The sequence below is a fragment of the Phoenix dactylifera genome, unplaced genomic scaffold, assembly GCF_009389715.1.
Source record: "Phoenix dactylifera cultivar Barhee BC4 unplaced genomic scaffold, palm_55x_up_171113_PBpolish2nd_filt_p 000526F, whole genome shotgun sequence".
Classification (NCBI taxonomy): domain Eukaryota; kingdom Viridiplantae; phylum Streptophyta; class Magnoliopsida; order Arecales; family Arecaceae; genus Phoenix; species Phoenix dactylifera.
Genome location: NW_024067936.1, coordinates 203,658 through 275,341, shown reverse-complemented (window position 1 = coordinate 275,341; position 71,684 = coordinate 203,658). Strand labels below are relative to the sequence as shown.

The following is a 71,684-nucleotide window of genomic DNA, read 5'->3' as shown; positions in this document are numbered from 1 at the left end:
TGGAAGCTGAGGCCGTCGAAGGTGATGTGGTTGTTGCAGATGCCCAGCGCGAAGCCACCGCATTTGAACGAGGTTACCTGCAGAATTTTTCAAGCTTGCCAAATAAGCATAAATATTTTTTTCTAATATTTATATTTTGCATTGTGACAAAAAATATTTACAAAAACATTTTTTTTAAACTCTCTCTCTCTCTCTCTCTCTCTCTCTCTCTCTCTCACACACACACACACACACACACACACACACACACACACAAAATAAAATTGGCTGTTCAAAGCTAGGCCTTATTGTAGCAAAAAAAAAAAAGCTAGGTCTTATTCTTACCTAATTAAATGACAAGACAATAATTTCACATAGATATTTTTGGCCAATGGTATGAGCCCAACTTGCAGAAGATTTGTAAAAACAGCACGAAATATGCGAAGAGATTATTGGTTGGAGTAGATCGATAATCCACCACCCCGAGGGACCAGTCAAACCAACACCCACAAATATAGATAAAAAAACAAGAAAAATAGAACAATACATGCATATTTTATATATGTTGGTTTGTCGTAAGACTGGTCCACCAACTCAATGGTGGTCGGTGGACCAGATCCAACCAAAAATTTGATGGTAAAAAGTGGCAGCTATAATTACTATTAGGGTGGAACCGACCTCGGATACACCTAACCCCTCCTTTAATGTGAGAGAGACATTATGTGCTGCCTGTCTAACAATTTTGTCTCAAGTACTCCCTTCAAGTCTATATTACTTCAATAGGCCATTAAATAGTATACAAGATATCTACAAGGTTGGATAGCACCCAAGCGCTCATTTTCACCCTAATAATGCATCTGGTTCACGCAAAGATGACTACATCGGCAAAGAATAAAAAGAGAGAGGAGTGGCTAGCTATCATAGATTTTGCGGTATATGTTCTCAACCCTTTCACAAGGGATCGATGGGCTTATATAATCAATTCTAGATATATTTAAAATATATTTTTTTTTTCTTTTTTTGAATCTGTAATATTTAGATGAAGCAATGCTACTATTGTACCAAGATGCATGCCCATGCAAAAAGTAATTAGTGACGTAAAGAAACGCTAACCTATAAATAAATTTCTCTGCATGCCAAGTCTTGATATATAGAAGACAGCATTATCACTTGGTATTAGATGTTTGACAATATTATAATGCTGTTCGACTATTAATTGCAGTTTTTGTGCATTAACAAAAGTGATAGGTTGTTTTAGAAAAGACATGGAAGCCTTGGTGCGAGCAATTATGATGTCACGTAGGTCACTAGAAGAGGATAGCCAACTTGTAAGTGCTTTAGTTTATTTAAACAAGCTCTTCATACTACCATACGTGATATATATATATATATATATATATATATATATATATATATATATATATATATATATATATATATATATATATGTTTCTTGTTTTCTTGGTAGAACATGTTTCTTGTTCAAATACCTGAAAAGAACAAAGAAGCCGGTCCTCAAGAGCCAACCCGTTATCTGGAATATTCTTTGCTACCAGCTGCCGGAATGCCGAGTTTGGGCACTCCAAATCTCCAACCTCCTCCAACTTGAGCTCACTGGAGGCCACCACCAGCTCCACACCAGCAGCATTGCAGTCTATGATCAGCCGACCATCATCTCCAGGTTCCACCTTCAGCCTCCCTGCCAGGAAATCATATGGTACGAGTACTTTCTCCAGCGCCGGCGAAAGCCTCTCGACAACCGCCGTCGAGGGGAACTCGAGGTTTGCGGCGAAGAAGTGAACGGTTTCGACGTCGAAATTGAGTACCTGGTCTATGTTTGAGAGGAACATGGACCTCCTCTCAGTTTTTTCTGATGGATAGAGAGTGGTGGAGCTTAGGATGGTGACCTTGAGGTCTTGGAGGAGGCTTCGTCCTTGGGGTAAGGCTCGCATCCTTCTACTATGTGTGAGCTAGGAAGTAGGAAACTTGACGGTATTATATAAGGGTCATGCAGGTGCAAAATAAGTAGGGAGGCGAACCCAAAAAACAAAAAGAAGAAGAAGAAAAAGGCATGAGATCACACGAAGGTCTTGTGACAACCAATTCAATTAAAGTTTGATGTAACGTCTTAGATCTTGTGATGGTAGCTGCGTAGGTTCTGGGATGCTATCTGATTTGAAGAACATTTAGAGAGGTAGATATAACTTGCAATCTTAGGGTTTTAGATGATTAATATTTGTAGCAATATTGAATTAATGCGTTCTTGAATGAGATTTCTGCGATCTAACCACAGGAAATTACCACCACCCAGCTGGTACATGGATGCTTTGGGTCATGGGATAAGGCCGGTCTGAATAGAATCGAATTTGGAAACTGTAGGTCGGCATTGCTTTTATTGTGGCCCATCTAGACCTGTCTTGCACCAAAGTTTAGGATGTTATGATGACTTGGGTTGGAGGATCTTGTACAGTTTTCTTAGCCAAGCACAGCTACTAACTTTGTTGTACCAACATAGATCATGTGACCCTGTAATATTGTAATATGATACCTCTATGTGGAAATTCTTGCTACAGTAATAGAATGAATGGGCTTGTCTAGAAAATCCAGCAGGATTGAGCTGGATTCTCTATAGGGTTATTAATTACATAATTTATTTAAATAAGATCTGTATCAACCTAATTTTTTTCTAGCTCAAATTCTCTGGAAAGAAAAAATAACATCTCCATAGATTTTTTTTTTTATTATCGTGCAGTCCAACATGCCCACAAATGAGATTTAGGCCAAAACTAGGATTATAAGATTTTAGAAGAAAACGGGCTGATCAGCCGAACAGGCACGGTTTATATAGAAAATTTTCAGCCCAATTTTGCTAGATTTCTCAAACAAACCTTGAGGGCAAAATTTTTTTTTTGAGCCTATTTAGATATTTCTATATGATTGGGCTAAAAAAATTTTTTGGCCCCTCTATCTTATATTTTCTAAGTGCCTGTCCAAACCCAGTCTATATCCTAACCTCTGAGGTGTAGAAAGAAAAAGAAAAGAACTTATGAAGGTCATTTTTTTTCTTCCCACATAATTTGGGCTAGATGAAATTTGGTTGATGTAGCAGGACCATGCTTAAATGGACGGCCTAATCTATAAATCCTACAAGATTTTCAACCTAATTCTGTAGGAATAGCTAAAAAAGCCCTTAGAGGAGAGAGCTATAGGATATATTTCTCCTCATCCCTGGCGAAACAGCTAATTACAAACTTAAGTTTAGCTTGTTTGTTGTAGCACCTTTGAAAACAAATTAACCGGTTGTTAGATAATTGGTTGGTATACAATTTAAACCGAACTTCATGTTCATAATAATGCCATCTAAATATGACAAAAAAAAAACTGGTAAGTACTTCAAAGTCAGCTAGATCGTTGTACCAATGAACAGCAAAGGGATGAAAGCGGTAGCCTAGTCAGAATCCATCGCCTTCTCTCTCTTTATCCTTAGTTATTTTCTTGTTTTATTTTTATCTCTTCTTTTTGTACTCATTTTGTTTCTAATAACATGTTCGACGGAATTTTCTGTCATTTTGCTCGAAAAAAATAAATAAAAGAAAAAAAAAAGTGTAGATCATGAAACTACCATATGATTGATTTTTTATATATATATAGAAGGAGGGGGGGGGGGGGGGGGGGGGGGGGGTGCTTATATTATAATTATCCAGATCCAAGTATTTAGAAATGCACCTCAAACTCAACTAAAGAATTTCAAATTGTTAGACAAAAATGTGCAACTACTGGAAACTTCCCCCTATAATTGATCATATCAAAGACCAGTTATTTGTATTTTTCAAGCAACAAATTTGATGGTGACTGCTCACTAGTTTAGCTTTGGACCACTTCATATCTTCATAAATCAAGCTACCACCAATGTAAAATAGGATGAACCATAAGTACTCAATTGCAAGCTGCTTTTTTTAATGTTTATTGGATTTTAAGTTCATTGAATTGGTTTGGAACAAAATTGATACTTGCCAATTATGATCGGTGACACCATCACATGGTCATCGAGCCTAAAAGCCTGCATTTCTACTAGGGACAATCAATAGATCCACTTTCAATTACAATCAGGACCTAAAGTCACACCCTCTCAAGGAGATGAGAGGAATTTTCCGTCATTTTGCTCAGAAAAAAAAAAGGTAGATCATGAAACTATTATATGATTGATTTTTATTTTTTTCAGTAGGAAAAGAGAGAGGGGGAGAGAGAGAAAGAAAAACTTATATTATAATTATCTAGATCCAAATATTTGGAAATGCACCTCGATCAAACTCAACTAAAGATTCTCAAATTGTCAGGCAAAAATGTGCAACCACTAGAAACTTCCCATTATAATTAATCATATCAAAGAGCAGTTATTTGTATCTTTCAAGCAACAAATTTGATAGTGACCTCTCACTAAGTTTAGCATCGGACCACTTCATATCTTCATAAATCAAGCTACCATCAATGTAAAATAGGATGAACCATGAATGCTCAAATGCTAGTTGCTATTTTAATGTTTATCGGATATTTAAGTTCATTGAATTGGTTTAGAACAAAATTGATGCTATGGGCGATGACACCATCGCAAGGTCATCGAGCCTCAAAGCCTCCATTTCTACCGGGGACAGTTAATAGATCCACTTTCGATTACAATCAGGACCCAAAGTCACACCCTCTCAAGAAGATGAGAAGATCGATTGAACCTATTGGTCCAGGAAAGAATATTGACTGAGAATTTTTCTTTTAGTTTCAAGAAGTATTGTCATTGGACCAATATACATGGTGACCCTAGAAGGAGAAATTATATCTTCTGCCTATCACAGCCGCTCGTTGTTTAGGTCCCATTGATCAAGTCCTTTTCTCGATGCACTGCTACAAGAACGAGTAGCTATGGTTATCAGCCTGCACAGCCATATGGTGCACGGGGTAGGATGCAATTTCTCTCCTCATTGTTATGGCTCTCATTCATCAAATGCTCTTCTCAATGCACTATTACAAAAATGAGCAGCTATAATTATCGGCGTGCATGATGCACGCAGGGGTAGGATACAATTTCTCCCCTACAAGGCTATATTTATGCTGATGGGTGAAACCACAACCACCACCTAGTACACCAACCTCAAATCTCATCAAGGCGACGAAGGACAGAGGTGAGAAGATTTCATCAACTGAAAATATTTAGAGCCACTCATTGATGTTTCTCAGCTACGGTAGACTAAAGTGTTGCCTTTCCAGCTCAGTGGCTGGTTTAGAAGAAAGACCTACCGATGGCCAACTAGTTCCCACATGTCGTGGTCTGGCACTATTCTCATGCATGGTTGGTGGACTACATTTAAGTTGAGGGAAGACTTTAGGTGACAATCATCACTTTTCAGTTTCCATCATGTTTCTCATCAGAAATTTTGCCATCTCTCTCTTCGTAAAGGTTTGTATGGTAAGTAGTTGGAAGTTTTTGAGCCACAGTACCTTACCCATGGCTGCCCTTAATTATGAGGGAATCCCAACAGTCTCCCTTCAGGACATTGTGTGTTCTCAGAAAATAAGAATGCAAATGCATGCAGGTATCAACATCCAGTCTGGTCCAAACAAGAATCTGTAGTCAGATTGTTATCTACAAATTGCAACATTCAGCTGCCAGCATGCTGCAAGACCTCACATCAACAATTCACCATCTCCGAGTACTTTAATTACACACTTCAGGACAAAGAAAGGAGAAGAGTGCCAAGAGACTGGAACAATGCAAAGAAAAGAGGTAGAACTTTAGTAATAAATCAGAATTTATTTCCTGGTTTAACTTAATGTACAACAGGATGTGCCCAACAAAATACTGGATATCAATACCCTCTTGGAAGTTAGTCGCTTCAACCTATACTGGAGATGGTTCATCACATCTCGCCAGTTCTGGTGCTGCCATTTCTTCTGAAAAACTAGGAGCTTTAGGGATCAAACCGAGGATTTTGAACATCATTTGGTCCGCATCAAAGTCATTGTTGAGCATTGTCAATAACGTCTCCTGTGTGGAGAGAATTGGCACCAGCAAGGAAGCATAGTACTTGCTCAGGCATGGAGAATCGTACTCGGCCAGCTGATAGCCTCACCATTGCCTCTGGCATCATGATACGAGCAGCTGCGATCATCTGAATCATCTCCAATATCTCCACATGATGAAGAGTAATAGTTAGTAGATATCAAACATAAAGCCTCGCCAAAGCATCTCATGCCTTAGGTGAAAGCCAGCTTAATTTTCGAGTCAATTTTTGTCCTAGCTATAGAAATGGCCTTTATATACATTATTATGATGAGTAAAATTATCCTTCTTATAGGAAAAATAGCCAGTGGTTTCATTGATTCATGAAAAGATATGAAATATCACTGATGAAAGTATATCATATCAAAATATGTTGTTTCGAGTCTCAGCATAGTATTTTATCTACCAATGGAATAGTATCTGGAATCTGGATTCAACTTGACCGATCATGGTGTAGGAAGTAAAAGTTTACTTGCATACAAGATACTGGGGATCTGAGATGGACTTGGTCAAAATTGAAAAGGCAGGTAGTGGTTGAATTTAGCATCAGTTTAAGAACATGGGAAGAAATGCATGATGAATTTGGTGCAGTTGGATATATATCAGGCAGTCATGCAGTACATAGTTCAATATGTCAATGAATTTATGACTGAGATAGCACCAACAATATCCATAAATAGAGAAAATGTTATTAAGGAACTTCACAATTGAAATATCACTCACATAGGTAGATAATTTTATCACCTTCTGACCTTGAAGAGGTATGCCCTCGACAGCAACCAGAGAATTGATGGGAACACTTTCAGGGTATGTAGGAAGGGTGGCCAGCATACGCAAAAGAGAGACACAGCCCTCTTCTGCTTTTCCAAGTCATATAATGCCTCTGATAAATGAAAAGAACTGCATAACTTCGCTCACAAAGAAGAGATATATCTATGAAAAATTTAAAATATCTACTATATAAAGAGTTCTCAGGTCAAAAAGGAAACTTAAAACCTTGATTATGCATTTGGATTGGCATACAATCCAAGCGCTTTTGTCAACAACTACATGGATCCCCCAAGAGAACTGCAATGATGTCATATAATAATTAATCGAAGTAACTGCAAAATTTAGATCTTTTTTTTATTGGTACACCAAAGCTTTGAAATATTAACTGTTTAGCTTCAACTGTAGCCTCAGCCTTACAAATTTAAAAGGGTTTAGCGTGAATGTTTAGAATACCTTATTTCCTCGACATATTCAAGGATCTGGTTGAAATTTGTCTTCCTTCCTACTATATCTCTCCATGAAGCACCCATGCAAAAATGTGTGCTGCCAGCCTCTTTAGCCAAGGAATAACGAATTAAAAATAGAAAAAATCAAAATTAAGTCACATTATTTTGCATATTCCTATGGAAGGGTTAGAACTTCACTTTTACTTGGATGTAATAGTTTATCAATATATATGAAATCCAAGGGAATGCCATTTTGGATGCAAAAAATACCAGTTCAGAAAGATCAAGCTAGCATACAATACGATGTAAAAGACTAAGAAGGTAACCATATTATGTAGAAGCTAAACAAGAATGCGTGCTCTTCTCTATGCCAAAAGGCTTCATCTGGCTTAGGGCCTATTTGGTTGCCTGTAACTGGGCATCTGAACTGAGTTTGGCCCAGCAGGAGCCCACCTCAGGTGTTTGTTGGCCCAAGTGAAGTTGAAGTTGGTTCTTGCAATGGCGACAGTTTGGGAGAAACGGCCCTAGGTGGCTTCAGCCCAGAGGGAGCCAAAGCCACTGCAGCAAAGCAGGTTCCCACCCAGCACTTAAACCAAACTAGATGGGCCCTTAACCTGAATGAAAATATAGGTCAATAATTTCCAAGGACTGTCAACAATAGCTAACCATCTCACAAAATTCCACGGATTGGATATATCTTAAGTTCAAGTAGTTGAAGTGCTCCTTCAGAATCCACAAATTTCAACCCTTCAGACTACTACATCTCACAATAGCTTCATGACATTGATTAGCCAAACATTCGTTTAAGGTGGTTGAGACCCTTGTCTTTCCTGTTAGCTATCCTTGAATAACTTCATTCGTAAAAAGTAATGAATCTCCTCTGTGTTTACCTTCTTAAGCATTTTGTGAGGAGCACTATTTTATTTCAGTGACCAAGGACTCAAGAAACAGTTATGGACTGCTCTTCATTTAACAAAACTATATTTTCACTGCAACAGACCTGAACATGGTTAAGATACACAGATTAAAACAAAATCCTGCAGAAGATTACTCTCAGATAGCCTAACACTTTGTTCATCATTCTCCGTTCTTTGATCTAGTCCCAACATTCAAGATCCAGGCTTTCACTCAACAATAAGAAAGAAGTATATACATATTGGTGGGCAGAAACAAGATCATAGTTCAGAACTTCACATTGTAATAGCAGTCACATTATAGTAGTTACAAGAAGTGGAAGAAAAATACGACAAAACGATGATAGCCATTCCTCATGGGTTATTACATGCATTTCAGAAACATCTTTTCAGCTAACATCTGATCACAAGGAAGCTGGAAAAATTTATAATGCAGTAACACAAAATGCATACAGTCTTTATATATTTGATGCAAATAACAGATTAGCATAGTTAGGTATAGTTCCCTAACTTTTTAAAAAAATAATAATGATGATTATTATTTTAGTATAAGTAGCTTTCCCATGAATAATAATAATGATGATTATAGATGTTACCTTCTTTGCTGCCTGCAGGACAGCATCCTTGTTCATCAGCTTTTGAGCTTTCAATCCAGTGTCACACCTCAAGGATTGTGGACACTGTACAATCTTCACCACACCCACCAGTCTTTATGGAAACAAGAGAACACTGCGTACACTCCCTGAAACTTGTGAACATGCCTATGGACTTGAGCCTAAAAGAGTCCACGCAATACATACAAAAATGAGAGCATGTAAGTAGAATATCAGTAGTTTACTTGATACTATATAAAATTCACGAAGATTATAACCAAAAATTAACAAGAAAAACATAAAGAACAGAGATGAAATATGGTACAAAGCTTTTGATGCAAACAAAGGTCCATAAAAGACTGTTGACCTTCACGACGTCATATAAAATTTTTACCAAGTCTTTATTGCAAGTGGGAATCACACAATACACAATACAACAGAAGTGCCTGATCCTTATAATCTACCCTGTTTCAGTTCAGTTAGATCAATCAGTGACTCTCTCCATTTTCCTATATAGTTGACCCAAGATGACTATGATGATTTCAATAAGGTATCTCTTCCCCATATTCAATTTTATCTCTATCCCTCTAAAATTTACCATATCTCACTTTACCATTGCTGGATATTTGGCCCATGTCCTCTAAAATTTTCCTTCATACTTCCAAATTCACATATAACCTTATTCTTGTAAAAACACCAAGAAGGCACCTTCAGATGTCTTCAAGAATTCACATACAACTTATGTGTCAAAACATGCTCAAAGTTGAACTTAGGGCAGGCCAACATCTGGAATCTCACTTACCCAACCACAACCTGTTACTTCTTCCACTTATAGCCTCTACTATATACATGTGCTCACAAATATACTTTTTGAGGTGCCTACAAGACTTATTGCACCTCTCTCTGCAGCTCATTCGCTGGGAACAGCTCCAAGTTTCAAACACACAAAATGGCAGACCCATAATATTTCTCGACAAAAAAAAAAGAAGGAAAAATGAATGTCTTTTAAGGTATGAATACACCTTTCATGACAACAACAACAACTAGAACATTTCTTCTGGTGCTATTTTAAGTATTCTTCCAAGTCTGCAAAAACCATGTATTGATGTGTCCCCTTTCTTTCAATCACTCAAGTAATGACTCCATATATTGCATTTCCTACTAGTTAAAATGTAATACACTTTAAAAAAAAAGTGAAATTGATAGTGACTAAGATAGAGACATCTACATATATTCAGTATTCTACTTCTCTCATGTCAATCAATGTTTAGTTCCAACACTTAATAGATCTATTGACATAATTGAAGAATGGCAGTGTTCTCCATTATACTAGCCAAGGATTGCTGAACCGAGCCGAACCGGCCGGTTCCGCCCGAACCGAGCCAACCCGGTCTCTGACGGGGTCGGTTCTCCAATGAAAAATGGTTCCGCCCCCTAGTGGCTGCAACCTGATTGGATGTGGCCGGAACCGGCCGAAACCGAACGAAACTGGACGGTTCTATCCTGTTCAACTCAGATTCGGTGCTAACTAGTCGGTTCGCACTAGATCCGAGGCCCCGCTATGGGGCTATTGCAATCATTGCCACAGCAGGTGCCGTAGCATGGAATCGGCTTTAAAAAACATCAAGAAAACAACAAAAAATTATCAAATTACGCTTAAATTTATAAAAAAGTTTAAAAAGAGAGAACTACAAAAAAATATAAATTAGGGTGTGCCGGTTCGTGAACAACACTTCCGGTTCGGTTCGAACCGGTACGAGTCTCGATACCGGTTCGACAAACTTTGATACTAGCACTACCAAGGTCCGCCGTACCGGTTCCGATCAGCGTACCAGTGGCGATTCGGACCGGTACGTACCGGTTCCGTATCAGTCCATACCGGTTCCGTACCGGTACGATAGTCGTACCGACCGATTTTTTAATAAAAAACTTATGGTACCAAATCCCATGCTGATTCGGTACCGGTCCCTGCCCGGACCTGTTCGTACCGGCCCGTACTGGCCGGTATGGCATAATACCCTGAGCACTACCTTCACATCAATCTAAAATTTCTAAGAGGATGTTTGGAGTCTTATAAGTGGAGCCGCATATAGCTCAAGTAGCAAATGTGGGTAGGTCCGCTTGTTTGGATGCCCGCAATTCAAATTGCATAATAAGTTGAGTTACTTATTGGAATGCAACTTAGGACTATATTGTCGTAGGACTTATTGTTGAAATGACCATAGGATGAGTTGCAACGGCTCAAGTAAATATCTCAATTAAAAAACTCTCCTCTTCGTCCTTCCCTTCCTCTCTTCCCCACCTTTCCACTCCCGAGTCCGTCTTTGTTGTCGCCAACCCCCACCACCAATAGGAGGCCCACGGCCATCTGCTCCACCTCGATCTTTACTAAGCAGCATGGTTCGCCGTACCGGCCTGAACTAGACGATAAGAGATGCACCGTACCGTATCGGTTCGATACCGGCACTCAGTATGGATGGCGTACCGATATTCGATACTGGTGGCATACCAACACTTGGTATACCGAAAAAAGTCCGCACCATACTGTACCAATATAATGCTAATGTGGCACCGGTATGGGGTCCGATACCAAAACAGCGAACCTTGCTAAGCAGGCTTTCATCATCCTTCTCTTCTCCTCTGCCCCCACCCCTACCTCTAGAGTCCCTCCTTGACGTTGTTCTCACTATCGATGTCTTTGATGACGCCACCTATGGAAGGCCTATGGCTGCCTCCTCCATCTCGAACTTCAAGACAACAAACCTCTCCTCCTTTCCTCCCCCTCTTCTCCCATGCCCCACTCTCAAGTCCCCTCTTGCCACCATCCTAGTTACCACCACCAGCCCCCATTATCTTCAAGAAGCCCATGATCACCTCCTCCACATCAAACTTCACCATGCCACCCTCCTCCCCTCCACCATCTCCTCCTATGCCACCACCAACCCCCTCACCTCTCTCCTTCACCTTCTCCACCCTCCTCAAGGCCTACATCGCCATCCAACCCTCCCCATAGGTGCCTAGATCCACACTCAAGCTCTCTCCACCAATAGCTTTGACATTGACCTCTTCATCTAGAACACCCTCATCTCCATGTACATCCACTGCTCCAACTTGATGTCCGCTTGCAAGTTGTTCAACAAATTATCTGTCAACGATGGCTTTCTTTTCCCAAAACACTTCTGCAAACAAATGATCCGAGCCTCCTTGTAAGTCAACAAATTGCAACTTAAGTTGCATTGCAACTTTAACAGCAGGGTTCCAAACGGTTCCTAAATTCACAACCAAATCAATATATTCTTATTATTACATATCATAAATCATTGTTATAAACGAATACTTCCTAAAGGGGGCATTTCTTGTTGCTGCGGTAAAAGCTTGGGCTAACAAATACAATGGCACAAGATCAAAACCTAGGGTAGCCACTTTGCGTCAAAAGAAAAAAAAAACACCAAAGATTAGGACTATCCCTAGTCCGCCCCTTCTAGGACTTGGATTGCCAGATCCATAATTGGGTAATGTCATTTTTAATGAATACTACCTAGATGTTTTGAAGTTCTAATCTTCATGATGGTTATGCTCCTCTCTCCCCATCTCCCAGACACTCCCGATTTAGCCAATAAGACCAAATTACCCAGCACATCAGCATGCAAGTGCAGAACACAGAGCTTGAGCCCACTTGTCTTTGCAATGCAATAGCGGCAACCAACTTTTAGATCAAAGAATAGTGTTTTACAAATTCCAACCCGCAAAAACAAACAGGAATGCATAATTGAAAGTAGACTGACTTGAGGTGAAGTCCAAATGTTGAGGGGACTGGATCTTTAGATTGTGCCAAGGACGTACATGTTGGTGGAGCGAGAGATTGCTGCTCAGCTTGCAGTGTCAAAGGTCTGGGGTGCTGGTGCATGTGAGGATGGTTATCTACAATACAAATAGAATCAACGAGATGCCTTTGGCATTTAACATAAAATATTATGTTCAGGATTAGGAAAATTCAGAATGGGTGTAGATTTGAGCAAACTAGCTCCTCTAGCTTAAGATTAGAAAAAGATACCCTATGAATGGGTTTTACTAAGTCAATGGCCAAATTCTAGATGTTGGGGAAAAGTTAAGGATTATTTATAGAGAAACTAAAGAGACTAAGCTTCGTTAACAGGCTAAGATATTGCTTGTGATCCTTGGTGACTAAGCACCATGTGAAATGCGTAGGTCCAAAACAAAGGATCACTATATTAGGGACAGAGAAATATTTAGTCTTAAGATTTTTGTGGAATTGGCAGGAGCACTTTGTTGAGTATTGGAACAATTTGTTCAAGGGGAAGTCTCTTAATGGTTCGATGAAGATCACTGTTTGAATTGTACAGATTAAAGAGTATTGGCCTCTGGGATGAAGTAGAGGGCAGACAAAAGATTGGTGGTAATGGAGAAGTTGAATACAGTTAGCTCAGAAAAGGCTTAAAATGTGGAATTTTATTAGCAGTCGGTATTTGAAAGCTTAGTAAAAGGAGCCTATGTTATGAGGGGAGTAGATAAAAGATCTGGAGGTTTCAGAGGTATCAATACCCCAAGTATTTTCAGGATTTCACGTCTAAAGGATGGAACTATTGGCTTCTATAATAGGCCCAGTTGTGGGAGAAGCTGAATGGTAGATAGTGCCATAGTGGTGAAATGATGCTTAGCATGCAAGAGGTGAGCCCAACACAATCCATTCTATTCTCTTTTGAAGTGTAAGAGCAAAGCTTGACAAACAAAAGTATGGCTGACTTTTCTAAGTTTGTGAGGACAACCCAACTAGCAAAATCCCCCACTTCTAGTAATAGGTTCACTTGGACCAGCCTTAGAAAATCCTGTAATTGACTGGGATTAATGTACTCTTGTTGTCTATTTCTTTGGCCTAAGTTAACTGAAAGTAGTGGAAAACACATGCTCATCATGTTAAATTATTGCCTGCAATATTCTAAGCTATTTAAACTTAAGAAGGCACCAGAAGCATCTGGAGTTCGCTAAGAAATTGGCTATTGGAATGAGACTCAGAATAGTGTGAGAACTAATTTGTGAAAGACAAGCTGCCTGCTAGAAGGAAAGAGAATTATAAGAAGGTAAATTAAGATTTCACTTGACTTCTTAAGACATGAGAGAGGAGATTCATGGAATCAAGGATGGATTCAAGTGGATGAAGGAAATCTGACGTGAAGGTACAATTTTTTGAGAATTTTTTCAGATAGAGATCAAGGATGGCTTAGGAGGATAAGAACTATAAGTTGTTCCCGTACCGTAGCAAAAAAGAGCAGTCATTTGTACCAAAATAAAAAAAGAGCAGACACTAGAGACAAATCGCATTAAAAAATACTAATATTACAATCAAAATCTGAACAGGACCTATTAGAGTCAAACTGTTTTCTTGTGGGCTAAAAGATTAAAAAAGGCAGCATAGATGATTGGATGAAGTAAGGTATTGGCTTATGTATTTCATATGGATGCCACCTTGGTTTTCTTGTTCCTTAGGCTTTTCTTCCTTGCCTAACATCCTTTTGCCTATGCTAGAGATTAGTTTTGGAAGATTGGTTGCATTTCCAAACCTATTTTCAAGAGAACTTTTCTAACCAGAAATTGGATAATTAAAAAGGGTTTTTGGCATATATATTCTGCTAAATATTAAAATTTGCATGAATACCCTTCCAAAATTGATATTTGCATTTATATTCTTATAAAATCTTGTTTTGCATGTGTACCCTTCTTTTTTCTTTTTTCTTGCATAAGTGCCTATACTATCTAATGCCGTCAAGAAATTAGCAGTTTAAAATTATAATTAACTGAAATGCCCTTAATAGGTAGATTGCAAAAAAAAAAAAAATTATAAAGGTATATATGCAAATAACACTTCGCGAGAGTATTTATGCAATTTCACATATTTAGAAGAGTTTATATGCAAAAAAAATTAATTTTAATTTTTTCTATTTCAACCTGTTTTAACACTCAGATTTGTCTAGTGTCTGCTCCTCAATGATTTCCATAAAAATATTGCTTAAGAAAAAGATTGATTCAACAATTAGATAATAAAAAGAGTTATAAAACTTTTTTCACTAATCATGGGATTATTCTACTTTATATTCTTCTTCATTTGTAACAACTACAATATCTTATTTCATCGAAACATAACTTGTAATATTTATTGTTATAGACGCATATATGAGACCATGTATTAGAATATAGAAAGGGATTACAATCTCTTAAAGATACATGATAGATTGCAATGGTCATGCTTTTTTGCTACAGGTATGCTCGTGGGTGGAAGAACAACATCAATCATCTCCAACCAAAATTATTGAAGAACTTCGAACCCTTCATACTTATTAACAACCTCCGCGACCATGAGGTAAAAGGCCATCTTTTACATTGTATACCTTAAGTCACTTTCTTTTGGAGTTTCAATTTTCTACAAGAAGAAAAGGTCTAGTGTATAGAGCCCATCTTGCCACAACAATTTTAAATCAGCCACCAGTCTGCACATAAAAAAATTTTCAGCTCTAAAAGATAAACACTGCAAATCTCATATACTAAAAGATAAATGTTGTAGATCTCTCACAACACTTTTTTTTAAAATAATTCATAAAACTAAAGGCAGGACATGACCATCTTCATGTAAAAAAGGATACAATAAAGGGTTGTCTATGGTGGAGAAGGGAGTCAAGGAAATATTTTTGATTTCAAATGGAGAAGTGAAAGAGACGGTCGGAAGAGATCGAAATTTTTTTCAAAGAAGGTAGAGATTTTAGTTTTCAGTAAGACCTGTTAACCTATTATAGCTTCAAAAAAAAAAGATACTTTCAAAATTTTAATTATTTTTTTAATTTAAATAAATATAATTTTGGCTAATCACATTTGTTGAATTGCTATGTCAAAAGTATTCATACAAAAATAGTGTTTTATGATGGTATACACATAAATATCAATTTGGAGGGTATTCATGCAAATTCCAATATGTAGAAGGATATTTATGCAAAAATTCAAGATTTTTTTTTATGTGTGTACCCTTCTAAATATATAAAATTGCATAAATACCATCCAAAATTGCTATTTGCATGTATACTCTTATAAACGTTTCTTTTACATGTTTATCCGTTAAGGGTATTTTCGTTATTTCAATTTTAAACCGCTAACTTCTTAAAAGAAGATGGCATGGGTACATACGCAAAAAGAAAAGATGGGTATATGTACAAAATAAGTGTTTGATGAGGGTATGCATGCAAATATTAATTTTGGGAGGGTATTCACATAAATTCTAATATTGAGGAGGGTGTGTACACAAAAAAACCAATTAAAAATGAAATCATCGATGCTAGATGTAGTCAATATTGACAGTGGTAAATTTAGTGCAAGTCTTTGGAGGTAGGATGCTAAACAGCATTATGGCTTACATTTCCTTTTTGCAAGCTTCTAATTCGGCTCATGATTTTTGGATGATGAAAGTGCTTTTGTAGGAAGGAATTTGGTCGTTACAAGATTACTCTAGAAGTTCTAGCCTTCAAGAATATTTCATGCAAGGGAAGATTCCATAATCTAACACTTTCCAACAGAGGGACTGAAGTCGATGAGAAATGTTACCAGCACCTCAAAGGATTAATGATGAAATTTCTTATTCATTTCTCTCTTATCATACATGGACGGTCATGGCTTCTAGATCTAGACCAACTTTGCTGATCTTTTAAGAGAGCCATTATAACTGGGTTTATTTCTTGCAATCCAACATTGATCATTTAAACACTAACTTCACGAACACAAATCCCAGTGCAGTTTAGGGAAAGGTCTGGAATGAAGGAAGCAAAACAGTTTTTTCAACACATGGCTCTTAAGTTTGGAGGAATCTGAGAATGGCAATGGCATTCTCTTATTTGTCTGAGCGTTCTTGGAGAGTGTACCTTCAGTGACAGCATTTTCTTTTAGATGAGCTTTGTTGCTTAAAAGGAAAAGAAAAGGATATGGTTAAATGATATTTAATTTAAGTTTCGCCAGAAAACTAGATAAACAGTTTGCTTTCAAGTTTTAATATCAAACACGACATGGACAAGTTTTGCTAGATATTGCCGTCTCTTCACCTACTGAATGACAAGAATGTTGTAATAAGTAGGGCCAATGATCAGCTAGTATTGAGTGAAAAAAAAAAAATCTTTTTTTTTTGTGGTAAAATGGATAGATTAAACCATATGAGTGTAAATACATCCATGAGAATCAGCAAGCAAAATATTAAACAATGGACAAGGAAGATATCTAGTAGAATCCCATAACGTAGATCCGGTATGATCAGATACATAAGACACCACTTCAGCATGGTTAATGTTGGGTGAAATCATTCAAAGATACAAATCTTTGGAGTTGATGTTGTTCAGCATGTTGTATTTCTTTTCCTTTTTGTTAATAAAAATCCTATATATATCTTACCACTTCTTGTAGAATCCCATAACATAGATCCGGTATGATCAGATACATAAGACACCACTTCAGCATGGTTAGTATTGCGTGAAATCATTCAAAGATACAAAACTTTGGAGTTGAAGTTGTTCAGCATGTTGTATTTCTTTTCCTTTTTGCTAATCAAATTCCTACATATATCTTACCACTTCAGTAAGCATCATGGACTACAATACCCACAACTAAGACAACATGTTTTAAGGTAGCATTCCTTTTATATTTCTATGAGACAATTTCACTTATATCGCCGGTTTCTAATACAATAACAGAAATCCATGCCCATTTGAATCAATTCGCCTTATAATTTCGAACACTGAGAAGACAAAACGTGAAAGTAATAACACGGTTATAACCATATGAGGGAGGAGGAGTTTAAGGGAAGCAAGAAGGCTTACGCGGAGGAAGAGGAGATCGAGGAGGGGAGAGTCGTAGATGGATTTGATCTCCTCTCCGGTCCAATCGTTCCTCGGCCCTTCCCGGATCATTCGCTCCGCCGCCACGGCGGCGGCGGAGGTGGTGGAAAAGGAAGAGGAGGTATACGCCGCCGGAGGGCGGCGGCGCGAGAACGGAAGAGACCGGATGAGAAGCATCGTCGCATTTAGAGGAAGAAGGCAAGGAGAGTGACGAAAGCCAGACGAAGAGACCAAACCGGCGACGTCTCCGGTGGCGGGTGACAGGCAGCGTTTTGGCCTGCTCCAACTCGCCAGCTGCTGCGCACCGCATCACTTTCCAACACACAGAGCTTTTTAGACGCATTCAAAACTTTTATATATTATATTCTATAGTATTGATAGGATTCCCGGTTTCAATTGTTTATATTATAGATCCATAACACATGAATGTTTTACGTTATTTTTGGAATGCGCGAGTATGATCTTTGGATTCTAGTTTCCATCACACATGAAATATTTTGATATAAACGCCCTTGATTTTGGTTACACGTATCTCTTGTTACTAAATCAACAAGTAACAGGGAGCGTTTATTATGCAAAGATGCAGCAATGGCATGCTGGAAGTTTGCAATGAAATACAGATGAATTAAGTAATTCAAAATTCTAGTTATATAAAAAAATAATTTTCTTATTTCTCTATTTGTAGGAGTTTATAATTAAATTACTTATGCTAAACTTTTTTTATAAAAATATAATTATTATAGAACTATAGCTTGATGTAAGTAGAATCATCCATCGGAACATAATTTCACCTAAAGATGGTAATTTACTCCAGCCTATTATGGGGTAGATTTTATCCGATCTACAATAGATTTGAAGCAAATATAGATAACAATAAAATTTTTAGATATATTTTTTTTTCATAATACATGTAAAAAAATAATTTTATTCAACTCAACTCAACCATCCAATCCACCCCATTGGATAATAACCTATCGACCCATATTCAATTCGATTGCCATCCCTGACCCCATCATATTAAGAAATCTTACTTCTAACCTCTACGCTCTTAAAATAATTAATATATTGATATTGCCTTTCAGTAATCTCAAGATACCTTAGCTGCATCCACAACGGTCGTATCTTTTGCAAAAAAAAAAAATCATTTTTCCTCGTACGAATAAATCTACCCTTGGATCACTCAACGGCTGTTTGGAGATTTATGCAAGCAAATAAATAAAGATGTTTTGTGATTTGTATGGGTTCGATCCAAAGGTTGGTATCGTGAAGAAAGATCAACCATTTTTTTCGCATGAAATACCAGCTATTTGTCACGTTTTGAAGTCTTCTTTTTATTTTTTTTTGGTACAAACGCTTTGAAGGTTTTTTAAATACTCAGCATTGATCTCAGCCGGCGGCCAGCGTCTATCATCCGACCTCAAAATATTTTCAGCCGTCCATCCTCATTCTCTGTTCCCTTCTCTTTCCCTTTCCTCGGCGGCAACTAGGAAGCCGGACGATGGTCTCCGCCCCCGCCACCAAACTCCCCACCCCTTCCATCTCCGTGGAGCCAGAAGCTCTCCCCTCTCCCTCTCAAAACCGTATAAACCCTAGCTCCACCTCCGATCCCAATCCCAATTCCCCCTTCCCCGCCTTCGCCCTCGTCGGCGCCGCCGAGGACGCGGCGCTCCTTCCGGCGGAGCTCCTCTCACGGGAGGAGGTCCTCCGCCGCCGCTCCCTCCGTGTCAAGCGGCTCGAGAGTTGCTACCGCGACCAGTACTGGGCCCTGGCCGAGGAGCTCAGGGCCAAGCACCGGGAGTACTACTGGACCTTTGGGGTGAGCCCCCTCGAAGAAGGAAGCCGAGCGGGGCTCGAGGAGGATTCCTCGACGGCGGCGGTTGAAGGGAGCAGGGACAATGGGGTGGTGGGGACGGAATTCGGGAGTCGGTGCGGGTTCGCGGGGTGCCAGTCGAAGGCGATGCCGCTCTCCAGATATTGCCATCCCCACATACTCTCAGATAACAGGCAGACGCTTTACAAAGCTTGCACTTTTGTCGTCAAGAGGTTCGAATTGCCCAGTTTTCTCCTCTTCAGGTGTTTTCTGTTCGATTTAGTTGGGAAAGTTGGTAACTTTTCATATATTACTGTTATTTTTGATTTATTTTTGTTTCCCACTATAATAAAACAAACATTTGCGTTGTTTGAGATGTCATAAAATGCCATGATTGGAGGTTGAATGCATCATCCTAGATTCAGTGATTGTTAGGAGTGAAGTTGGTTCGGATTCAGAACAGGACAGTAATGCCAATATTTCTCTGAATTATGAAATAAAATATATGATTCGTCATAAGTAGCAAGTAGCAACTCGCAAATACTTGGTCCATGATTAGGGTGACCGGTAGGTCTCATATTTTGCTGTTCTTTGCAGCCAAAGGTGATGCATTGATGAACTGTTGTGCTAGCGATCGCTTCTTCCTGCTTTTGCAACATAAACCCTTGTTGATTGGATCTAACTTAAATATGACCTTGGTATATGTTTTCTTTTTCATTTTTAATTATGGTGGGTGTGCATGTGATTGCTTTATCTGACAGAGTATTGCTAATTATATTCTGGAACAGCTTTATCTGTTATTAATTGTATGGATTCATATGAATTTTAACAGTGTACCAACTGGGTCCATTGTTTGCGGGAAACCAGTTCTGAAAGCTGCAGTTCCCTCTCTGTGCTCCATGCACTTTCAGGGGGCTCAGGAGAATGTCTCACAAGCTTTAAAGAAGGCAGGCCTTAACTTATTCTTTTCGGGCAGGTCTACTCCGAAATTTCATGTTACAATTGCAGAATGTATCCACCAAATTCAATCCAAAAGAAGAGAAGCATCGCACCAGCGTTAACAACATTGCAGTGATGGATGTGAATGTTGGTTGAGCCGCTTATGTTTCAAATATGGTTGTGGTTTTGCAATGTGTCCAAGAGTTTTGACTCTTGGGTGGCAACTTGTCAGACCAAGCTGAATGACATCCGAATGGAGCATGGGCTCCGTCATGCGGGGACAAAAATCGCCATTATATGAGGTACACCAATACTAGGTTAATGTTTTCTACTTTTCTTTCTTGTTTTTCTTTTTCCTCTGCAACTTGTCACTGTTTTCCCAGATGCCTCTTGACTCGGTAAATGGTTACTCTTTCTAGTTCATCTTCCATATTGTTTCTGTCCATGTTTTTAAGTGTGTTTGGATTTTTGATCACTTTGTGCCAATGATTTTGCCAAAGTTGTCAATTTGTTGCTGCTTCTGGAGGTACCATTCATATCTCATTATCTCTTGTAAAAAATCCTGGCAATAACTGTTTAATTGGAGACTTCTCTGATATCCTGTATGTGCAGTAATGCAAAGTAAATCTAACGTGGATTTCTCTACATCCAAGAAACTGTGCATCACCTTCTGAGGGATTTAAGTAAAACTGTATTTGCTGTTCTTTACTGTTCGAATGGACTTTGCATTTATTTAATAAAATTGCAGCAAAGGAATAGGAATCTTATTCTTTCAGTATTGTCAGCACCATTTTGCTAGAGACCTTATAATTTTGGGTTTAATACAAGGATATCTGCTGGTACTCCAATGAACAAAATTAAAACTCTAGATTCGTGGATTTATTTTTGACTGTTTAGTGATAAGAACTGATGAGCATGTGACATATTTTTTCATTCTTTTGTACTTGTAAAAAACTCCTTTAGCATGTCAAAGTTCTTTTTCCCAGCGGACTTTCTTTTTCTATGAAGTCTACTGTTCTCTCGTCCTGATTTTTCTAAGATTTCTTTCTTGTAGGTTGCAGAAAAATTGGATAGGAGAACTTGGCTGGTCCATCACATGGTGAAACATAAGCTACAGGACTGCAATTGTCCAATGTAGACAGTGAAGCTTTTCTAACACTATATTCTGCTTTTTGTGTCAAGTTTCTTTGAGAGATAGAAGGAAGATATATGTCAAAGGCTGGAATTGATTGTCTTTTTCTTGAGAAACACAGAGCTCAATTGAAAGTTGTATCCTTGTGGCACTGGCATTGAATATTGGCTCACCTAGAAAAGAAAATGATTCTATGTTGTAGCGATTTCTATGAGCCAAATTTGAAGGCTCCCTGTAAAGAAGGCTTTGAAAATTTTGCAGCCAAAATGCATACTGCACACAAACAGATTACATAGTAAAGTGCAAATTATCTTTATCTTCTCAGTTGTTTCTATTTTTATGAAGTGACCAATAGCCATCTCCTTTTTCTTTCAAGCTTCCTGAAGTCTAATTGGCTCATCAGAAGTATATGACAATCACCAACATAAGCAGTTCTGTTTCTGGGAAGCTGAATCTAGATTTGGTGGTTTACTTCTGGATGAAACTGAGAAGCTAATACTGAAACCCTTACTTACGTTTAACAATATTCTAGGGTTGGGTGTTACCTGCAGTTTAACAAATTCTGTCCATGCTCTGTTCAAGCCTTCAAGTGTGAGGATCAGCCATGCCCCAAATACAAATGAGGGGGGATTTTGCAGAGAACACAGGTGTCCATCAAGTTAATTTGCAGTGTCTCAACCATTCTTCTGTGTGATTTTCCAAAGGTGATTGTGGAGAGTTCCAAAGTTCTGGTCATGCATGCGTGTGACAGGGAAGGGTTGAGTAGGTGCGATCGGGCACCGTTTGTAGGATGGGTTCCATGGCTGACCACGGATTCATGGGCATCATAGGTTGATCCATCTGCTGGTCTGGATGGGTTTAATTACCAAACTTATAAAGAGAGAGAGAGATTGATTTGGCTACATTTTAACAGACCTTTATTCAAATTCAGTCAGCTCTAATTAGGTCTAAATCGGACAACGAACATCTCATATCAATAATCTGAGTTATTTGATATGATCTACTTAAAATTTCTTACGGACAAAAAATCATATGATTTGAAGATTTTTAGATTGTACACCTAAATAGTCAAAAAATTAGATAGTTTATATAATACAAAAAAATTTTAATAGCTTGATGTATAAATTAAAAATCTTCAAGTTTTTTATTCTTTGGATGTATAAATAATTAGAAGTAGTAGATCATATTCAACCATTCGGATAATCGATGTAGAATCCTCACCATCCAATCTTAGATCTAATTGAATCTAAATGAAGATTTACTCAGTATGGTCAAATCTCTCTCTCTCTCTCTCTCTCTCTCTCTCTCTCTCTCTCTCTCTCTCTATATATATATATATATATATATATATATAAACTCCTCAGCAAAAAAAAAAGGGATTTTAACACTGTTTTGGTCTTGCAGGTCGAAGAGCGGTGAAATGCAGTCACGCTATCACAATTAGCAATAATGAACATACAAATCAGGAAGCTTTGATAGAGCGGAGAACCTCAAAATTATTTTCCATTTTCCTGCCTGCCTTGATAGGTATGATTAACGAGTATGTAAAGATCCCTTAGGCTATCAAATTCTAGCTTCTATCTAGACAAAGACCCACAAACTAAGAAACATATGACATTTTAATTCTTCTCTTGAAAAAAATTATGAACTGTGGTCTCTACTAGCTGATCTCTTCTTATGCGGGTAGGAATGTTCACCACGACGTCTATGATGCTTGTAAGAGGAGTCATCCTTGTCATAGGAAGGTTCCTGGTGAAATCGACGATGCTTGTGAGAGGAATCATCTCTGTCAGCTGAACTTCTCTGCTGCTTGTGGGAAGGTTCTTCCCTATCATTGGATCTTCGCTGCACATATGGTGAGTCTTCCTTGTCTGCATGGCTGCTTCTCCGTCTGGGGGGTGATGGAACCTATAATCACAAAGAAACGGCGAGGTTGGTTACCATGTAACAGTCTACATTCTTAAAAGTAACAAGGAATCATTATGTATCTCATGGAGAAAAAGGGGACAATAAATGTGCCCACTAACCATGTATGTTATAGAAATGAAATAGAAACAACTTCCACGGAAGGAACTGTGTTCAAAATATGGCCACAAGTGAAAGCAACACTGCTCACAGGCAGTCAGTTAACACCGAGGCAATGCTGTTGCTACAGCACAATGATACTCAATTTTTGAAGACACATTGATAATCCTGACATCAAGTTAGTTCAGGCATTTGAGCCCTAAAAATACTGGTTAAAAAAGTTACTATAACAAGAACATTCATGAAATGATATCATCGAGCCCCAAAGGTGTCTGTTTTTCCATGACAAGGCAACTACTTCATGGATGCAAATTAAACAGGAAAATAGAAACTTATACCTCAAAGCGTGACATATATCGTCCTTCAGGTGGTGGTGGAATACCAAGCCTCTTCAGATCATCATAGGGAATAGGACGCCTGCTTGCACAAAAATCAAGGATGTAAGCTGGTTGGCTTTTTATACATACTGCAACAGAAAAACTAATATGAAGTCACACAACAACAGGGCTTGACGTGAAGAGTTAATTCCATACAAAGGAGCTCGGAATGGCCTCTCTCGACCTCCAAAGCGAAGCTGACCAGATTCCTTCCTACCTCCAAGGCCCCCTCCTGTTGAACAGTGTCTCAAGGTTTTGGTGAGTGCCGAAATATTTCAAGCAATGCTTGAGTGTTTTAACATACCTAACCTCCGCGGGATCCATCCAGGCATCAATTGCTGCCTGTAATAGTCTACAATCACTTCACTGTTATCAATAATAGAATGGTGTGCATCCTACATGAATGAGGATAATAATTAGAGGATATGTTCAAGCAGCTAATAAATTTAGCAGCTGGAAAAACAATAGAAGTTGCAGTCATGACATGAGTTAATGTTCATAAAAAACATGTAAATCATACATGCCATCTTCCAGGAAAAAATGCATATCACATTTTCCAATAATAGCCAAATCAGCGGCTCCAGCAAAGGAGCTTTTGTTATAAATCTTCATTTGATATCAAGTGGTCAGCTACCTTTCCTTTGAAAAGACATGCTCTAGAACCTGGCATCATAATCTTGTTATTCAATTTCAAATATTTCTTGTTGCCTGACAATTATACTTTTTGGTGCGGGCACTAGTATCAGATCACCCGTTACTTGGGTCTACAGTCGCCGTAGGAGGATGGTCCAGCCAGTTTCATTGTGGTTAGAGTGATTTTATTTTATTTTGATAACCTTTGGGCTTATTTAGGTATTTTTGTTATGTGATAGTTTTTGAGCTTATTTAGGTATTTTGATAGTCACTTTTTATTCCCAAATTATATTTTTTAAACGCTGATCTAAATTGTCATACAGTCTGTGATTTTTATTTTTTTTTATTTCAATAGGGCTCTACCTTCCAAAGCGATGACCGCTTTGGATGCACCGTGTAAGAAATAAAGAAAAACTGGGATTGGTAAGCTACTGTCACACTTTTTCTTGGTGTCTTTATCACTTTATACCTTGAACAGAATTCTGCTGCAGAAAGCTGACGCCAACACTTTAAGAAAAAATAGAGTTACTATTCTGCTCCACATCTTATAGCACTCAATCTATGGATCTAAGCCTTTCACATCACCAGGTGTGCTTATGGCACAATCATATTCTGCAACAAAAGAACTTCCATTGTTATGTGATTGAACTTAAGTTAGGCAGTGAGGGCCTGTTTAGACCATGGATGGCATGACAAAGATGACAGACATGCTGAGGAAAGATGGGTGAGATTGCTTATAGACCACAAGAGGATCATCATGAATAAAGTCATTTTTCATACCAATATAATGCACACCTATAGACTTGAACCAAAGGAAGAAATGATTCATGAATAAGTTTTCCTATAAAAAATGATTCAATGAGTGGATATGACTAAATCTTCATTATGACAGTTTGCAGCAATACCTCGATTCGTGAATTCTTTCTGAAGAGTGAATAGGGATCAGAGAAAGATTTCTCTAAATTACTACAGGCAATCAGTTTGGTCATTTAACTCATAACATTCTAGAAAAGTAGTAGGATTTATTGCAGACCTTAGTTGCCTATACTTCAGTAAACCAACTTTTATTCCTTAAAGAAGGTAGCTTATGATCTTGCTAAGGACCCAGTCAGTGTTCTATCTAAAAGATTAGTTGTTTCATAATGTGTCAAGATTTCATTGTCATGCTTTGTTGTGCTTGCAAATTGTCAAGTTATCAAAGACGGATGTCAGTTAGACATATGTTCCTTTCCAAAAAACCTCATGTAACTGATGAGGCATCCTAACTTGCATGCTGTATACCAGTTCTAACTGGTAGAACTTTCAGTTTGCTTCCACTCTTGGGTTGGCTTCTTACCTCCCATGAATGTTGATACCCTAAATTTCTTCATATCTGGTTATTCACTAAATATTTTAATTTCAAAGTAGAAACTCTGATTTTTTAAGTTGGCAAAAATTTGATAACTGATTCAGATCACAAGCCGAATGCTATCATTAGTAGAAAAACCTATAGCTTCCTTGTAATAAATACTTAAATTCTTACAAGAAAAAATATGTGAAATCAACTATATGCCCTGCAACTACAGGTGTGTGTGCTTGCACTCAAGGAGTTTAGTGACTTATTTGCCTGACAAAGAAAGCACTCTCATCCCAACATTCACTGAGCTCCTAGATTTGACAACTGCAGCCTTCAAGAAATGCAGAAAAGGTGATGCAGAAGTAAACTTCAATTTATAAGATAATATAATTCCTGCTGGAAGCAGAAACTAGAACTGTCTCTAGGTTGTGCATATGATACAATTATTAATTTTTTGTCTTACTGTTACAAAGCCACTGATTAACTCTAGCAACATGTGATTTATATGAAGGAAGGATGTGTACATTAAATCATCCAGCACACAGAAATACTAGTAGACTCTCAGAAACACTGCATGATTAGTTCATTGATTCCCTAAATGTGCCAAATCTTTCTTTCATGCTTTTAATTGAACAACTTCATTCATGCTATGCTTTACCAAAAGAAAACTGATGAATGTATCAAAATGAACTTAATGTGTTACCACTTATTCAGACAACAGAACATTTAGATGAACACCAATTCCTTGCCCAGAATTATGCGTGCAGGATTTGAAAATGAAGAGGATTAATAAACAATAGTAATGTGAACCAAAAAACATAAATGTTTTGTTAAAGAATGCATTATATTTACACTTCATCCACCAGATATCATAATTATGAAATAATCATAGATACAGATACAAGGGTTGTAGTTTTAGCAGGCAATGAGCATGTTGGAAACAAAAGCTCAAGGACCAAGGCATGAATGTTGGACCTCATACGCACGGCGCATCTCTCTTTCAGTTTCATATTCAACAAAAGCATAACCGCGTGAGGCGCCAGTAACTGCAACTAGCAAAGCAACACAATCAGATAAACAAAAAGAGGCATACTCCGCAAAAAAATTTAACCAGATAAATGCATGTTTTGGTGAACAAAGGCATATAAAGCAGGCACATGTTCATTAATGGAAAAATGTTGGAACAGAAATATGAGGTATTCAGGTGATAATGTCTTGGTGAGATAATTTCTGAGTGGCAGTTCTGTTTCACAGGCTTTTCTTTTCTAATAGTGTTTTCCAAATTTCTCGATAAAGGTTTCCAAAAGTAGAAGCAATGCCTTTTCTTTGGCATGGATTGCAATGAGCCTTTATCAGCAGAGTTTATCAGAGGCACTAACATCAGCAATTTGAGTAACCAGATCAACTTGCCTCAACATGAAATCACTGTCAAGCCTTCGTCGTGCTCAGTGAGGCTTCCTATCATCTCTTGGCATAACTGATGTGTCAGTAGAAACCTGATATCTAAGTGTAGTGGCTGCTAGGTGATTAAGGACCTCATTTCCTTTGGGCCTTGTAGGCAAACATGCTTGGACTCAAGTTTCTATCTTCCTTCCTCACCTTTTTCTTTTTGTTACAAAAAAAAAAGTTTTCCCTAATCTAAATTTGCTTCGACCAAAGTTCAGCAATCTTTCTTTAGGTAGTTCATCAGAAATCTTGCATAAATCCACCCAATTAAAAATACTACGGCATCCCATCATAACAACCATCACAGTGAAATCTCCAGCAACTTCCGTATCTAATCCCCTCATTGCAGAAGACGACCATTCTATTTTTCCCCTAACCGGAAAAAAAAAAATCAAAAGCAAGAGATTACCAATATCTCTCACTAACCGCAGGTTCTTCACCCTCCCATATTTGCTCATAACCTACAATGTTTAGAAGAAGAAGAAGAACCAATCAACTTACGAACAAAGACAGACCCAAATCAAAACAAAGACAAGTAAAAATCCGATTTTTAACAACGCTCAGGGGTCGGCATCCCACCTTTCGAAGAATTTCTTCATCGGTCTGGCGTGAGAGGTGGCCGACGAATACAGTGCAGTAAGGATCGCCGATAACCTTGGGATCGCCAAACGGATCATCTAAAAAACACCCGATTTCTCGATGACATTAGAGCACGGCGGAGAAAGAGGGGAAGTAGAGAAGCGAGAAGAGATGGAGTTGGAGTTACGTACAGAGGCCGGCGTTGGAACAGAGGAGGGCGCCGTAGACGGCTCTGTCGTGGGGGAGGATGTCGGTGCCGTCGATGCTCCCGGATTGGATCGGGTGGTAGGTGTCCGCGTAAAACACGGCGTTGACGTTGCTCGCGCTCATCCTTCGCTCTCCTTCGGCTTACTCTTTATCGATCAAGATATCATTTTTCTAGGGTTAAAACGTTCTGGAAATCGAATCGAAGAGGGGAAGGTGGTGATAGAAGAGGCGAAAGCAATGCACCGGCGGCATGTCTTTAAGCAGGTCTACACCGACAATTAAGGATTTGTCATGGTGGTCGATGGTAATTATTCCATTATAATTAAGTTTGTTAGGGGAAAAAGACTGTTTAGTAGTAGAGCTTTTGGAAGTAGAGCTTTTGGATGTAGAGAGCATTTATAAAAAATTGTTTACTGTTTGGTAACTATATTTCTAAAGTACAATGACACTTTAACATATGTTTGGTAAACAAACTGAGAAAGTACTTTTGTGTGACAAAATGATCATAAAAAAAATTACCACTATTATACAACAAAGCATAATAAAATATAATATGTATTAATACATAAATATATGATATAGTATAATATTAATCTAATGTAATATAATATAGTACTATAACATTATAACATTATGTATTATAGGATAATAATTTAATATAATATTAAATTATTTAACATAACATATCAATATATTATGATATAATATTATAGTATAATATAATAATAAATATATAAAATATTATAATTATTAGTGTAAATTATTTTTCCATCCTTCTAATGACCATTTATCTCTCTAACAAATTTTCTGGCTAGATGATAAAATTGGTTAACTAATTACTAATATTTATTTTTATTTATTTATTTAGATCAGATAATTTGCCACTCACTCATTATTTTTCTTTTTATTTATTTATTTATTTATTATTTTATTTCATTGAAATATAGAAGGGTCGCCGGCCATGAGTGGTGGCCGGTATGGTGGCTGCCACCATGGGCAGCCACGAGCTCCCAAAGCAAAAAAGAAAAAAGAAAGAAGAAGAAGAAGAAGAAGAAGCAGAGGCGGCGGCGTTGAGAGGAAGAAGAAGATAGAGAGGGGGAGGGAGAGGATGGGTGAGAGAGGAAGAGGCGGGATGAGGGTTTTGGGAGAAAAAAATATAATTTAAATGGGATATTTTGGTCCAAAAAATAGCTTCCTGATAAATCTTAAAACGGCATTTTCGGAAAGCTCCAAATTGGAGCTTCTCCCCAAAAGTTGTTTTCAACTTTTTGCAAAAGCTGAAACAGATTTCCGAAAATTTTACCAAACACTATTTTTTATTCTAAAAGTACTTTTGGAGGACCAGAAAATACTTTTTGGCACTCCAAAAGCTTTCCTAAACAAGGCCCAAGTTTTACTTTAAAAAAAATAAATGAAGGAGTGATGCTATGGGCTGACCGTGCCACAAAACGAGCTCGTGGATTGATGCAACTCACAAAACCAGTGCGGTATATAATGCTCAATACAGGTAATGGGCAATGTTAAAACCCTGTTGCTCCTCCTTCCACTTGATATTAGTGGCTCGTGGCCCTTCGTTGCTGCTTGAATGTGGGTTATTTTTGCCATGCAAGCTTTCTTAAGCATCAATATTTTTATAAAATATGTAGGCTCAGTTTGGAATTTCTTTACAATCACATCCTAACTTATAATGGCATCTGAGTAGAGCTAATTATAGACCAAACCTCGAGCCTAAACTCTATTCATTTTTATTAGTTTTTGGGTTAGGCGTATGTAAAATTTGACATTTTTTCTGCCAAGCTCAGTTCATGATCGGTTCTACATCTTAGGAACATGCACACATTTAGCCGCACAACAAAGCTAGAGTATGCTATTGATGATAGGACTTCAAATATGCCCCCTCCTCAAGGTTTTCTGAAGGTCAACTTCAATGGAACGATAAAGGATGGCTGCGGAGGTGCAGGTTTCATAGTTCATGATCATGAAGCTTGGGCCCTGTATGCTGGGGCTTGTTGTTTCTCAACCATCTCTATTCTATTGAATTACAAGTAGCTTGAAAGCCCTCCATGTGGTTATCTTTATTCTCCAAAGTGAAAGGGTTATTATAGACGGTGACTCCAATACGGTTATAGGGTGGATTAATGACATCTCTAGCAAATCGCATTCCATCCCTATATTTAAGGATGTATTTTAGCTGTTGGCCTATGTACACTTCTTCTGAGGCCAACTTTCCTACTGATTGGTTGGCAGGATGCAATCAATATTGGAAGCCCTCAGAGATTAAGATTTAGATTCCTGATATGTTATTTGGAATGGATTCAATGGGATTTGGTTATTGGAGACAAGTGTAAACAGCGTTCTATATGTTTTGTACTCTTTTTTAAAGTCACAAACCGGAGGGCAAGATTTACATTCTCCATTGTCTAAGTTATTTAGAATGGATTCAATGGGATTTGGTTATTGGAGACAAGTGTAAACAGTATTCTGTATGTTTTATACTCTTTTTAAAAGGAAAAAAAAATTCTTAATGAGAACTGAGGTCGAAACAACAAACACCACATATAAGAGCCGACCGAGTTGGCTTGAAGGTACCTTAACACAGGGCATCATTTTATAGGCCAAATAAAAAGATACGATCAGGGTGAACTATTATGGGTAGGTCAAATGAAGATCAATTATAATAGATTTGAGACTGATTAAGCATGACTATGTGAAAACTCTCTATTGATTTGATAGCTAATATCGGATCTAGCCATTGTGATAACATAAGTAGTGGAGGGCAGTTGGTATCAGTTATCAGAACTATTATAAATAAAGGCCAAATGTAGGTTACTCCCACTAGAAGTAGGTAGTTATCATATCGTTTGTCATCTTGTATAAACAATAGAATGTGATCTGAAAAAGGAATGCTTCTTCTTCCAATCAAACAACAAAACTTTATCTTTATCTTTAACTTGTTGTTGCTTTTTTCCTTTTAAGTTTCTTGCTTAGCTTTTTAGTAGAACTCTAGTTTACTATTAGTAGTAGAGTAATTTGGAGCTCTGGCTACACCCTACCTTCTCTTTTTTTATGTAAGCGGTGTCATAATAGCGATAGTCCTGTAAAGTCAAGGCACCTAGGCCCACGCTATTGTCACTACCTTCCTTTATCTCCTTTCCGGCTATCCAACATAGGGTAGCACACCCGTGCAATTATCAGACCTATCCGTAAGACTAGGATTATATTAAGTGGATACAAATTTTCAACCAAAGTAACTAAAATTTTCAATCATTTTTCAATGGAATGAGCAAGAAAGAGAGCAATTCCTTGGGGAATTGATTAACTCCATCCTAAAGATAACATCAATTTTACCTAGATCTTTCATTTCAAAGTTATTTGATAGAAATGATTTGATTTTGGATATGATCTCAAGGGTTCTTCCAAAAATTGGAATATCATCGAATTACAAGCAAAGAATTACACAACTATCGTCGATGACTTTAGAATAAACACATTTATCATGATCATTGATGATGAAACCAAAGGCTATGATAATTTTATCAAACATTTCATGTCATTATTTAGCTATTTGTTTTAGACCATAGAGTGACTCGACAAGTTTGAACATTTTATTCTTTTGTCCATTTATAACAAAGCTTTTATGTTGTTCTATGTAGATTTCTTCTTCAAGTTTCCCATTTAGAAATGCAAACTTTATATCTATTTGATGAATGATCAACCTAAGGATAGAAGCAATGACAAGAAGGGTTTTAAGAGTTATGATTCTATCTACATGTGAATATGCATCAAAGAAATGCAAGCCTTTTTTATAATTATAACTCTTAACTACTAGTCTAGCCTTATATTTTTCGATGGATCTATCACGTCTAAATTTCTTTTGGAATACCCACCTACAACCTTGCTTACCATCTTGAGGTAAGGAGGCCAAAATCCAGGGGTTGTGAATGATTAAGTTGAATTCAGAGTTGATGGCTTGATTTGAAAGATCACATCTATAGTTTTAGGATATATTTTTTTCTTTTGAGTTTAGGTATACCTATTTTGGCTAGGTATTTGCATATTTTGAGATAATTTAACCTTGGAGTTTTACCTTTCTAAAGTTCAAAAGGGGTCTTATAATTATCCTTAAAAGATATCCTAGTTAGGATATAACAGGCTACTAATACAGCTTCCCTCTACATATTTTCAAGTATGCCTAAACTAATTAATATTGAGTTAACCATATCCATCAAGATTCGGCTTTTCAATTCCACTACACTGTTAGCATCCCTCATATGCCATGAAAATTTCGAAATAATTTTCAGATTGCAGCGGAAAAACATATGCGGGATCCGTTCATCGCATGAACGTATTTTAAAACCATTCGTTTGTAGATAGATTAGAATTAAATTATTTTAAACCATTTTAAAATCATTAAGAAGATCAGATCTTCACCTTGTGCGGGTAGATGGTCTCCCCAAATCTGATTTACGTGGTATTTGATCAAGGCTCAGTGAAAGCCGCACACGCGTCCGGCCTCTACAGGTATCCACACGAAGTACTGACTCGATCGAAGCCTTTGGATCTCACCGGGGTGCTAGCTCCCTTGCAGATATGGCTATGGATGGCTGAAGTCCTCTCCTTTGAATCAACCTTTGATTGGCTTGAGAGGAGGAAGAAGAAGGAAGTGCCAAGGAAGAAGAAATAAAGGCTCTCTGCAGCCTTTTTCTTTTCCTTGCGCTAGAACCAAAAGAAGAAAGGGAAGGAGATCACATCACCCTTGATTTCTTCCCTTGTTGCTTGCGGATGGAAGGAGGAATGGGAGAGGAGGTTTTCTGCCGTGAAAGCCAAGGAAAAACCATCAAAATGCTGGCCGAAATCCCCTTCCCTTTTAATTAGTTAAGAGATAAGGATGAGTTCCTATTTTTTAGGAACTCATCTTTATCTCTTCTTTTTGGCTAACAAGGAGGGGCGTGCGCCCCTCCTCTTTCTCCCACGCACACCCCAAGGGGAGGGGCGTGGGCCCCTCCCTCAAGTTCATTTAAATCTGCTATTTAAATAAATTAAAGGGGGTTTTAATTTGGGTCCATTGCATGAGTCCAATCCTAGTCAAAATAGGATTTTTATGAACCCATTTCAATTTCCTCCAATTCCTAATCCAATTAGAATTTAATTGAGCCATGACTCTATTGAACTCTTCAATCCTAATCCAATTAGGAGTCATAAAATTAATTAGATTAAATTTAAAATTAATTAGGACTTAAGAAAATCCTAATCTAATCAGGACTTGTTCAATTTTCAGCCCTAAGACAATTTGGACTTTAGAAATCCTATTCCAAATAGGATTCTAATTTAATTTGAAATCCTAATCCAATTAGGACTCCATGATTCCCACTCCAAGTAGGACTCATGATCAAGTTCAATTAATTAAATCCAATTAATTAAATTAAATTGCAATCCGATTGCAATTATTCCTTCTTCTAGCCACTAACTCTTAGCGGGTTTTCATTTATCAATCTAATTGATTATTTGTGATTCCTAATCACATTCAACCATCGGATCGGTCATTACCTCTAATGTGTGTGACCCTATAGGTTCCATTCTGACTGGTAGTGAGATATATTGTGATCTCCATCACAATATCATTGAAAACTTCTTTCAATGGGTTGAAACAATTTCAACTCAACTCATTAGGGTTTATCGACCATCAAGATGATCCCTATGAGTCTCACCATCCACCAGTGACACCTAGCAGTATGTAGTGGCCACCCAGCAGAATAGAATGATGAACCTCTAGGTGCAGTTATCGTATGATACAGTCCTTCTATCGTGGATCCCTACAGACCGGAGGTCATGGATAACTCGTCAAACCCCGTCGTCTGTCATATGTCTAGATTTATTTGACTTGAGTTCGATAGTGAAAAACTCTTTCTCCACTTTATATTTCTGCCCTGGCCAAGGTCTTAGAACTCAGTCTAACAAATCACGTAGGATCACTCCTCTTCTATCAAGGTCGATAGATTCCATGTAAGTGCATACCCTACTCCTACAGTGAACTTACTGCAGCCAATCTACACTACAAGGACCCATATGGCTAGCGACCATGTATACGTGTAGTCAAACTACAATAACCTCACTGTGAGTAGCCGAAGCACCGCAGGTCAAAGGACCAGTCATACTACTGCAACATCAAGCAAGTCACTGACGAGTGGATAGACATCCAAGTGACTTCTTGTCTTGGTCACGCTCAGTACCCTTGTTCTCTAACAAGCACCTGCACTATCACTTCAGTGTCTCTACACTGTGGACTCGAGTCTCGTCCATCCAGAAGAAAAGTGATCTTGTGCACTGATCGGATCGATCACCGTCCTCGTGATGATCCATTGATCAGGAGCATTTAGAAATTAATCACCAATGATACATGGCTCAAATTCTCAGCTCTTGAGAATATGTATCATCATCTTATTAATTCCTTGGACGATTCATAGACACATACAATATGAATGAAAAAGATGCCCATTTATTATTCAATAATAATAAAGTCAAGTACAGATTTATGTCCTAGAATTAATAATGTGTCCGCCAGATTGGCTTCTAGGGCATACATCTAACAATCTTCCACTTGCACTAAAGCCAATCAGACATTTATCTAAGTCCCATCTTCTCAAGGTGGGCTTCTGTCTTCTGCTGATTTAGCTGTTTAGTGAGCGGGTCTGCCACGTTGTCCGCGGAGTCTACTCTCTGTACCTCAACATATTTCTTCTCGAGGTATTCGCGTATGAGGTAAAAGCGCCGCTCTATGTGCTTGGACTTCTGATGAGACCTTAGCTCCTTAGCAAGGGCTATAGCGCCATTATTATCGCAGTAGAGTGTGATGGCATCCGATGGCATTATATCTAGCTCTGCAATGAATTTGTTGAACCAGAAGGCTTCCTTTGCAGCTTCAGAGGCGGCGATATACTCAGCTTCCATGGTAGAATCAACAATGATCGGTTGTTTGGAACTCTTTCAATTTACCGTACCACCATTGCACAAGAACACATATCCAGATGTAGACTTTCTATCATCAATATCAGTCATAAAATCTGAATCTGTGTATCCTTCTACCTTTAACTCTGATGGTCCTCCAAAAACCAAGAACAAATCTTTAGTTCTTCTCAAGTACTTAAGAATGTTCTTCACAGCTGTCCAGTGCTCTTCACCTGGATTCGACTGATATCTGCTAGTGACACTCACAGCAAGGGCTATATCAGGTCGTGTACACAGCATGGCATACATGAGGCTTCCTATTGCAGAAGCATAAGGAATCCTGCTCATGCGTTGAATCTCTTCAGATGTGTTGGGGCACATCTTTTTGGAGAGATGAATCCCATGTCTTAGGGGTAATAGACCCCTCTTGGAGTTTTCCATACTGAACCTCTTCAGTACCTTCTCTATGTACATCTTCTGTGATAGGCCAAGCAACCTCTTAGATCTATCTCTATAGATCTTAATCCCCAAAATGTAGGATGCTTCCCCAAGGTCTTTCATGGAGAACTCTTTTGATAACCAGACCTTGACCGAGGTTAGCATAGGAATATCATTTCCTATCAGGAGGATGTCATCCACGTACAGTACGAGGAACACGACAGCACTCCCACTAACCTTCTTGTAAACACACGGTTCCTCTTCGTTCTTGATGAACTCAAATGATTTGATCGCATCATTAAAACGAGTGTTCCAACTCCGAGATGCTTGCTTTAGTCCATAGATGGACCTTTGCAGCTTGCAGACCTTGTGATCACCATCACTGGAAGTGAAACCCAAAGGCTGCTCCATATAGATATCTTCATCAAGATATCCATTCAGAAAAGCAGTTTTCACATCCATCTGCAATATTTCATAATCATGAAATGCTGCAATGGCAAGCAATGTTCGAATGGATTTCAGCATGGCTACAGGTGAAAAGGTCTCATGATAGTCAATGCCTTCGCGCTGACTATACCCTTTCGCTACTAGCCTTGCCTTATAGGTCTCTACCTTTCCATCCGAACCTATCTTCCTTTTATAGATCCATTTGCATCCAATAGGTACTATACCTTCTGGTGGATCTACTAAGGTCCAGACTTGGTTGGAATACATGGAGTCTATCTCAGACTTCATGGCTTCCAGCCATTTCTCGGAATCGATATCTGATATCGCCTCGTTGTAGGTATTGGGATCCTGTACATGTTCCCTATCTTCCATGAGAAACATTTCCTCGGTGTCCTCTACTAGTATACCTAAGTATCTATCGGGAGGATGGGAGACCCTACTAGATCTACGAGGTGGAGGAGGTACTATGTGTACTGGCTCTATATGAATAGGTTCTATAGGATCCATGACTCGTTGCTTTTCAGAGACTCTCTCTTCAAGCTCAATTTTCCTCCCACTGCCTCTATCAAGGATAAACTGTTTTTCCAGGAAGACGGCATGTCGGCTCACAAACACATTGTGATCCTCTGAGATGTAAAAATTGTATCCTAATGACTCTTTAGGATATCCAATGAAACGAGCACTTATGGTCCTAGGCTCTAACTTGTCCGCCTGTAGTCGCTTGACGTGGGCCGGACATCCCCAAATCTTGAGATGACCAAGACTCGGCTTCTTACCATGCCATATCTCATACGGTGTGGTAGGAACGGATTTAGAGGGAACTCTATTCAATAAATAAATCGCGGATAATAAGGCATCTCCCCAAAGAAACATAGGTAGATCAGTGAAGCTCATCATAGATCGGACCATATCCAATAGAGTCCGATTCCTCCTCTCTGACACCCCGTTGAGTTGAAGTGTACCCGGAGGCGTCCATTGTGAGACTATGCCATTCTCCTTGAGATATTTCCGGAATTTCCCACTAAGGTATTCTCCTCCTCGATCTGATCGAAGAACCTTAAGGGTTTTTCCTGTCTGTTTTTCTACTTCATTTCTGAACTCTTTGAACTTTTCAAAAGACTCAGATTTGTATCTCATAAGATACACATACCCATATCATGAATAGTCATCGGTAAAGGTAATGAAGTATGAATAACGACCCCTGGCTGACACATCAAATGGGCCACATACATCAGCATGAACCAGGGTAAGTATTTCAGCGGTCCTCTCCCCATGTCCTACAAAAGGTAATCTAGCCATTTTTTCTTGAAGACAGGACTCACAAACTGGATATGACTCAGAAGTCAATGGGCCGAGAAGCCCATCTTTCTCCAATTTGTTCATTCTGTCCTCTTCAATATGGCCAAGCCTGAGGTGCCACAAATACTTCTGGTTTATCTCATCTCTCGATCTTTTAGATCCTATGGCATCCACTACTTGCTCAGACACATTCACAGATACATCAATATGCAAGTGATAAAGACTGTCAATCATGAAACCACGTGCAACTAATTTATTTCTGAAATAAATAGAACAAAAGTCTTTGTCAAATGACAAAACATGACCATCCTGTGCTAAACATGAAACAGAAATCAAATTCCTGCTAGCAGCAGGGACATAATAACAGTCTTTGAGCAATAAACTAAATCCAGACGGTAATCGCAGAGGGTAGGTGCCTACAGCCACAGCAGCAACTCTTGCCCCGTTGCCAACCCGAAGGGTCACTGCACCTTCCGCCAGCCTCCTACTTTCCTTTAGACCCTGCATAGTAGTGCACAAATGAGCACTAGAACCAGAATCTATAACCCAACTAGAAGTAGAAGAAACCGTAAGATTAGTTTCAATTACGAGCAAGTCTAACATACCTTCAGAAGGTGTGTCTTTTTTGTTCTTCAGGCTCTCGAGGTATGAAGGGCAGTTCCTTTTCCAGTGGCCGTCGACGTTGCAGTGGAAATATTTTCCCTTGTCATTAGCCTTTTTCTTATGAACTTCCTTCTTAGGCCTTTTGTCTTTCTTGTGCTTCTTTGCAGACTTCTTTTTCTTCCAAGTAGACTTTCTCTTGGAACCAGAAGTCAGCTCAGCAGCCAGAACAGAGCCCCTTGAACCTTTCAAGGCTCCTTCAGCAGTTACCAACATGTTCAACAACTCGGTCTTCGTGCATTCAATTTTATTCATATGGTAGTTTACTATAAACTGACCAAATGAATCAGGAAGGGATTGCAGGATCAGATCTATCTGCAGTTCCTTATGCATGGACATACTGAGCTTCTCAAGCTCCTCGAGGTCCTTGATCATAATCAGACAATGATCATGGACAGACTGCCCCTCGCGCATCTTTGCCTTGAAGAGCCTCTTGGACACTTCAAAGCGTGCAGTGCGGCTCTGCTCACCATACAACTCTTGCAGATGAGCCAGTATTTTTCTAGCAGTCTTTATGTTCTCATGCTGGCATTGAAGTTCGTTAGTCATGGATGCCATGATGTAGCACTTGACCCTAATGTCGTCATCAGTCCACTTCTGATGCGTCTCACGCTGATCATCAGTAGGACGTGCTGGTAGCCTAGGGATATCATTCTCGAGCACATACCCTATTTTCTCACAATTCAGAACAATTTTCAGGTTCCTAAGCCAGTCTTTATAGTTGGTTCCGGTCAGTCTGTTGGTCTCAAGGATTCGGGTCAAAGGGTTTGAAGCTGACATTGTGATCTGTAGAGAGTAAAGATTCTAGTTAGACTTTGTACTTGAACTTAATTTGTTCTAGGGACTTTTAAAACAAATATGCTCCCACTATTTTCTCAAATCCCTCATACTCCCCTGATGGAGAAACGAAAATCCTACGCGACTAGGATTTTTAGTGGGTACTGCGGTCTCACCGATTTACATGCCGCCTCACCTAACAGTTATTGGTGACATATAAATGGATGAGTGTACAACTCTTGTACAATGCTTCTCAAGCAAATTGCAGTGGTACTTGGTCTCTAAGTCATGAAGACCTCACCTAACAGTTATTGGCCCCATTACTTAGTTAAGTCAGACCCACAATATAACCGCAGAAATAAAGTCGTCATTGGGTCCTCACCTAACAGTTATTGGTGCCCAACCCCACCTTTACCCCACAACATCTCATGTCTAATAGAGAGGTCCAGTCCCCCGATGCAACTTGCCCACTGTGTCCAGCCGAGACAAATCAACGCCGGAATGACCTTAGCAACTCTACTACGGTGGAAGACCTATGGACTTAGTATTGCATAATCAAGTCTTAGTATTTGCAACTTGAGTTCTTCATAAGAGGTAATCGAACAATTGGCCAGGTAAGCAGGTGGGAGGCTCCCCTTACTCAGAGAGTAAGGTCCTAATTAAGTAACCACCTTATAGGCTTGCCTAGACACCAATTAGATCAATTAATCTAATATGACTAACTCATGTTGGTTCACCCTCGACTGATTAGGGAGGTTTCGATTTAGGTCTCTCTCGATCGCGTATTCACATCTCATGCAAATATAAGTCTACCCGCATAATCATAAGCATTAAACATCCAGGCATTTATCAAAAATAAAATTAAATGGTGATGATCATGGATCCAGGATGGGGTCATTTTACAAGCACATGCACGTCAATTGGTTTGATCGTCTTCAACTCTTGACTCGATCTTGATCCTCTAGGTCCAATTGTGATCAACTCCTTGATCCATCTTCAATCAACCCTTGATCTTGATCCGTGCATGTTGAGCTTGTTGATGTACATATCGATCAACCATCGACGTGCAACACACATCACAGATTACATCCCAGATTGCTTTAAAAATTAAATAAAAATAAAAATAAAATTATAACCCTTTTCATTGAGACACGCAGGTCTCTAATACATAAATTTAAGATGCACGCAGGCATCTGAAAATTAAAATTACATGCATCACAGAACATCGCAGAACATTTCAGCACATTCAAAGGGTCCATCCATGATCATCACCATACGCATCACATGCATAAAAAATTATTTTCAGATCTATAATTTAATTGATTATTCCATCTCATGACTTGCTGATCATGCTAGATTTGACTCTAAACATTTGTAATCACATTATTAATGCATTAGAATCATTAATCTAAGCATCCATTAATTAGTATGCAGAAAAAACAGCAAGCTGAAAATTCTGCATACTTAATTTTCAGCAAGCATAATCCCTTAAATTTCAGATCTAAAATACCTTGAAAAATTTAATTCTAATCTTAATCTACATAACCATGGCTCTGATACCACTGCTAGCATCCCTCATATGCCATGAAAATTTTGAAATAATTTTCAGATTGCAGCAGAAAAACATATGCGGGATCCGTTCATCGCATGAACGTATTTTAAAACCATTCGTTTGTAGATAGATTAGAATTAAATTATTTTAAACTATTTTAAAATCATTAAGAAGATCAGATCTTCACCTTGTGCGGGTAGATGGTCTCCGCAAATCTGATTTACGTGGTATTTGATCAAGGCTCAGTGGAAGCCGCACACGCGTCCGGCCTCTACAGGTATCCACACGAAGTACTGACTCGATCGAAGCCTTTGGATCTCACCGGGGTGCTAGCTCCCTTGCAGAGATGGCTATGGATGGCTGAAGTCCTCTCCTTTGAATCAACCTTTGATTGGCTTGAGAGGAGGAAGAAGAAGAAAGTGCCAAGGAAGAAGAAATAAAGGCTCTCTGCAGCCTTTTTCTTTTCCTTGCGCTAGAACCAAAAGAAGAAAGGGAAGGAGATCACATCACCCTTGATTTCTTCCCTTGTTGCTTGCGGATGGAAGGAGGAATGGGAGAGGAGGTTTTCTGCCGTGAAAGCCAAGGAAAAACCATCAAAATGCTGGCCGAAATCCCCTTCCCTTTTAATTAGTTAAGAGATAAGGATGAGTTCCTATTTTTTAGGAACTCATCTTTATCTCTTCTTTTTGGCTAACAAGGAGGGGCGTGCGCCCCTCCTCTTTCTCCCACGCACACCCCAAGGGGAGGGGCGTGGGCCCCTCCCTCAAGTTCATTTAAATCTGCTATTTAAATAAATTAAAGAGGGTTTTAATTTGGGTCCATTGCATGAGTCCAATCCTAGTCAAAATAGGATTTTTATGAACCCATTTCAATTTCCTCCAATTCCTAATCCAATTAGAATTTAATTGAGCCATGACTCTATTGAACTCTTCAATCCTAATCCAATTAGGAATAAAATTAATTAGATTAAATTTAAAATTAATTAGGACTTAAGAAAATCCTAATCTAATCAGGACTTGTTCAATTTTCAGCCCTAAGACAATTTGGACTTTAGAAATCCTATTCCAAATAGGATTCTAATTTAATTTGAAATCCTAATCCAATTAGGACTCCATGATTTCCACTCCAAGTAGGACTCATGATCAAGTTCAATTAATTAAATCTAATTAATTAAATTAAATTACAATCCGATTGCAATTATTCCTTCTTCTAGCCACTAACTCTTAGCGGGTTTTCATTTATCAATCTAATTGATTATTTGTGATTCCTAATCACATTCAACCATCGGATCGGTCATTACCTCTAATGTGTGTGACCCCATAGGTTCCATTCTGACTGGTAGTGAGATATATTGTGATCTCCATCACAATATCATTGAAAACTTCTTTCAATGGGTTGAAACAATTTCAACTCAACTCATCAGGGTTTATCGACCATCAAGATGATCCCTATGAGTCTCACCATCCACCAGTGACACCTAGCAGTATGTAGTGGCCACCCAGCAGAATAGAATGATGAACCTCTAGGTGCAGTTATCGTATGATACAGTCCTTCTATCGTGGATCCCTACAGACCGGAGGTCATGGATAACTCGTCAAACCCCGTCGTCTGTCATATGTCTAGATTTATTTGACTTGAGTTCGATAGTGAAAAACTCTTTCTCCACTTTATATTTCTGCCCTGGCCAAGGTCTTAGAACTCAGTCTAACAAATCACGTAGGATCACTCCTCTTCTATCAAGGTCGATAGATTTCATGTAAGTGCATACCCTACTCCTACAGTGAACTTACTGCAGCCAATCTACACTACAAGGACCCATATGGCTAGCGACCATGTATACGTGTAGTCAAACTACAATAACCTCACTGTGAGTAGCCGAAGCACCGCAGGTCAAAGGACCAGTCATACTACTGCAACATCAAGCAAGTCACTGACGAGTGGATATACATCCAAGTGACTTCTTGTCTTGGTCACGCTCAGTACCCTTGTTCTCTAACAAGCACCTGCACTATCACTTCAGTGTCCCTACACTGTGGACTCGAGTCTCATCCATCCAGAAGAAAAGTGATCTTGTGCACTGATCGGATCGATCACCGTCCTCGTGATGATCCATTGATCAGGAGCATTTAGAAATTAATCACCAATGATACATAGCTCAAATTCTCAGCTCTTGAGAATATGTATCATCATCTTATTAATTCCTTGGACGATTCATAGACACATAAACAATATGAATGAAAAAGATGCCCATTTATTATTCAATAATAATAAAGTCAAGTACAGATTTATGTCCTAGAATTAATAATGTGTCCGCCAGATTGGCTTCTAGGGCATACATCTAACATACACCAGTGGATCGAGGGGAATAAGGAGGAGTTACCTTATGAATGATCCCATGTTCTTGGTAGATTAGGGTCATCTTATTTGAGGTATATTTTTCACCTCGATCAAGCCTAAGTCTTTTAAGAATTTTCTTAGTTTGGGTTTTTTCTTTAGCCTTAAAGATTTTGAACCTATTTAGGACCTTATCTGATGCAGGAGCAGGAGCCCGAGTCATCCTAGATATGCGTTGTGTTTGGATCATCGCTTGGGAGCAAGGCGTCCAATCCTTAGGGCGTGTGCATGAAGTTGGGTTTGATTTTAGGTTTATTTGTTTTATCAATTGAGTGAAGGTAAGACTCTTTCAATTAAGACCTAATTATCTTCCTTACATCTTTCTTGCATCCATCATCACCATGCCCTAACTCTAGCCCTAGTTCATTTATTCACTATTTTCTTAACTTGACTGCCATCCATAAAACTCAATCTCTTCATCATCATCATCATCTTTTTCCTTCATCCTTCCATCAACCAAAATCCTAACCGCCACTTGAGAAAAATAAAAAGAGAGAGCAAAGATTAGCCCTTCCATCTGAGTCCACCATATAAACCCTATCTCCGACTGCGTCAATTGGTATCAGAGCAAATCGATCCACATGAGTACAAGAAGAAGCCGTTCCTACTATTATGATCCCTACTATGATGATTCCTACTATGACGATCAATATAATCTCTACAACATCGAACGACAATAAGATGATCTGATGGATGAAGTTCAAAATCAAATGGCTGCCCTAATATGGAAGATGGATGTTGTGGAAGCAGAACTACGACGTCGTAGCTGTGTCAAACCATAAGTTGGGCGATGACCTTCAAAACGCAGCAACAAAGGCACCCCTTCTTCTCGAGGCAACAAGAAATATAGTTTTTGACTTTTCTTTCTTTACACAACTTCTGAACACCAATTTTTTTTCCTTTATTATGAATGAATGAATTTTCTTGAATTTATTTTATTTTTTTTGAAATTATTTTATGCATGTGACTTCCTTTTTTTTACCTGACATCCTATAGTTATTATGATTCTTTTTGTGTTCGTTTTTTTTATGCACATGGTATTTTTTTTCCTTTTTGAAGAGTCTCACTAAAAATCTAATTTACTTATAAGAAAATATTACAAATAAATTTTTTTAATAAGTGTAGAATTTCTAAAAGGAATAAGAAGAGAATTTTTTTCTTTTTGAAAAATTCTGGTAAAAATCTAATTTATCTTGAATTTTTGTATGCTCATGGAGAAAATAATACAAATGAATTATTATTTTTCATTTTTCTATGTGCATAGAGGTCTTGAAAGAAATAAGATTTTTTCCTTCCTCGAAGAGTTCCACTAAAAATCTAATATAGTAAATATTATAAATATTTTATTTTTTGTTTTTTGCCATAGATTTTTTGTGCATACATTTATTTTTGAATGATTTTTTTGCCTTTTGAAGAATCCTACTAAAATTCTAATTTATTTGATTTTTTTGTGCTTGTGGAGAAAATATTACGAACAAATTATTTTTATTTCTTTTTGTGCGTGTAGAGTTCCAAAAAAAAGGAAGCAATTTTTTTTCTTTTCTAAGAGTTCCACTAAAAAATTAATTTATCTCGTGGAGAAAATATTGCAAACTAATTATTTTTTCCTCTTTTTTTTGTGCGTGTGGAGTTTGCAAAAGAAACAAGATTTTTTTTCTTTTTCAAAGAGTCACTAATTTTTTTTTGGTTTGATGACACTATAATCATAAAAAAAAAGTCATTTATAGAGTTTTGGTTGATTAATTAGTTGTACATACAAGTTTAGTCCTATATATTTAAGTATTTAATTAAGAGTTTTCAATAGTATTGCACTAGGTTTTGAAATTTAAAATTTAAATAAATTCACTAATTAAAGAGCAAATGAAAGATTCAGTTGAAATTAAATGGGCACTAAGAATGAGATTAATTATTCTTGCAAGTAAGTATTATTTTGTTTTAATGCATAGACTCCAAATCTTAAATTTTGTAACCAAAACACAATAAAGTGTGTTTTGTGGTGTTTTTCAAATTTTGAATTCAAATTTGAAACTATTTTCTATTTTTGAATTTAAATATGAAAATCAAAGGGAGTTATCAAATTTTTCATAATATTAAAGAAAATAATTTTTGAACTTTTACTACACAAAAAAAGGATAAACCCAAACATCCAAAGTCATTTTCTTATTACCATGCTATTACCGTACCATTTTCTTTTCCACACAAACATTTATCACACTACCACTGATAAGATTATTGGTTGCATCCCCCATCAAATTCTAAAGTCAGCATATCATTTATTTTTGAATTTTTTGCATAATACTTCTTAAAAATTTAAATTTACACGAAACTCTCTTAAAATTTATATTTATTCATGTGCTCTTATAAAACACTGTTTTTACACAAATGCCCATATTATAATAGTTCTTCTAACATCGTTAATAAAACCATATTTATTTTAATTAAAAATAAAATAAAATTTTGAAATTACTTTTTTGTCCTTCATTGCGATCGTCTTATAAATATTTCTTTTCGTACTGCTATCCATTAAGAATATTTTAGTTATTTTAATTTGAAACTATTCATTTTTTTAAAAACGTTAGACTACGTGGATATATATGTAAAAATAAGAATAGAAAAGGATATAATAGTAAAATAAGTGTTTGATGAGGGTATACATGTAGTTATTAATTTTGAAAAAATATTTATGTAAAATTTGATATTTAGAAGGGTATTTATGTTTTTTTTTTTCAATGTCGTGTCGGTTCAAAAATCAAAACTACTTTGTAACCCCAGTTGGTCGGACAAATGAGCATGCTTTTCCAACCATATAAACCCCCAACCTTTAATCACACTGCTTCTCCTAAGAGAAATTACTTTTTTGTCCTTTATTACGATCGTCTTATAAATATTTCTTTTCGTACTTCTATCCATTAAGAATATTTTAGTCATTTTAATTTGAAACTATTAGTTTTTTTAACAGCATTAGACTACATGGATATATATGTAAAAATAAGAATAGGAAAGGATATAATAGTAAAATAAGTGTTTGACGAGGGTATACATGTAGATAATAATTTTGAAAAAATATTTATGTAAAATTTGATATTTAGAAGGGTATTTATGTTTTTTTTTTCCTCAATGCCGTGTCGGTTCAAAAATCAAAACTACTTTGTAACCCTAGTTGGTTGAACAAATGAGCATGCTTTTCCAACCATATAAACCCCCAACCTTTAATCACACTGCTTCTTCTAAGAGAAATTACTTTTTTATTCTTTATTGCGATCGTCTTATAAATATTTCTTTTCGTACTTCTATCCATTAAGAATATTTTAGTCATTTTAATTTGAAACTATTATTTTTTTAACAACGTTAGATTGTGTGGATATATATGTAAAAATAAGAATAGAAAATGATATAATAGTAAAATAAGGGTTTGACAAGGGTATACATGTAGATATTAATTTTGAAAAAAATATTTATGTAAAATTTGATATTTAGAAGGGTATTTATGTTTTTTTTTTCAATGCCGTGTCGGTTCAAAAATCAAAACTACTTTGTAACCCCAGTTGGTCGGACAAATGAACATGCTTTTCCAACCATATAAACCCCCAACCTTTAATCACACTGCTTCTCCTAATGAAATTACTTTTTTGTCCTTTATTGCGATCGTCTTATAAATATTTCTTTTCATACTTCTATCCATTAAGAATATTTTAGTCATTTTAATTTGAAACTATTAGTTTTTTTAACAACGTTAGATTGCGTGGATATATATGTAAAAATAAGAATAGAAAATGATATAATAGTAAAATAAGTGTTTGACGAGGATATACATGTAGATATTAATTTTGAAAAAATATTTATGTAAAATTTGATATTTAGAAGGGTATTTATGTTTTTTTTCAATGCCGTGTCGGCTCAAAAATCAAAACTACTTTGTAACCCCAGTTGGTCGGACAAATGAGCATGCTTTTCCAACCATATAAACCCCCAACCTTTAATCACACTGCTTCTCCTAAGAGAAATTACTTTTTTATCCTTTATTGCGATCGTCTTATAAATATTTCTTTCGTACTTCTATCCATTAAGAATATTTTAGTCATTTTAATTTGAAACTATTAGTTTTTTTAGCAACGTTAGACTGCATGGATATATATATATGTAAAAATAAGAATAGAAAATGATATAATAATAAAATAAGTGTTTGATGAGGGTATACATGTAGATATTAATTTTAAAAAAATATTTATGTAAAATTTGATATTTAGAAGGGTATTTATGTTTTTTTTTCAATGCCGTGTTGGTTCAAAAATCAAAACTACTTTGTAACCCTAGTTGGTCGGACAAATGAACATGCTTTTCCAACCATATAAACCCCCAACCTTTAATCACCCTGCTTCTCCTAAGAGAAATTACTTTTTTGTCCTTTATTGCGATCGTCTTATAAATATTTCTTTTCGTACTTCTATCCATTAAGAATATTTTAGTCATTTTAATTTGAAACTATTAGTTTTTTTAACAACGTTAGACTGCGTGGATATATATATGTAAAAATAAGAATAGAAAAGGATATAATAGTAAAATAAGTGTTGGACGAGGGTATACATGTAGATATTAATTTTGAAAAAATATTTATGTAAAATTTGATATTTAGAAGGGTATTTATGTTTTTTTTTTTCAATGCCGTGTCGGTTCAAAAAACAAAACTACTTTGTAACCGTAGATAAATGGGTCATTAGAAGGATTTACTCGGTAAAGCTTTTTCAACTAGGTGATACATGTTCAGATATTATTTTTGACTGGCAGACTTCCTTTACCATTGAAGTTTTGGTTAGCATTTCCAGATTTGGGAGGAGAGAATTAGTCCGACACTGCTGTGTTAAGCATATACTCTCTTCTCTTTTTCGAATATCCACTTACAATATAACAAAAGGATGGATGGAGAAGGAAAAGGATTGAATAGAGGAACTCCCGAGCATTTGTTGATCTCAGATGTGTCCATATCAATGGAACGGGTGACTCATTATTTCGATGAATTTTTTCTAGTTGGTCGAACAAATGAGCATGCTTTTCCAACCATATAAACCCCCAACCTTTAATCACACTGCTTCTCCTAAATAAATTACCTTTTTGTCCTTTATTGCGATCGCCTTATAAATATTTCTTTTCGTACTTCCATCCATTAAGAATATTTTAGTCATTTTAATTTGAAACTATTAGTTTTTTAACAACATTAGACTGCATGGATATATATGTAAAAATAAGAATAAAAAAAGGATATAATAGTAAAATAAGTGTTTGACGAGGGTATATATGTAGATATTATTTTGAAAAAATATTTATGTAAAATTTGATATTTAGAAGGGTATTTATGTTTTTTTTTTTCAATGCCGTGTCGGTTCAAAAATCAAAACTACTTTGTAACCCCAGTTGGTCGGACAAATGAGCATGCTTTTCCAACCATATAAACCCCCAACCTTTAATCACACTGCTTCTCCTAAGAGAAATTACTTTTTTATCCTTTATTGCAATCGTCTTATAAATATTTCATTTCGTACTTCTATCCATTAAGAATATTTTAGTCATTTTAATTTGAAACTATTAGTTTTTTTAACAACGTTAGACTGCGTGGATATATATGTAAAAATAAGAATAGAAAATGATATAATAATAAAATAAGTGTTTGACGAGGGTATACATGTAGTATTAATTTTGAAAAAATATTTATGTAAAATTTGATATTTAGAAGGGTATTTATGTTTTTTTTTTCAATGCCGTGTCGGTTCAAAAATCTAAACTACTTTGTAACCCTAGTTGGTCGGACAAATGAGTATGCTTTTCCAACCATATAATCCCCCAACCTTTAATCACACTGCTTCTCCTAAGAGAAATTACTTTTTTGTCCTTTATTGCGATCGTCTTATAAATATTTCATTTCGTACTTCTATCCATTAAGAATATTTTAGTCATTTTAATTTGAAACTATTAGTTTTTTTAACAACGTTAGACTGCGTGGATATATATGTAAAAATAAGAATAGAAAAGGATATAATAGTAAAATAAGTGTTTGACGAGGGTATACATGTAGATATTAATTTTGAAAAAATATTTATATAAAATTTGATATTTAGAAGGGTATTTATGTTTTTTTTTTTTCAATGCCGTGTCAGTTCAAAAATCAAAACTACTTTGTAACCCCAGTTGGTCGGACAAATGAGCATGGTTTTCCAACCATATAAACCCCAACCTTTAATCACACTGCTTCTCCTAAGAGAAATTACTTTTTTGTCCTTTATTACGATCGCCTTATAAATATTTCTTTTCGTATTTCTATCCATTAAGAATATTTTAGTTATTTTAATTTGAAACTATTAGTTTTTTTAACAAAATTAAACTGCGTGGATATATATGCAAAAATAAAAATAAAAAAAGAATATAATAGTAAAATAAGTGTTTGACGAGGGTATATATATGTAGATATTAATTTTAAAAAAATATTTATATAAGATTTGATATTTAGAAGGGTATTTATGTTTTTTTTTAATGCCGTATCGGTTCAAATAAAAACTACTTTGTAACCCCAGTTGGCCGGACAAATGAGCATGCTTTTCCAACCATATAAACCCCCAACCTTTAATCACACTGCTTCTCCTAAGAGAACACGCTCTCACCTCTAATTACCAGCATACCCTGCTTAAATCAGAAAATAACACTAATATCTTAGAAGAAAGAAACAGATACAGGGGCATTATCGGTATCATGCTTTTGTCGTCGTCCACGCGAAAGGGGGAAGGGGAGGATGCGAAGGCCGTGCTGTGCTGCAAGGTTCATGCAATAGAGACGCAGCGGCAAATCCCACCTATAAATAACCTCTCTTTTCTCTCTTCACCTCCTCATAGCTTCGGATATTCCCTCCGAATCTCTCTATCTGTGTCTCTCTTCACCTCCCCATTCCTCTCCAAGAGCCTTGCGCCGGGGGCGAAGGTCTCCAGCCAGATCCGAGACGGCGGCACCTCGCCCCGCCCGAATTTCCTGGTTCCGATCGCGTGGGATTCGGATTACGGCGATCCGGGCTTGAATTCTAGAGGAGGATCCAGGTGGGTTTTGGAATTCCGGTTGAACTAGATCTCCTCTCGTTTACGGCTCTGTGTGCTTGGATCCTGTCGGGGTAGATGGTCTTTGATCTTGATAAGTCATTTGATTTCTTTAACTTCGGTTATTTCGAGCTTTGTTCGGTTATTTTTATACGGTTGAAAAGTTTTGGCTTTTGCCTTTTGTTTTCCTTAGATTTTATAATGTTGTTTCTTTTTATAGGTCCAGAAAAGCTTAATTTAAATATTAATTAACTTTATTTCGAGTAAAAAGAGAAAAATTCTAGCTTTTTGTTAGGTCGCTGGTTGTGTTGTTTAGCATGTCCTCTGATATTTGCTGCTTGGTTGATCTTTGCAAGCGGTTTGAGTTATTTGTTTTATTCTTTGGGTTTTGTGGTTGTTGGTTGATTCATTCTTTAGTTTTAACTTTCTTTCATATTTTAAATTGTTCTTTTTTGTTGGACTGGGTTCAATTTGGCTCGTTGGTTCATTTGTCCTTCGTCAGAGAAGAGCAGAACTTGCTTCAAAAAAGTTTTTTTTCTCCTTTCTCTGGACTCTTTCCAAGTACACGAGAGTTCTAGATGGTTTTTCCTCGCTTGCATGTCATGCATGAACTTAAATTGTGACTAATAGGACGGAAGATTCCACCTGCCAACTTCCTTAACCTTGTGTTTGGTTGGGGTCATGAGAGGGAGGATGGATGGGGCTGGAAGGACAGATCTCCCCCATCCACCGATTGGTTTGGAAAATCTTGGGAAGAATGTTTGAAAAGGAGGGATTGCCCATCGATGCTGGCCCACTAATTTGCATTCTCCCAAATTAGGAGAATGCAAGAAAGGATGGATGGAACATGTGAGAGGTGGGTTTCTGTATTGACAAAATTACTCCTCATTATTTTTTTGACAAAAGATGAGAGACCCCACACCCCACCTTTTTTTTCATTAAAGGATAGTTTAGTAAAAATATCATACAAATATCATCCATCCTCCATTTCATTCTTGCGATATCAAATAGAGAAGGGAATCATTTTTCTCCATCTTTCCATGTTTTTACGAAACTTACGGGAGGATGGATGGTTTTAAAAAATGGGTGGAAAACCCATCCATCCTCTCCCTCATCCGTCTTTCCTTTCCTATCCATCCTTCGTACCAAATAGAGGGTAAAGGTTTTATGACAATCTCTTCTCTTGCTATATTTGTTTTCACTAAGAATTTGCCACCACATTCTAGTGGGTTGATGTTGGTTGGAAAATTTTTCTAGTTCTTCTATAGGGCCTTTTTGACCTAGGGTTGTACTTCATAGACAACCCTATAATTGATGGGAAAAAGGAGCAGATGATGATGACGATCTTAAATGTTCTTTCACTTTGGCGAGATTCTAATTAGTTCTTTTATTAAACATTGTCAGGTCTGATAAGGGCTCCGTTTGGAGTTATTCTTGCAACTTTGAATTGCCGACATTTTAGTATTGTTGTTACATTGAACAAATTTAACAAAGGATTAAGGTTTGAAATGCTGAAAAACGGGATGATAGAATGCAGTGTTTGTCATTCCAAATTGTCATCCCCCACAAGCAAAACAGTATCAAGGGCATATGATACCCGTAAGAGCAAGATATCATCGAAATATCGTGCCCTCAATGTTCTTCTGGTTGTTGGTGATTGCATCTTGGTTGGTCTCCAGGTAATTCATTTTAATTTGTTAGTTCTAAATGTTATCTATTGATGTTTTGCATGATGTCTTAAAATTAGAAATATTTGCATAGGATTTTCAAAGGTGAATCAAGCTTGTTAATGAAGAGCCAGAGTTGCCAATGCAATGCTATGAGTTCCAAAGTTGACCCCTTCAATGACAAACTGCTAAAAACTCTTAAATTATTCTGTCACCATGCTCTATTCACAAGAGGATGACAGAGTTGTGTAGTAATTTGGATTATCCAATTCAAATCGGTATTTCTATTCATTCTTTATTTCAACTGCATACTTAAGGATAAATTTGATGTTCCGTGTTTAAATACGGATATTGATACAAATATGTGGTTTTGAATTTGCTTGGATCTTGATACATGTAATGTTTCAAGATCTTGGTTATAGATATGACATCTACATATAGACCTAATACACATAAGTTCATCTCATACAGATTCAAGTAGAAAAATGTTTATGCTTTTAGGTTATGAATATAGACATCTACATGTACATATTGATAAATATAATCTTTTTCTGAACCAATGGACCTGTTTGTTACAAGTTGGCATAGGTGCACAGAAAAGGTATACTAGGCACCTTGAGCAGCCAATGTACAAGACACCTTGACAATCCTATCCATCAACATTATCTGGTTATAGCGAATGTAGTTATTTCTTCCTGTTAGTTTGCATCTATGTCTTTTTAATCATCTTTACTTGGTATTAATTTCAAGTTTGAATGATGTCCATCTTCAAATTTGCACAACAAAACAGAAGTGACTGCACATAGGCATTTATATGATCTGCATATGCTTTCTCTGTATCAATATTCACCATACTGGTGCATACCAATCCATATCGGGCATACTTTATTGTATCGGTACCAAACCGACACTCGGTAAGGGGGGCGTACCGAGTGTCAGGGGCGGCCCAATATATTTGGAGGCCTAAGGCGGATTCAGTGAATGAGGCCTTTTTTTTAATAATAAAAATTTTAATAAGTATAAAATATTTAGAAAAAAGATATGAAAATAGATAGCCATCAAGTACATTATTTCAACAAAAAATGCATGTATGCGACAAAGATAGATAAAAAGTCTTTTCAGTTTAATATAATTTTTGAATGGAAGCACGGAAAAGTAATTATGCTTAAGGAAGGGCCCATAAAACTGATTAAATAACTGGGATAATGCTTGACAATACTGTTTACCATGTCAAGCAAGAGCAGAGTAGGAAAAGGTTATCCCATGGCACTTCATGGGCAAGGTAAAGGAAAGAATTTGTCCAGAAAGGAACCTCTCTATAAGAGTAGTAGGGGCATTATGGGAAATTCACTCCATCTAATTAATAAAAGTCCCATCCCACCGTCTCCCCTTCAAGTGAGTACCCAAGCAGCCACTGCAACATCACGGCACAGCAGCCATTCAACCCCCCCTCCCTCCTTTTCTTTCTCTACCCTCCAAGAAGTCCATCTCCAATCCCCCTATCTTTCTTCCTGATGGCCCAGCTGGATCAGGAGTAATGTGAGGGAAGGAAAATCAAGACCAAAACCAAAAAAGAGAAGGGATGAAAGATAAGAGTGGCTTCAGACGTGTATGAAGCCAACCAAATCCCTCCTCTCTCTTTCTCTCCACCCAAAACAAAACTACTGTCCCCAACTTCCCAAATTGACCCTCTGCAGGCCAGGAAACTCTCCACCTCCCTTCCATCAAGGGGGAAGACTTGTAGCCAGCTCCTGTTCCCATTTTATATAGGGCCTTTGCTTCCTTTTGGTCAGCCTCTCGGGGGCCTTCCATTGGCCTGAGGCCTTAGGCGACCGCCTCGGTCGCCTAGGGCTCGGGCCGGCCCTGCCGAGTGTCCGTATGCCGAATGGACCAATATCAACATTGTACCAGGTACCAATATGGTACCGACACAGGTGCCAAAATTGGTATTGTGAACCTTGCATTACATCTTGAGCCAAAGGGTGAAAAGGCATGTTGTTGGCTCTCTTTGCAGTACGTACATTATGAAGGTGCCTTTTCATGATACACAATAATGTGCAGCCACTTGAATGCTTAATTAGTCTTAGCTCACATCAGGACACAACATGGTATTATGTGGAATATAATGCAACATGTTGCATGCCATGGGTTGGCATGGGTTTCATCCGGATGTGGCTTGGAATTTGGTTTATATTAAGCTGAACATGAATTGATCTTAATATAGTCATGTTGATCGAATGTCAGCTTGGGGCTACTCCATGGTACACCGATGTTGATATGTGTATATTGCACTCCTTCAAATTGGCAGCAGGGCAGGTAGTCAAGCCTTTTGTCATGTGCATATGATTTCATGTTTGCCACACACTTGTGGGCTAGAGTGAGGTGTGAACTAGAATGCCAAAGCTAGCTCTCACACATGATCTCATTAGGATTTGACATATTCAAGAAAGGTTGCTTATGATGTTTCACTTGTGCGAACTTGTGGGGGGTTTGACTTTCATGTGGTCTAATGACAATTACATTACCCTCCTGCTTTGTTAGTGGGACTTCAAGCCATTTAACATGAGAGCTTTTGGCCTGCACACATGAGCTGAAGCACCTCTTCTGCAGGCAACTTATTTTGCCAACAACAATATGTTCAAGCTCAAATTAAGCACTGACCTCCCAATATCTTATCACAATGTGTGCTCATAATCTTGATTATTAGTAATCGTCAAGCAGTTGATTTGTGGGCAATGAATGAGATGTTTGATGGCAAGGAGATGTGCTTTGAATTGAAATAACTTACTCAGGAAGCTTCAACACCAAAACTTGATCATGATCTTGAATGTAAGATTAATAAGGAACTTTGTTGATTCCATGGCCAAATTTTGTCTTGGACCGTAGCTAAAGCTAGAATGAAACTTATAGTAATATGCTTGAGGGACACTTTTGCTGCTGGCTGGAGTGCATACTGCATAATATAATGGGGCATACTGAGATTTTTCTCAAGCTTATGATGTCCTAGAATCCTGCTAGGCTGCTTACCATTTGTTAGGAAAATATATTTGCATCCTGGAAATATGAAGGGGATTTTCCAATCATTTATTGAGGAGATCCACAAGATACTGAATTATGACTTCTTTTCTTTCTATTTTTTCTCTAGAGGTTTGATGAACTTGAATGATACTTGTGGTTTCCCATTCATTTTTTTATCCGGAGAAGATTTAAGTCCTTGAGTGCAGGAGTAAAAAAGTTGGTTTCTGTCTCCATCTCTAATCCTCTTGTCACATTTTTCTTCTTCTCTGTTCATCTTCTTATATTTCCCTTATATGCTATTTGCTAAGCAAACTGCCCTGTGATCTGCATTTCTGAACCTAAATCTGGTCCAAAATTAGTATTTTTAGCCTGCACAAATCAACCTAGGGTGAATACTTCTGACATTAGTATTGATATGGACTCAGTTCTTTATAATTCCTAAACCTAAATATATAGTTAGTGCTGCTACATTTTCTTTCTTTATTTCTTTCTTAATTCTTGTTAGATTTTTATTCAATAATCCTTGTCTTCTAAAAGATTCACCCTCAAACCATATCAGCCTATCTTTGAAACCTAGAATATTTAGAACCGTAAACTTGGAAGCTGACCTTAACTATATTCTTTCTTCGCTCTGTTCTCATAAATTCTGAGACAATCTAAGATCAAACCTTATAATGCCGTAAATGAACATTTCTTCTAGCATTTTAATCATCTTTAAGTGCACTTCTCTTCCAAAGCCTTTGCCTTTTGGTTTTGATTTCCCCCTTTTAATCGGCTCCTCTATTTCTCTCTCCCTTATAATGTCCCTTATTTTCCCTGCCTTCTTATGCTTCTTAAGAAAATCTATTCTTTGTAAAGCCCAACCTTGTAGATCGAAGCCTGTATTCTTAGTCCTCGATCCTCTCTCTCTCTCTCTCTCCGCCCCCACTTTTCTTTATATATATCTCCTGGCAAAATCTAGATGCAGATTGTTCCAAAGCATATGAATCATGCCTAGATTTTTCCATAGATCCTTCTTAATGTAGAGCTATGCTCTGTAGTTGTGCTCATATTTGATGATAAAAGTTCTGGATGAACATGCTGATGCATGTTCTCAATACTGTTTATTATTTCTTTTTGTTTAATGGATGAAAAGATAATAAAGACAAGTGTTCCGTAAATGCTTCCTAGATTGATAACAGCCAGTGGGCCTTTTGCATAATGCATTGGATGGGCTGTCATATTTCATGAGAGAAGTGGCCAAATGCCAATTAGAAAATATGCAAATGACTTTTTGGATGAGTTATGCACTATCATTTCATCTAAAGTAACAAGCATTGCAAATCCTCCACTTTATATGGAGTTGGATGATTATATCAAGTTAGTAATTTATCTTCTATGATTGTAGGTACCTTTTTTTTTTTTAAATATACTTTTTGATATACAGAATAGTCAAAGCATGATTTATTACCAAGTCTGTGTGTCATATTCTCATTTGACTATTACTTTCTGTACTAGGTCTATGTATGCTTATTGAAAAACAGCCAGTACCTTCTAGAACATTTATCTTTTCTTGAGAAAAGGACACTTTTGTTAAAAGAAATGTGTACCTGCAACTTGACAATGTTTGCTGAGCTTTCTATTTTGTTGCAGCCTATTTTGGTTTACATGTCCAAAGTGGATGGAAGCTTTAAGTTTAGTCCTATCAGTGTTAACTTTCTAACTGAGGTCACAAAGGTTCTCTTTGCCATCATCATGCTTATGTTCCAGGTTTGTTTATATATGCTTGTATGCTAACTTTTGCACTTAGTCTTTTTTCTTGATATTATATTTAAACATTCCCTCAGTTAACCGTTGAATTGATGCATCTCATGTTGATATAAAAATCAATACTTATTGCAGTGTGAACTAAAACTGAATGAAGTGGGTAGCATGTGAATAGATATTGATAATTCATTTGATTTGGACTCCATTAGAGCTTTAGCTGTATGCTAGATATATATATATATATATATATATATATATATATATATATATATATATCATGAACTTATGTTGAGATGCTAGATGTCTGTTAACTTCAAAATCTTGATAGTTCACCATAGCTTTGTAATCCTTGATTTCGAGAATATGGTACCCAGATATTTTGCATATATTTAAATAGAACAAATTATTTTTGTTTGATGCTCTGGTGCCTTAAAGTACTAATATGCAATGTTCGCCTCTTTCAATTCACCTATTATTTCGAATTCCACGATGTGGTTGATATACTAAATATCTCTGCCTAGTTGATTGTACTGTGGTGGCTGCACTCTGTCTTCATACAACCTCATGAGAACCTTTCTAATGATTAACTGTGTCATCAGCTGCAAAGTTGAGATTTGCATATCATTTCTTATCTAGCAGTCTAAATTGATCTTAGCATAGTGCAGTAGACCAAGTGCTTGCATGCATGCGCATATGCGCATACATACATACACTAGGATACATAACCAAAGCAATATGCACTTAAGGTGCCAAACCAGAAAATATTTTAAACTGTTACAGATTCTTTTATAAGTGTGGGGCATGTGGAAGGACATTTAAATTATTTAAATCATTCTTACAACATGAATAAATTAGTCAAGCTATCCTTCATTTTGCCTGTAACTTATGTTCTTCCTTAGAATAGCCTGCTCCTTGCCTTTTATGTTTTGGTTTAAACATATCTTTTTGATTACAACCTTTGATCAGCCTTTTCTCCATATGGATAATCCTTTGAGCTGTGGATTTGCATGCTTTGGTGGACTTTCTGTCCTTCAGTATCAGTGTTTCATAGTGGTTGAATGTTGTGCTTGTAGAATCAACTTAATCTGTTGACTGGATTCTTTTCCTATGTTCTTTGCAGTTTTGACTTTGGTTTTGTTAACTTCTAATAATGACTATATGTTACTGAATAGATGGTTATCAGATTGTGTGTAAGTTAGCACATATTCTCCAGAATAATAGCACACATGCACTGTAATTTGAGGGTGCTTCTGAAGTTTGGTATTAAACTACTGGGACAACAAACAACTTGAAGTTTGGTATTAGATTACTGGGACAACAAACAACTTGGCCTTTGGTTTTAATTCCAAACAGACCTGAATGATAGCTGTTTTTGGTGAAAATATACTTCAAGCTGATCCGAGTTTTAAAGCACGACTTGGATTAGTTAATGTCTAATCTAGTAATTGAAATCCACAACATACATCTTGTATAATAACTATTCTGTTTGTCTTGTTTTGTTCTGTTGTTTCACTTTCTTCGTTATTTTCAGCTGTTGGGATTTTCAGTTCTTCATGCTTCTTATTATCTGAGTATTGCCTTGCACTGTACTTGGGATAAAAACTGTTTCATGCTCTATTAAACGGAAATTTTTTGGCTAAGTTCTGCTATCAGTTATTTTCCGTCTGTCTGTTTCTTCCAAATAATTTTAGATAGATTTTTGCTAGGAAAAGATAAAGATTTAAGTTTCTTCAATCAAATCAAAGATAACCTGGCACAATGTTTACAAAAAAAAAAATGCAGATCAACTCCAGTGCAGAAATGTTTTCTTGAAGACTGTGTTGACTTTATTGTTAACTGCACTCAGCTGCATGGCAGAAGATATGCTCTTTTAAATATTTGCATTATTAGAAACAGAAATAGATTAGAAAACAGCTCACCAGAAAGAAAAAACAAATATCATGCAGCTCCCTCTACTGTCATCTGAAACTACAACAGTAAAGCTATATTTTGCTCCATGTTATCTTGATCTGGAGTTAATTTGATTTGAGAACTGTATAAAGAAACCTGTACTGCATTATTTCTTCACTGTATCTCCATCGAAGATTAATTTTGTTTATTAAGATTATATTTTTTGAGATTCATTTTTTTCCTGCTGATTAGAATCTTCTTTGATAATTTGAAAATTCTTATTTTGTTAATCAGTAGGCATTTTATGTGTTTTACATGTTTAGCTGATATTGCATATCATGTGGCTTGTATTACTTCTAGGTTTCATTTGAATTGTATCACTTTATCACCTCCATAACTCAATGATTTCTAAGCATCAACATCTCAATTTTGTGGGCTACCTAAAGCCTGGATATCCGTGGATTGTCGTAGTTAGGGCATATGTAGGTAGTGTTATCGCTAGCTAGTATTCATTCTGTAGTCACCATGGTTCAGAAGATTTGCATCAGTATGATTGAGAATGAGCCTTTCTTTCTCTTTTCTTTCTTCCTTTCTTTTTTTTTTAATTTCAAATGTGTAAGAATGGTTTTCTAATATTGCTTAGTTTTTGTTCAACAGGCTAGGCAACAAAAAGTGGGAGAGAAGTCCCTTCTGTCAATTTCAAATATCGTGCAGGTAAATTCTTCTCGTATAGAAATATCAATAACTTTTGTGGTTAAACAATTTTTACATCATCTCTTTCATAATTAATCTTGGCTGAGTCTTGGTTAATTTGGACCCATCCTGTTTGCTCCCCTTTTTGTATCTGCAATAAGGTTGAACTTGCTAACTTTTTCTTTCCAATCTCTCTGAACAATTCTATTGAAGTTGAAATCCAATTCATAGTTATAAAATAAAATTTTGTGTAATTTTATTAACAACTTCTTGTAGTCTACCTATTATATACCTGCTTCAGTTTTTTACAATTTCTTTAGAACATTTACATACTCAGCATATAAATTTTTGAGTGATAGCCCTTTGTACCATTTGTGGAGCATGAAAACTGGTATGGACAACTTCTCCTTGGAGAGGTGGTGCTATATATGTTGAGAATGAAAATTTAGAAGTAAGGTTAGAAAATGGAACTTCCATTGATGATTCTTGATTTTTGATGTGAAACAAGCTTTTAGATTTGAACCACTTTCACAATTTTTCTGAGCAAACTTGCTGGAATTCAAGATGCAATTCTAGCATGATGGAGAGGACTGGGTTCCCTTTCCATTTTCCTATTTTCTGTTTCTATTGTATTGCTTTGACATGATTGGAGTAGCATAAAAGACAGGTTCATGTTCACTTTTCTTTTTGAAATTCTCATTCATTGCTAACATTATGCTTGTATAACTTAATTTGAGCACTGATTAGATTTCAATCTAGCTATTAGATGAATGAGAACCAATAATAACTGGTGGATTTAATTAGGGTTTTGTTGGATTGACATGAAGAAGTATATGCTACTCCATGTTAAAATACTAACGAAGTTTTTGATTGTTTAAATATATTTTGGTTTATATTTAAATTTGAATTCTAACTAATTTAAAACTATGCATGTGCTATGACTACAACTCTTTCCAATTTTATTTAGTTATTCTGCATTTATTTTCTTCTTTTGTCCTTCACCTTATGTCATGCAGACATTCTGCCAAAACCTTGAAATGACTTTCAAATATCGGCCCTTCATATGAGGCAAATAAGCGATAGCATCTAATTGTCAAAATGTGTTATTCTGCTTGCAGGCAGCTCGCAATAATGTTCTTCTTGCTATTCCTGCCCTTCTTTATGCCATCAACAACTACTTGAAATTTATAATGCAGGTATTCAGCCTTTTTTATAGCTCAGGTATTATGACCTACGTTTTCTTATTTACTTCTATCTTTGAGGTATAAGAAAGGTGAAGCTGTTGATTTGGTCATGTGATGGTGTAGCCGATCTAATGTGATAACTTTGCTAATTTTCCTAATTTAACCTATAAAACCATGCTGAAGGTCTGAAACTCGTTTTATTTGTTTATTTTCTTGCATTATCTCTATTTAATTATTGGTCATGTCTTTCATACAGTTATACTTTAACCCCGCAACTGTGAAAATGTTGAGCAACCTGAAGGTACGATTCTTTATGAAATTACCAGCATCAGGCAATAAATTTATTGAAGCATCGTAAACAACTTATAGTAGCTTCTAGTTTTTGTAACTATCCTTTTTTTGGGTAATTGGACGTCTGAGAGCTTTGGTATTCAAGGTGTTCTAGGATAAACTTTTGTGGATTTTCTATGGATTACAGTTTTGGCATCAGTTGTAAAAAACTTTCCAGAACAACATATTCATTCCGACCTGATTCTTGCATAAATGATATAGCTTTTTGGTTTTATCCAGGAATACAGTCATTCTCACACACCCACAAAAAGATAACTACTAATCCTCTTGAATTTGGATTTTATTTAATCTGATTTGTCTTTTGATTCCTGTTGCTTATGTAAGATTTGCTTACTTTAAGTTGTAGGACGTTTAGGTCATTTGGTTTCATGCTAATATCATTTCTAGATTGCTGTATGATAAGATGTAAAAGTGCATTGTAACTTTTTCTTTTGATTATGTAGTCTATGATGGTATGCTTGATCTGTGGTTAGGTTTTCTATTTAAAAAGATTTTTTTTCTTATCAAAAACCAAAAAGATTTTATGAGAATCTCAAGGGCTGGTATCCAAGTTTTATCAACATAAAGCTTTGGGGGTTTCAATGGGTCAACCAATGCTTGGGCTAGGGTTTTCTTGAACCTAGCCAAGCTAAAGCTGAGCCTGAGCTTACAAGCTCATCCCCAGTCTGGTTCTCTGAGTCTAAACTGAAAATCTGGCATCATCCTCTTCTTCTTTCAACTGCCTTACCATGATCCCTGTTTTCTTTTCCTTCCTCTCCATCTTTAGCCTTTGAGAATGCAGTGTTAACTGAGTGCAATAATATATCTCAATATTTTCTATAATATGCCTTAGTTAACACAATCCATGACTTTGTACTTTCTCTTGTCAATCAATCTTGACCATGTCCTCATCTTCATTTCTATCTCTTTTCTTGGTAATAATCTTCAATTCTATCTCTTTGAAATTGCATTCTGCATACTCTCATGTATGATTTTCCTTCATGAATCCAATTTAGCACCTAATATTGTCTTCTTCTCATCAATCAAAAGTATATCATTTCCTAGTGGCATACACCATAATAAAGCATCCTAAAGATCCTTAAAATAAATAACAATGACTAGTTAACTTTCTTTTTTGAGAATATGATGGTTTTATTTATTTTAAAAAATTGCAGTTGAAGACATGATTTGGCTCAACATATATTTTACATTGATACATGGAATCCTCTTACCAACTAACCATAAACTTCCCATATAACAAAGGACTATAGTAGGCATTTCCTGTTGACTATGGGTCTATTTGGATGCCAGATGATCTAATTCAGAGATAAAATTTGCTCATATCAAGGAAACAGAAGGAAGCAAGCTTGTTGTGAAGAGCTTTAGGGACTGGAAGGGGCTAAAGATTTCACTATACCTAAATTCTAGGGCTAAATCACATTTGCAACCATACATGTTATCTGCGATCAATGGAATCATAACATCTTGGTCAACAACAATCCCCCAAAACCCTCGTGTTAGACCACCTTCACTGGAGACTTCTGAGGAGTTGGGGAACTTATTGCCAAATATCATGATCCAGTATCCAAACAGGCCCTATGCCTTGGTGAGACATTACATCTGTGTTGTTCATATGTTTTTCTTGGAATCTGGCTTCTTTTTGTTAGTCACATTATCACTGAGGAGAACAATGTTTAACAATCAAACTCCCTCTATAAACATGTTATTCTTTTAACAATGTTATCTACCCTAGTTTTGGTTTTTACCAGGTGATTTCAATGCTTTCTAGCTGCGGTAGATAATAATTTATCTGGTTACAAAGATATATTATATTAGAATTTCTGTCAGTAAACTCTAAATAAAACTGCCTATTTATATAACCTGCTGTACCTTGAGATCCTTGTTACTCCATTATTTTCTACAATTTGTTCAGACATGTTTCCTTAATCTTCACTTATTTTGTTTGTTTAAATCATACCTCTGATTTAATCTTATTTGATGATTCTGCTAACGGTTGTAGGTTTTGGTAATTGCTGTTCTTTTAAAGATCATAATGAAAAGGCGCTTTTCCATTATCCAGGCAAGTTTGAGTTTTGCCATTATATTTCTAGCAAACTATTTCAGTGATGAAATACTTGGAGGGGAAAAAAATAACCTATCATTTTTGGGTGATATCTCTATAAATTTTATTTTTAGGTGGCATCTCGATGATTCATATGTAGTTAACAACTAACTTTTATTTGCATTGAATATTTTAAGAAGTTGAGGAGAGTAATTGGCTTGTTTTTTCTTATTAATGTGATGATTTGATATTTGTACTAAATTATCTATTCTTTAGTCATTAATACTTAAATATGTTTTTTTTTATTTGGTTATTTGCAGTGGGAGGCTCTTGCATTGTTGCTTATCGGAATTAGTGTTAATCAGCTCCGGTCATTGCCTCAGGGAACTACCGCACTTGATCTTCCTGTAGCAATGGTTGCGTACATTTATACATTAATTTTTGTAAGTCTCATTGAATATGACATGAGATCTTTAAATCTTCATATCTTGCCACATTTCATGAGTATTCATATGAATTTGTTTAAAAATTTTAACTAAAAATTTTGTAATGTTATTTTGTTAAGAGGTGAACTGAATCTTGATTATGTAAGTGTATTCAAACAGATTGTGACAAACTACTAAGCAACTCCAAGATGAAAATTGAGTTTGAACCTCTTATTGCCTTTGTGTAAATAGTGTTAGGCTATATCATCCTTGGAAAAAATAATTGTTGTAAGTCTTAACAGAACTAAGTAACTATTGTACTTGAATTGATTAGTTGTTAAATTGATGTAAAATAGATGCCTATTTTTACACTTTTCTCTTAACTCTAGTTTCATGTGTCATAGATTCTAACATGGAGATGAAAAAAATTTCAGGTGACTGTTCCTTCACTAGCCTCAGTTTACAATGAATATGCTTTGAAAAGCCAATTTGAGACAAGTATATATCTTCAGGTATCTCTAATAGCTGGATTAGCTAGCTAATTGGTATTTTAGAAAAAGAGTCACTTTCATCTTTGTGATCTTGTGCTTGCAAAACCCCTCACTTTTTGCATGATAATGAGATGCTTCCATTTTTCTGCCCCCTTTATTTTCTTCTGGTACCCTTAATTTGTGTATTTTTGTTTCTTTTTGCAGAACTTGTTTTTGTATGGCTATGGTGCTATATTTAACTTTCTTGCCATCGTTGGAACTGCCATTTTTAAAGGTACAGAATGCCAGCAATTCTCAAGACTCAAAATGCCATTTTAGGATAAAGAAGAAGTTCAGTTAGACTAAATATATATAGGCCTTCAGAAATCTGTTATAATATTACTTGTCATATTTTGATTGCAGCTTTCGAGAACGGGAATTTTTTTGTTCTTATTTTCATGTGTACATGCATAGAATTTCAATCTGGAATACAATGAACAGGGACTTCTATGCTTTCTGCCTGTACATCGGTTAATTCTGTTAACTGATTCATCACTTAGGAAACAGATTTATACTTGATAACATGTTTAAACCGGCAGTGACTTACGGCTAGAGAATAGGCAATCAAACATGTGAAGATCATCTTTCATAGCTTGATCGTCATATGAAGATGTTCACTTATAGTCAGAAGATTGAGTGGGACCACCGTCGCTGTATTCTATCACTTCTATTCCTTAAATGCTGCTATTAAATTGAACCCGACACCAATGCTTTCGTTCAAGTCTAGCCTTGAGCACTGAATGCCACATGCAAACATAACAGTGGTTAAGGTTTTGCATCTTTTTTCCGAATTCAATCCTACAACTGTGGTCTATTGGGATTGGTATCTTTTGGTGGTTCTGATGCCTGTTGGCTGAATGCCCATCTGTGTTCTATTTATATTTTTCCTGTGATTCAGCTGGAGGTACTTGAGGAGTCTTTTTTGCCTTTTTGTTTTTTTTTTTGGCAAGGCTAACATGATACCTGACCATATATGCCAAACACCAGAAAACTTAAAGGCATTTATATGGTGGAGAAGCTAACGACAATCCTCATAAATTTACATTTGCTGCAGAGATAATTATCAAACATGAAGAAGGGTAGGAAAATCTTGATTTTGGTTATTCAGTAGAATAAATCTGCACCTGCCAAAAATGAATGTAGCCATCTACTTGTCTAGTCTTCTATGATTTGACCATTAATTAAGGCAATTTTGAATTATGTACCTGCATTCTTGATCTTCTTGTGCTTTTCTTTGGATGTTAGATGCTAACTATTGGATTGGTGTTTAAGTTCATTTAGGAAAAAGCAAAAGATTTTCTAGGACAGGATCTTCATAATTCTAGATCACTTGTGGGATGGTTCCACCAAAAAAAAGCTTTTGATGAACTTACTATTTTCATCAGGAAAAGGGCATGGGGCCTTGACTTCTTAGGATGTGGTTTCTCTCACAACAGTAGCAGAAGTTTTGCACTATATAAATAAAGCATGTGTTATGGAAGAAGTATCCTCTCCATTGCTTATTTTTCCTAGCTTTGTCTCTTCGGTTATGACTAATGAAATATTTCATGTTCTTTCTCCATTATATTATGTCCTTTAACAAGTTGTCATGGTCTAATGATAGCCACAGGTAGTCCTTGTGGGGCCATGCTGAACCATTATTTGTTGATATATATATTTCTATTAAGGCACCATGTAGATACTTTGATTTATTAACAATTTTACCTTTTTTTTCTTAAAATGATTCATTATTTTCATAGTAGTTTCTTAGTGATCCTGATAAAAAAAAAACTTTTGAGACCAAATTTGTCCTTCACTGTCAGAATATTAGGGCATAAGTTCATCCTAAGTGCTAAAAGTATGACTGTTGCTAAACAACAGCCTGCCATCAACAACATGCTTTCAGAATTGGGATGGCCTTGTTGAAGTCCCAATCTCCAAATCTGAATCATCACTGTATTTATTACCTTCTAACTTCTTAGACCACCTTGTTTAATTATGATGTTATAGAAGCATATTTGGACCATTATTACCCAATTTCAATTGTTTGAGCATTAGCCACAATGTCTTGGTGGCATGGCGGAATGAATAAATCATATTGTTTTATTATTCTAATCTGTTCTCATAATTGTGAGTGCCATAGTAGTTGGTTTCTCACGAACTCGCTGAATGTCTTGAATTTCTTAAAAATATCAATTCTGAAAAAGCCAGAAGATTCTAGCATATTTCGAAGTTATTGGTGAATAACAATAGGCCTATTAACAGCTAAGCTCAAAATACTTAGTATCATGCCGAAATTGGTGAGTTTAGAAACCATCTCATTGCACAATGTCATTATTATTGTGCCAGGTAGCTTCTTACCGTATCACAAAATGATCCATGAACTTGTCAAAAATTAGGCCAAAAATCAGTAAACTAATCATTTTACAATCTAGTATGTACTATTTCTGGTGCCACCATAATCAAGGTCTGGATTTGAAGCATTCAAAATACATCTCTATCTAATAAAGTTGTTATAATTAAATCATTTAAGGCATGCATACTGGTCCTGAAGAGTTTGATGCATAATATACAAAGAAACCTAATACACATGCAACCTTAAATCTTGAAGAGCATATTCCTCTTGATAAATTTACGTAATATGCCATTTATTTTTGAATGGCATAGGATGAAACCCTGTTTAGGGAATATCTCATATGCATCATTCATCGAGGAGGTCTTTTGGATCAAGATTGGGGTTTTATTATATGCCAAGGGCCATTTAATTTTCACCAAGATTAGAAGTCTTATTAGGTGTCACTCTTTTGTTTGTTAACCCTTATTTATGCTACCCATTTGGGTGCCAAAGGATGCCTTCTCTTTCTCTTGCTCATCTGCATAAGTGCAGCTGCTCAAGGGATCATGCATACCGCTGCTCCTAGCATAATTTTTTATTGGCTTTAGATATCCACTTATCTCCTGCTTGTGCACATAGATCCAGATCACTCCCGTGTGATTTCGTGCCATTGCAAGATAGTGTTTGTGTGGGTTTGACATCAACCTGGTGTGCAAACTTGTTACATCAGACCAAAAATTTGGCATGTAAACATCCAAATATATAGTTTATTAGATGGTCCACCCATATACTTAGATTTTCTAGTTGTCAATGTCAATCTTCCACAAGCTATTGACCTGAATGGTATTTTGATGCCTTCCTCATAACCCTCTGCTTATCACCTTTTATTCTTCCATCAGTATCTGTGCATGTTCTCTGTCATCACATGGATGGAGAAAGTGAGAGTTTTTTTTAAGGTGCTCATTTATTTCTGTAAGTTTTAGTTAACATATAAGAAACATTTATGGTAGTTTTATCTGATGAATTGGTGTTTTCTGTATCGAATGAATTCTCTGATTTCTATTTGATTTGAAATGGTTTTTCATGCTGTGAGCCAATTTAGCATTTAGTGTGAGTAAATAAGCCTATATCTATCTGTATGTGTTTTATCACATGACAGCTTTCCATGTTGGTGCACCTGCGTCCAGCATTGACTGACTGTTTTTATAAATACTTATTATAGTTTTTAATGCTCGGCATGGAATCTTCAACGTCTCAGGACCCAGTAGCTTTGATATTCTTCAAGGCCACTCAAAGGCTACAATGTTGCTCATATGCAATAATGCAGCACAAGGCATCCTGTCCTCATTCTTCTTCAAGTATGCAGGTGGACTACAGTTACTATGATTGATGAGTTTGACTTGCTTGAATCCTTGTAGTCACTAAAAATAAAATTTTCTTTCCAATTGACTGGAAATATTTTGTTACCTCATTTGTTGGTTAAATGTTGCTCGCAGATACAATTTTGAAGAAATATTCATCAACAGTTGCCACAATTTTTACTGGCATAGCATCTGCGCTGTTGTTTGGCCATACTCTAACTATAAACTTTATGCTGGGAATCTCAATAGTGTTTATATCAATGCACCAGGTAACAGCTGCATATTGAAGTTGTCTATCTGGAATACTGTTGATTTCCTGGACATCCCTGACAGTGTGCCATTCTACAGTTCTTTTCTCCACTGGCAAAAGCCAAAAATGAGGTGCCAAATGGAACACTGGAAATGATGGATGCCCAAGATCTCAGGTTGCTTAATCTTACTGCTGTAGTTGATAGGCTGCCTGATGCTATCTTTTGTTTGCTAGTTACGTTGCAGTTTATTCGGTCTTTTCGGCCTTTTGAAGTAGCATATAGTACCATTTCAACAGACATTTTCTTAATTCCTGATACGTCCAAATATCTTTGGGAATGTGGTGGTTATTTACCACCACTCAGGTTTGAACCCGAGACCTCTCACTCGGAGAGATGGGTGCATGCCAGCTGATCTACCAACTGTTGGCCTGATATATCCAATAATTATTTTATTACACTTGGAAAGACTGCTATAGACCAATTGACAAACTGGGTGTGTGAATTTCATTTGCACATCCTAAGATGCAAACCCTGAATTCCTTGCAAAAAAGAGCTATGCTGATATGTTGACATAATATAAGTTCTGTGGATTTTCTATCAGTTGGTTGAGTTGGATTCAAAAGTTTGAAACAATTTGAGAGTCATCTCCAATCCTTGAAAGTTCATTAAATTGTACATATTTATTCTGTTGCAATATCAGTGTTCCTTTCTCATTAACCTGGCATAATATGGATGCCTCCATTTTTCAGATCCAAGGAAGCATCCTTCATAAATATGACTGCTGGTGCAACTGAAGATGTAAGGAATTTTTCCACCATTATTGATAATTATAATTTTACTTTTTATTTTTGAATAAGTTTTCCTCAAGCATTTTTTCTTAAATTCAGGCTAGCCACCATATTGGACCTGATGAGAAACAGCCGCTTCTTCCCACCTAATTTTGTTCTCAAGGTATGCTTCTTCTGAACCCTATGACATACTTTAGAAAGAGGATATGATAACTTATGCTTCTGTAATCATTTTAAAAAGATATTCATGCATTCACTAGACATTTTGGATTTAGAACAGTGCTAATGACATGCAATTTGAATGTCAGACATAACTACCTTTTCTTTTGTCTGCCATTGTTGAAAGCCAACATGACATATGCTCTCATGTATTGGATGCTGACTTAAGCTAAAAAGAAGGCATTCATTTGTTGAAAGCCAACATGACATATGCTATTAAAACTTAGCATGTCACATAACTTTAAACAAACTAAGATTATAACAAACCTAATTTTCAACGATAATATAAACAACGAATAGCAAAAATGTTCTTTAGGAAATCAAAGATACCTTGAACCAATAAAAGCAAACAATTAGGAAAAGGGTATTTTAGTAAACACCCTAGATTGATTTTGAGGTGGGTATGCCATTACCCACCTCTGACACGGGTTTTATTTTAAGTTTATGTCGCTATCCCCGACTCTAAATGGGTCGGTTAAAACCCACCTTGTTAGAGTCGGTTACTCAACGAGGCGGTGTAAATTGCCACTCCTATGAATTCATGATAAACCTGACTTAAACCCGAGTTTCCATCCTATTCTATATATTAGTTGATAGTTCAAGGCAAATTTTGTCATTTTGCATGTGTATCAGCAGGACTTTAGAAGCCCTGAAACATCTTTTTTCATGTATCTAAAGTGACTCTAAGGAAGGAGAGAGTATATATCAATGGATTCATAATGTAATTGAAAGTATAGAAAGCACTAAGATTTTATTGAGAATTTTAATATCTAAACAACACCTGAACCAACTGAAAGGTGATCTAATTAGGCCCTGACAAGCTCTAATGACACTAGTCCTATCATCAAACTATGAAAAATTGAAGGTCTAGAATGATGCAGAAGTAGTAACCTACGGAAGAGGAGTTAATGTTGAAGTCAGTGTCAGGAAAAGAGCTTATATTCAAAATAGGCATGCATGTGGCTTCGGTGGAACTGACTCATACCACCTATAAGCTGACTAATTGGCTTCCTTCAATCTTCTGTCATTTAACTACTGAGACCACCTCTTTATTTGCAAACTTCTTCTGGTTTTTCTACACCACCAAATTTTTGGAATCTGTACCAATAGTTGGAGCGTCTGGACCTAAGGGTCATGCTTGCCAAGTTTTAACTTTCCGTTTTTTAAACCCAAAACCACTTTCTCTTTTTTCCTCAAAACCCAGAAAATTGAAACTTGTTTTGCGGCAAATATGGTGCTTGTGGCTGGTGGTGGCGATGGGCCTCGGGCGGTCGTGATGGCTGGTGGCAGGGGTGGCCGACTGGCAGTGGGTAGCCAGCAATGGCCGCCGGTAGGGATCAGTGGCAGCAATGACAGCTGGTGGTGGCAATTGGCAGTGATGGTTAATGGCGGCAAGTGGTGGCTGGTGGTGGTGGTGGGAGGTGGTTGCCATTTTTCAAAAAAAGTTCCAAACCATGTTTTTTTTTTTGGTTGCCAGCTTCAAAGAAAAACTGAAAATGGAATTTGGCTTACCAAACACTTGTTCTACCTCTGTTTCTGTGTTTTTTTTTTTTTTTTGAAAAATGGAAATCGGCAACCATGCTAAACAGTGCCTAAATTAGTCACAACATTATGAAGCAAGGTAGGAATTTAGCAGCTACATAGACAATAGAGGCAAAATATGTTTATTTTGGTGGATATGCTGTTTGCTAGAAGCATCTAATGGAGAAAAACTTCCATCTTTTGTTCCAAGTCTTTATATCATTCGGTTATCGTTTTAATTGCTAATATGCTATTATAATAGGATATGTAATTTCAATTCATATTCTCTTCATCTTAATATTGTTATTACTAACTTTTTTTAAACAAAATACTGGAACATTTTTTTTTTCTACAGGGACATGGAAGAAGATTCGTTTACTGGATATATTATAAAGATGAGCCAGTTCTAACTACTACAAATAAATTTTTTGACCACAGAGAGGAGATATATATATATCTCACATACATATTTTGACCATAAATTTCAAGCTGTTTCATGCTGTAGCTTTTCAGTAATGAGGAGGACCAGCTGCCATGAGATGGAGTAGGGAAAAGGATTATAGTTGAGCTGTAGGGGGTAGTCATAGAAAGGCACTTTGTTGCTTTTCACTCATAGTGTATCCTTACTATTTTAGTCACTGGCGGACTTCTTTTGATATCATTTATGTCTTTGTTTTCCTTCCATCGAGTTTTGGATGGATTATAGTGTTATCATCCAGCTTTTGCCATGTAAAAATTGGAGTTACGAGTTTATAAAGGATCTTCTAAATGAGCAGCAAAATCCCAAGCCCCTTATAATTTGGTTTGTTGAGGCTAGTGCTTTGTATATTCTTACAATTGCATGGTGAATTTTACTGTGGCGCATTCATGATCAGAAATTGGCCCATTTCGTAAGAACTGAATAACCAGCAGGAAAGGAGCATTATCTATTGCTTTGAGCCTCAGTCATTGAATAATTTTGTTGGGATGATTTTCCGGACTTGGTATTTGAATGATGTCAACTGACCTTGTTATGCATAATAAATTCAGAGCTATATCAGAACATGAGAGGATTAGCAGGGCAAGAGAGTGACCTTTTGTGAAGGCTCGCCTGGGCCCTGTCCATTTGATTGGCGCAAGCTCGGGCCAAGGTGGGGGCGAACTGCGTTCGCTCTGCATATCTGCCGAGGAGTCTTCCTCTTCTCCCTCCGGCGAGTTCGGCCGGGATGAGGGGTTTTAGGGTCGTAGAGATCCTAGGGTCTCCTCTAGAGTTGGGCAACGGGCCGTGCCGGGCCGGCCCGGCCCAGGCCCACCGGGCTCGAGAATTAAACGGGCCGTGCCTGGCCCGGCCCGCTTATGAAGCGGGCCGTGCCAGGCACGGCCCGTCCAGCACGGAACGCCGGCCCGGCCTCAGGCCCGTCTATTGGCGGGCCGGGCCGGGCACGGCACGCCACGGGCCGTGCCAGGCACGGCCCGCAACGGCTCCAAACCACACGGGCTCGCGATTGGGGTCGGGAGGGGAGAAGAGGGATTGGGGGGCGGAGAAGGGGACGAGGGGGGTGGAGGTGGAAAGGACGGAAGAGGGGGAGGAGAGGAGACCGTGAAGGGCGATGTTCCGGACGACGGCAGCGAGGAGGAGGAGATAGCTCTGGGCGGCGTGGGTGCGCTCGGCCTGGGCGAGCACCCAGAGGTGTCCGGCGACGTCGGAGAGGAGGAGGGGATTGGCACGCTCGAGCTCGCGGAGGGACTCGCAGGCGAGGGCGCGGGAGAGGCGGTCGGGGCCGTGGTTGGGGCGGTTGGCGACGGCGAGGAGGACCTCGGTGAGGGACTCGAGGTGGGAGGCGGCGGAGGGGGGGAGGGGAGAGGGGAGGGCGGCGACGGCGACGGCGGTGGCGGAGAGGATGGCCTGGTCGAGGACGGCGGCGGCGTCGGGGGATGGGGATTGGAGGAGGGCGCGGAGGGCGTCAAGGAGTGGGGGGAGGGCCGCGGCGGGGGACGGG

The 71,684-nt window shown here is 37.2% G+C and overlaps 5 protein-coding genes and 1 long non-coding RNA gene across 11 annotated transcripts in view; 2 read left to right on the top strand and 4 right to left on the bottom strand.

Moving 5' to 3' along the window:
* The window catches only part of LOC103716242 (fatty alcohol:caffeoyl-CoA acyltransferase), a 3,263-nt gene extending 1,306 nt beyond the window's left edge, over positions 1-1,957 (bottom strand). The window contains exons 1-2 of the mRNA XM_039119312.1: positions 1,470-1,957; positions 1-77 (exon numbers count right to left, since the gene is read on the bottom strand). The exon at positions 1-77 is cut by the window's left edge and continues 1,306 nt beyond it. Of these exons, the coding sequence (XP_038975240.1) occupies positions 1-77; positions 1,470-1,931 (539 nt within the window). The 5' untranslated portion in view covers positions 1,932-1,957. The remainder of the gene's footprint in view (positions 78-1,469) is intronic.
* Positions 1,958-5,762: 3,805 nt separating this feature from the next.
* LOC120106320 lies at positions 5,763-8,746 on the bottom strand. Its single transcript, XR_005508501.1, has 2 exons — positions 7,256-8,746; positions 5,763-7,099 (listed from the first exon to the last, which is right to left on the bottom strand). It is a non-coding gene; the product is annotated as an uncharacterized LOC120106320 (long non-coding RNA).
* A 12-nt stretch (positions 8,747-8,758) lies between these two features.
* Positions 8,759-18,279, bottom strand: LOC108511610 (biotin synthase, mitochondrial; the record flags this gene model as incomplete). The annotated part of the gene is given in 4 exon segments (XM_017844987.3): positions 8,759-8,843; positions 8,845-8,909; positions 8,911-8,937; positions 17,620-18,279. Coding segments are annotated over 4 exon segments (372 nt in total), but the record flags the coding sequence as incomplete, so codon positions are not given.
* Positions 18,280-18,994: 715 nt separating this feature from the next.
* Positions 18,995-21,834, top strand: LOC103716235 (INO80 complex subunit D-like). Of its 4 annotated transcripts, XR_003387396.2 has the most exons (3): positions 18,999-19,680; positions 20,280-20,688; positions 21,441-21,834. XR_003387396.2 is itself a non-coding variant. In XM_039119311.1 (2 exons), exons 1-2 carry the CDS (start codon positions 19,136-19,138, stop codon positions 20,052-20,054), a joined length of 555 nt encoding a protein of 184 aa, XP_038975239.1. In that variant the 5' UTR covers positions 18,995-19,135; the 3' UTR covers positions 20,055-21,834. The 4 variants fall into 4 exon arrangements, 2 of the variants coding, with proteins under 2 accessions (XP_038975239.1, XP_026663966.2); XR_005508500.1 differs by lacking the exon at positions 21,441-21,834 and having other exon boundaries at positions 18,995-20,145; positions 20,280-20,370; XM_039119311.1 differs by having other exon boundaries at positions 18,995-19,680; positions 20,045-21,834.
* Positions 21,835-22,968: 1,134 nt separating this feature from the next.
* On the bottom strand, positions 22,969-28,401 carry LOC103716234 (U11/U12 small nuclear ribonucleoprotein 35 kDa protein). Of its 2 annotated transcripts, none has more exons than XM_026808163.2 (8): positions 28,106-28,401; positions 27,915-28,012; positions 27,745-27,796; positions 26,865-26,941; positions 24,225-24,315; positions 24,077-24,152; positions 23,882-23,960; positions 22,969-23,426 (listed from the first exon to the last, which is right to left on the bottom strand). In XM_026808163.2, the coding sequence occupies exons 1-8, from the start codon at positions 28,242-28,244 to the stop codon at positions 23,160-23,162; spliced, it is 879 nt and encodes a 292-aa protein (XP_026663964.2). In that variant the 5' UTR covers positions 28,245-28,401; the 3' UTR covers positions 22,969-23,159. The 2 variants fall into 2 exon arrangements, with proteins under 2 accessions (XP_026663964.2, XP_008802379.2); XM_008804157.3 differs by having other exon boundaries at positions 26,865-26,935; positions 28,106-28,400.
* Positions 28,402-49,372: 20,971 nt separating this feature from the next.
* LOC103716233 (CMP-sialic acid transporter 5-like) lies at positions 49,373-70,521 on the top strand. Of its 2 annotated transcripts, none has more exons than XM_008804154.4 (16): positions 49,373-49,709; positions 51,111-51,385; positions 56,024-56,140; positions 58,685-58,741; positions 59,839-59,916; positions 60,161-60,205; positions 62,255-62,314; positions 62,617-62,739; positions 63,156-63,233; positions 63,417-63,486; positions 66,788-66,931; positions 67,062-67,195; positions 67,275-67,351; positions 67,927-67,975; positions 68,065-68,128; positions 70,061-70,521. In XM_008804154.4, exons 2-15 carry the CDS (start codon positions 51,215-51,217, stop codon positions 68,113-68,115), a joined length of 1,254 nt encoding a protein of 417 aa, XP_008802376.1. In that variant the 5' UTR covers positions 49,373-49,709; positions 51,111-51,214; the 3' UTR covers positions 68,116-68,128; positions 70,061-70,521. The 2 variants fall into 2 exon arrangements, with proteins under 2 accessions (XP_008802376.1, XP_017700478.1); XM_017844989.3 differs by having other exon boundaries at positions 49,375-49,709; positions 66,824-66,931.
* The last annotated feature ends 1,163 nt before the right edge of the window (positions 70,522-71,684 follow it).

Excerpts from the sequence above, each read along its gene's own strand:
- LOC103716235 (XM_026808165.2), top strand. The coding sequence starts at position 19,136 with ATGGTCTCCGCCCCCGCCACCAAACTCCCCACCCCTTCCATCTCCGTG. Across the intron at positions 19,681-20,279 it reads TGCACTTTTGTCGTCAAGAG|TGTACCAACTGGGTCCATTG; the intron begins GTTCGAATTGCC and ends GAATTTTAACAG.
- LOC103716233 (XM_008804154.4), top strand. The coding sequence starts at position 51,215 with ATGCTGAAAAACGGGATGATAGAATGCAGTGTTTGTCATTCCAAATTG. Across the intron at positions 62,740-63,155 it reads ACATTTATACATTAATTTTT|GTGACTGTTCCTTCACTAGC; the intron begins GTAAGTCTCATT and ends AAAAAATTTCAG. Across the intron at positions 67,976-68,064 it reads CTGCTGGTGCAACTGAAGAT|GCTAGCCACCATATTGGACC; the intron begins GTAAGGAATTTT and ends TCTTAAATTCAG.
- LOC103716234 (XM_026808163.2), bottom strand. The coding sequence starts at position 28,244 with ATGAGCGCGAGCAACGTCAACGCCGTGTTTTACGCGGACACCTACCAC. Across the intron at positions 24,153-24,224 it reads ATGGATCCCGCGGAGGTTAG|GAGGGGGCCTTGGAGGTAGG; the intron begins GTATGTTAAAAC and ends ACTGTTCAACAG. Across the intron at positions 23,961-24,076 it reads AGGCCATTCCGAGCTCCTTT|GCGTCCTATTCCCTATGATG; the intron begins GTATGGAATTAA and ends TTGTGCAAGCAG.